This window comes from Neodiprion fabricii, chromosome 3 (assembly GCF_021155785.1).
Source record: "Neodiprion fabricii isolate iyNeoFabr1 chromosome 3, iyNeoFabr1.1, whole genome shotgun sequence".
NCBI lineage: Eukaryota > Metazoa > Arthropoda > Insecta > Hymenoptera > Diprionidae > Neodiprion > Neodiprion fabricii.
The window spans coordinates 6957200-7025139 of NC_060241.1; the positions used below are offsets into that span (position 1 = coordinate 6957200).

Consider the following 67940-nt stretch of genomic DNA (forward strand, 5'->3'; position numbering starts at 1 on the left):
TATGGTGGCATTGCTGTGGTTAAACTGAGACTGTGAAGGGAAGAATTTTACCTAGATACAAAGTTCACCGGAAGGTGAACGCTTGTTTCCAAGCTCCGACAATTCGTGCGTGCGTTGCATGCTCAATTGTTGCCCATGTCATGCTTCACTTTTGCAGGGTTCACGGTCGATGAATTTGCTACTTCAATTTTGTTTCAACAAGCACCGATTTACTCATTCTGACTCACTTGATTCATTGCCACGCTAGATTAGGCTGGATTGGGTTGTGTAACACTCATTTGTGCTGTTTGCAACGGTTACTCTCACCTCTCGAGACTTGTCAAATTTGGTTGTGAATCATGTGTATCACAGTGTTACATCCAGAATGTAATTTGTTGAGTGTCAAGAACAGATTTTAAACAAAAATTGGAGCAGTTCACGTGGCAATTGACTGGAAATATTGGATTCGAACTTTATTAAAGTCATCTCTTCGCAACGAAAAATTCAAACTATGATTATCTCTAATGAACTTTTTGGAAAATGCAGTCAGCATTTAAATCTGATATTCTTTGTTGGCCTACGCTTGTTGAAGAATAGTCGTTTTCAAAAATTTTATCAATTAATCGTCACAAAACCTGACCCACGTAAGTTATTTCCTACCGATCATTAAACAGACCTGACAGACATCGGAACATCGTAAGTCATCTCGTATTATTGCACGTTACAAAGTTTGTGAGATTACAATTTTTTGGGTGAAAAATGGTTCGGTGAATAAATGTCTGTTTAAAGTCAGCAGATATTCATCAGATTAAACTAAGAATAGGTTAGCGAGCGTAAGAAGGTTGGTGGCGTTACGATTAGTAATTGGAATTCACGCATCTCAGTGAAGAAGGTATAATATTCTGGTCATTGAATAATGAACTAACAAAATATTCGCTATTAAATTAGCTTGTAAAGGTTCATCAATGAAACTGATAATACAACGCGTACTGACTACAGTTAAAAAAAAAAAATAAATAATTGCAAATGTATATGACGATCAATTCGTTACAATTCATTGGATTTGAACTTTTGAAGCATGAAATATTTTGGCTGAATTCGAAACCCTCCAGTTTGGCAGTTGCTAGTCATTGGCCAGTGGTGACTTTGACCTGCAAATGAATCTTAGATTTAATAATTTTCTACTTATTCCGACAACCAATATTCATTTCCAGAAATTCTGATGAATGAAAAATCTCAATGTAAACCAAAACTTTGTGGAATGAGAATGTGTCCAAAAACTGCGAATCATGAAATTTATTGACATATAGGTTCCAATCAGCTAAAAAGCCAAACTCCTGGTTGTAGGCTTTAGTTTCTCTTATAACGTAAAATTAATAATCTTCTTACTAGTCGGTGGTAATTCACACTGTTGAGCTGTTTGAGGAGATGTTATCTCATGCAATGCTCGTTAGTGACCATTATTCTGAACCAAAGTTCGTAACGCATGGAAGAAAAAGTACGAACCAACGAATTATAACAAACCATTTTAGCATAAGCTCCAGGATACGTTCAGATGAAGGTTTTCAGATTGTTGTATGAACCCTTCATACCATTCGAGAGCGGGAATGTAACGACGTGCTCAGTGCAATTAAAATTTTTTCGACTACGATTTGGGCTGTTTCCGCGGTTTGATACGCCGATTCTTTCGTTTCATGAGTGTACGATCTTACTTCGAGGCATACCTTGAGGTGACTCCATCGATAAATGCTAGTTCGTAGCAGAAACAGACTTATGCCCGAATGATTAAATAAACATTGCGTATGGTTTCTTCTTTACCGATGACTGGTAACCTTGCGCTGAAGCGGATATCTTACCTATAGCTGACCAGATTATCGAAAAAGTACACCGTTTATAGCTACCGACACTTAATAACCAGCCGGTAAAGCCAACCGAGTCTTATTACCGACGGCGGAAAAAAAATTGACTGATATTGAAAGACGTGGCATACAATTCCGTATGTACCTGTTTATACTATAATACATTGCATTCATATCGGTTAGAAAATGCATTAGTAGATGCTCTTCGAAACTAAAAATGATATTTAATCGACATAACATTAGTAACCAGCCTTTGATAATGACTCATTTGATTTAAATGAAATGCTTTTTTCTCGGGATGATAGAAACCAATATAATTAATTCACTTGTAACTTAGACTATCAGTAATTACGTATAAATCAAAATTAGTAGGTATCAACACTGAAATTCACGCACAGTGACGTGAAAATTGTAAATCCAAATAAACCATGGATAAGTGTATTAGCAATGAATTATTTTAATTAATTATTTATTCTCAGATTGTCGATAGATACTTGGCAATGAGATTATATTCAAATGTCGATTATCAATCACCCATACTACTATTTCCTTGATTTGTTCAAGCTAAGAAATAGATTTTATTCGTAGAAATTATGTTTCCTCCATAAAAAAAATCTATTATACTGATTATTGGTACCGGAAATGACTATGTCTGAGCAGAACAGGAAATAGAAAAACAAAATTTACAATTTTTGAGCCCAAACTCTCAATAAATGATGAGTGCTGAGTACTTAACATTTCAGTATAATAATCAGGAATTTATCATCATTACGTGTTTGCAAATGAGTTTTGTGTCTCTTTATTTGACATTCTATTTTTCCGCAACCAATACGAAACTCGGTGCCTTTTCTCCATTTTAGTCACATAATAGTAGAGCTGATAAAAAGTTCACCTTTAACTCGCCAGAATTTAAGTTAACGATATCTTTGAATCAAACTAAAACTAGAACGTTAAATGTAAAAAGTTAGTATGTCACTTGGCCAAAGACTGCAGGTATTTGTCGTACTAATTCTGCCCTACATAATAACCGCGGCCGCTTTAAATGTCGCTTGATAAGACGTTACTTTTAAAAATAAGAGAAATTGTACTCTAATGACACTGTCCAGACTACCAGCAACTCGAGATTTGAATTCGTCTTCTAGAAGCGACGTCGTTTCATCAAATAAGTACCGCGTCGAGTTACTCCAATCAAATGCACTCAGTCACTTTCACTTTGTCACATGAACAAGACAGAATTCGATTGTTTAATCTCGGAATTGGGTAGCTACGTTCTCTTCCACATCGTCACTGGTCTCTTCGGGCGAAGAGGGAACCTCACAACCTCTGAATCTGACTGCAGCAGTTCCAGCTTCTCCTGGATTACTCTCGTGACAAATGACGTCGATTATGGCGTACGTGTCGTCGCCCCTGGGAGCAAGTTACGCAGCATGACTCCCGGAGTGGCACGGATACGCTGCACATGTGGCTGTACTTGTCGCATGTCGTTGAGTCCAGAGTGTCTCTACAACCTGGAAGAGATTTCACGTTTTTCTTCACGTACGAGACAACGGTAAATCACTGAATCTATTCCAGTAGTTGAGTTATACATTAGTATACATATTGACCACAGATTATCATCAAAAGCTGTGGATATGCGTTGAAACAAGTTGTTTCCACGAATCATTTCATGAGAGAATGATTTGAATCCAACACAGCAAACGTCACGACTCTTTCAAAAAAATAGAAGTCAATGTAGATTTCTGAGTGGCACAATAACGCTGGAACATTTAGAAATCTTTGATGGTAGTAATTGCTTGAAATAGGTATCGATGTATGATTTAAATAACTCAGATAATGGCTCAATATATCTAGACAACTCACTGTGAACTGGTGAGTCACACTGTCTCCTCATGTTACACCTTCGAATGCCCAGTGGACGTCGCGCCGGATTGCAATCCTTGGCCAACGAGTTCGTTATTCTGTCGCGACATTCAACGTTACGTCTTTTGACGCCGGTCTTGGAGGCGCAAGTAGCATTGCAGGATTTCCATTTTCCTGAAATGCAAATGTCTGGGATGAGTAATCGGAATTACGATCGGGTCACGTTACACCGCACTATCAACGCTTAAATTGAGTTCTGGCAAAAGGGTGAAGGCAGTTTAGACTGGAGCGGTACCACCCAATTTGGAGAACAGTTATCTTACCAGTGACCCATTTCCCGATCCGACAATCCTCCACTGAAACCGGCTTCGCTAAGGGGTCGCAACCTCCAGAAGCAGGACAGGACACTTCCCGTGTACGTTTTCCATACTGACAGAGGCTCCACTCCGAGACGGTCCACTTCGCCTTAGCGTCGTACATCGAGCTGTCCTTGTTTCCGTCCACGACGTTGTCGAACTCCAAGATCTCCGGTTTCTCAGTAGTTAGACTGCTGATCACAGTTATACCGTAGTTCTCGTTCGACGTTACGTTGTAGAAGGCGTTCTCTTTGCTGCCCGCGTAAACTATCAGCGGGATCTCCGAGGTCGCCTCACACGTCGGGAGCGCCGGACATGCATCGTGTTCCTCGGGACGGATCTCTCCGTTACAATCGCCATCGGGCAGCGCAAGATCTGAACTCTCTTCGCCCTCGCCAGATGACACACACATCACCGACCTTTTGCGTACTCCAATTCCGCATGTCACTGTGCACATCTGCCACGGCCCGACCCACCATCTACGAGAAAAGTGGCATATCTTTGTTCAAAAATCAATGGATCATGGGATATATAATTTACGATAGTCGAGAACGCGTGAATGTTGTTACCTGGCAGGGCATGGTTTTTGGTTGCATTCCTTTGTGACCGGATCAGGCTTGATTCTAACTTTGCAGAAGTGCTCCTCAACGACACCACTCTTGCTTTCGTGACAGAATGCTTTGGAAATTTGAAAACCGCCTCCACAAGTCACCGTACATAACGACCAGTCCGAAAATACCCAGGAATATTCTGGGGCACGGTCCGGCTCGGCTTTTGGAACCGTATATTCATAACGTAGGCCAAAGTTGCGGTAATGACCTCTGCAAATTAACTAAAATAATAGGACCACGTTATTGGAAAGGAGAAGTACAGAACAGGAGCTGGAAATGGAAACGGTGATGAAGATAGGTTCTGGAAAATACAAGGTATGAGCTGTTCAAGCAACAAGGAAAACCAATTCAAGCTACGCAAGACGTATTCAGACATTCAAGAAGGCCAGATATTGTGCATTTCGATCAATGAAAATTCGGCTTCGAAATATGCAAGTATATGATACAAGACATTGGGAATTAAATAGCGGGCCACAAGTTCATATTTTCCACCGATAGTTTAATTTAGATACCGTCTTGAGTATAAACCAGAAACCAGTGACATTTTCTTTTTATATTCAAACTTACGTAGACAACGATATCTTCTTTGATTGGTCCGGGAATCCGCACCTTCTCGCGCTCACGGTCCCGTTCGTAGAGAGCCGGAGTCCCCGCAACTTCGTATTCGCCAGCTAGGGTGATCTGCCTATGCAAAGGAACCTAAGCATCAGACTTTTAATCTTGAAACTCCAGGTTCGCGTCTTTTGCACAACAAATTACACACCGCTTCCCGTTGAGAAAGTATTTTTCCGACTTGGGTACACCAATGCCGATGTAGTTCCTGTTGTTTCCAATCTCCTCGAGATTTATGTTCCTTGATCCGGCCGGAATGACGACCACTTCGTTATATCCGGGACCTTCGTTCTTGTCGTACTGCCCTGTGGTTGTCTTACACTGCGTTCCGTCACCATGACACACCCCGCAGCGATCCTCCGTTGCATCTGATTCAACGACCCAATCACATCCAACCTTCTGAAAATTGTATCATTACTAAGACTCCACTTTTACCTCACCAGCATCAAATTATTTCCATCAATCGGTAGTCTAACTGTCATAATTCGACCAAACTTGTTCGTTCTTCGGCTTCTGACAATCGTTACCTTGCATATACCAGCAATGCACATATCTCTTGTTCCTACATTACATGGAGTTCCATCTAGCGCAGATTCACCCCAAGGCACGATGACGCTCTCATCGGTATCAGTACAGTACAGTTCACATGGTTCACCTGCAATTCGACGATACATGAGTATATTGTTGCGTGAAGAAAAATCTGCACGCATTTAATATTTCAGTACGAAATATACTTACTCTGATCAAAGTATGGCAGCCAAGTGTAATTTTTCCCTTTGTAAGGCTTGTCATTGTAAGCAGAACACTGGACACTTCTAAAGCTCGGTGCTCCTTCGAGACAAGGTTCTGTGTTGCAAATCTTGTATCGACGCCTCTCACCCACGCAAAATTTACCGCCGTGAGCTGGCTCCGGGTGATCGCACTTTCTTTCCATGATTGATACACCTGCTCCACATGTTCTGGAACATGGTTCCCACTTACCCCATTCTCCCCAGCCACCATCAATTGCACTGGGCATGTTCACGATCGGTACGCACTCCTGATTTTGACACCACTGAAAAATTGAACACAGACAGTGAGGTAGAATCTCTTTAGATGTGACGTCACGGCAAGAAATATTTAAATAATAAAATCCAAGCACGGGCAATATTAACCATGTGTCTTCCGCAGTTTGTCCCCGGTGCTGCGGGATGAAGCATTGATGTACAGATTCCGTCCACAACGCACCACAGCTTGGAGCAGATCTGAAATTGAAGAATCGGAATCGAAATACGCGCTCAGGTTGTACATTCACTATTCGAATTCGGGACAACGCACCTCTTGTAAAGGGGAACACACAGCTGCTTCGCGCACACCAAACTGGAGTCTGCATTGATGTTCTGCGTTATACATAGCACCTGGAGGGAGCTCAGGATATGAGTAGTCGTTATCAGCTGGCTCGTCTTCGAGACACTGTCCTTTTCCTTGACTGAGATGGTATTTGACGTTATGACTAAGAGCTCACTGAAGTAAGGATGGTTGATGTAGTATCAGAACTTACTCTAAGAAGTTGGTGATGTCTCTCCTGGAACACCTCGACCAAGCCACACCCACTGTGTCCACTTCAAATGATGGCGTCATCACGTGTAAGGTGTTCCCGTCCCTCCTGCTACAACCTATCTTCTCTGTGTCATGGTACATTCCGAAACTAAAGAGGAGAATGGGAATTCAGGGTAGAATAAATTCGTACATCATCAAGAAGAACAGAAAAATCAAACACAAAAAAGTTTTACTCACTTGTGCCCCAACTCGTGAGTGATCGTGTGTGCCAGGGTGATACCGTTATCTTCATTAACACTGCAGCTTCTGTCTGGCTGACACATACCGGCAACGTGAGCAACACCTAACGTACTGCAAGGAGTGCTAGCCCTCGAACAAATGTCTTCTCTGGTCACAAGGATGGCGACGTCATGGTGGTTAGGGTGCGAATCATCGCCGGGATTCAGCATCTGTTGCCACTTACAGAAGTTGTAGAGGGTCTTATCCGCGTTGACGGTGACGTTTAATCCTTGCTAAAGTTTTACATAAGAAAAGCAAATTAAATTGTGAGCCACTTTAAGGTAAGGTGTTGAAAAATAAGATGAAAACCCGAAAATCAGGCACTGGCCGATGTAATCTCATTTCACAGTTGGTAGGCAGAACAAGAAAAATGTTGGAAACTAAGAAGATACACGGCTTCTATTATCGATTGATTTGGAGAGGAGTGTATATCGAGTTTTTTTTTTCTCTCTTAGCCAAAAACTGATTTTGAAAGATTAATATTTTTTCTTATCTCTACAACTCCAATTCTTCTGCCAATTCCGCAAACGTCAAGAAAAATATTTGAAGTCCATCGAAAACTTTATCCAGAGGCAATCACGACAATCTTTGATTAAAAAATTGAAACAAAATACATCTGACTTCAAACGGGTCAATTAAAATTATTTCAACATCTTACGTTTATCAGCTTATCACTATTCCTTGAGATAAGGAAGACTTAGCAAAATAAAGAAGACACGATATAATACCTAAAATGGTACTATAATCACGGATATTATGAAAAGTAATCAATAACATGACGGAAAAGGTGGCTCAGTTGACAAAGGAGGCCTCATCAACGCGATTCCGTCGTTTTTCATTCGAAGGTTGAATAAATGTTTACCTCGCCATCATCCTCTTCCATCAGGATAATCCTAACGACCACGACGTTAATGAAATTCCCGATAGTCGGGTCGAGGTAAAGGGATGAAACCATGTTCATGATCGTCAGCAAATACGTCTCGACATCTCCGTCCTGATGAAAGGCCATCATCGAGGTATCCGCGACAACCAAAGCTTCGACGTGTCGCGCTCGGCTTACGGACCTCTTGAAACGATGCCACTTCTTTGAGGGGTGGTGCTTTCGCCGTCCTCGACCCTGAACTTGAACCAGGCCAGGCTGCGTTTGCCATTCCAATCGTGTTACCGTCAGTCGTCTTGGCTCTGCAAAGATCGAGGGTGAATATTTGAATTAATCAGAGGTTTGTCGGTCGATTCCTCTTAGAACAGTTTTTAACTTATGGGACGTAAGATCGAAGCTTCTTTGCTAAAACATGTTTATTACGGCCTGATGAGTGGAAATCGAGGTGATAGGAGAGCCAGGGATAATTGGTACACAGACCTTCATACTTTTTGACCACCTTGTGATTCTATAGTACGATGTATAAACAAATTTTACGTTCTTCAGATACTTAGATTTTCCAGAAAAGTAACAGTTTTTCATGTCTTCTTTTCACAACTGTTCCAATTGTTTGCAATTGGTAACTTACTGCAACAATGCGTCAAGTAGGCAAGTTTTCAGTGTTTAATGAAAACGTGCTATTGTAAAAGCTGGTACTAATCCTTTCAATCACAGATGAGGTCATTAAAGGCCTCAGAAAAATTTAGAGTCACAGCTACATGCATGATATTCAAATATCCGGTAATAAAAGTGAGGAAGAAACAGATTGTTAAAGAGTTTGCCAACTATAAGCTCCCGCAGCTCCAGCACTTTTTTTAATGGCTTCATCTGTAATCCACCAGCTTTTCTGGCAAGAAGATTCTTCTGGTGTGATTTATTTTCAATTGGATAAAAATAGACTTTGTATTTAGTTGCGATAGCACGTTAATGTCTGGCCACTTTCCAGACTATATAGTCGAACTCGTTACACGAACGTGTCTCGGACCTTTGTAATCGAGATATCACAGGCGCCAGGATAATTTTCGGTACGTCAACTTGGCAACAAGAGTATACAACCACTTCCACACTATGGCGGTCCGCTATTTACACAATGGATGGGGTAGTGATTGAGATTCATTTTCAATTTTTCGAACACTCGGCACGTTCAATAGCGCTGGTACATTCCGGTTAATAATAACAGAGCTCAGTCGCTGGAAGTGTTCGGTATTGGAAATCGGAATAAATTATAGCCGGCGCTTGAGAATCGGATATATAGACGAACAATTCATTACCTGGCCACTCTCTGTCTATTACAAAGTCTAGCTAGCTAACTTAAATGGAGTAGAGTTACGAGTTTCTCATTCCAGTCACTTTATTCTTATACATTTATTGTGACTGCGCAATAACAAAGAGATGCAATAGCGTAACGCAAGATGCCAGATAAGCTATGGTGCGAGAAACATTAGACTGTTATTGATGTTTAATTTGAACTTTGCCATTTATTTATTCATAAGTAACTCGCTTGTGATAATTATTGGTCTTTGTGATTGACGGTATAATTTATTGTTCTCATACATATATTGCTTCTACAGGAAAAACTTTTGTTGTTTACAGACTGACATTAAAACTCAATCGTTCAGTTTACATTTTTCTCCAGAATTTACTTTTATAAATAAAATTCAACTCCATCAATTTCGGTTCTCTTTTTACAAAATTAATTGTAATATTAATATGTTGCCGGAATTTTTTCAACAGACTGTACCAGCATTACAGCTGATTCAGCGTTAAGAAAAATGATGTTTGCGAGAGTAAAACAACCTGAAAGGTTACGGAAAGAAGAATCTCGTAGCCAGAATGGGTCCGATCTCTTTTATTTTTGATCTGGTACTAAATTTAATAGCCATTAGGTAAAGGGACATAATGAAGTGCACCGCTAAATTTAACCGACGAATGGCAAATTATAACGAGGTATTCAACATAGGATAGTATTAATCACGCCTCGAGCAACAACGAGGGTGAATATAGGGATTCTGTTGAAGTCAAGTTATATATTTTACGCGCCTTCCACCGACTATAAATCGTTGGCTAGAAATTGCGCTATTGGAGCCTCCTTCTGGCGTTGTCTGGTCCCCCAAATCTGCCTGCGTCTGATTTATGCAGATTGAGGGATGGCGCCGTTCACAATTAACATTTGATTTGTAGAAAGGCTCAATGTCGACCTTAAAATCATACCGACACTGGTCATTTCTGAATGAATCTTTTCCATAACAGAATCCAAGATCTAAAGTACAATCAATTATAGGTTCAATCAATCTCCTTAAAAATCTAAAAAAAAAAGTCAAACAATTCGACTTTGCGAAGAATTATAATCCAACAATCTGACAGTTTACAAATATTTTCAACTGTCTCAAAACTGTAATATCACAAACATCATGTACTGTCATAATAATCCACTCTACAAGCTGATAATTTGACGTGTAATTAGCCAAGTTGGCCGAACAAGAGAATAGACACAATTATATGTACTGCATTTATAAAGATTTGACTAAGCAGATATATAATTAGCATGGCTCTTAGTGCCAAGAAACAAAGTTGAACCTCATTTGGATGACCATTTTCATCTGGTACGTTTAAAAATTAGTGACGCAAAATTTGCGCGTAAAGCTAAACGAAGAATTAAGGATAAATAAAAAGCTCTCGAAAATTGAAATCATTCTGAATTTGAAAAACATCGTTAATTCAGCGATTCGTAATTCTGACCCATCGGAAATTCCACCGATAAAGAGTTTGCGTTCTCTGAACCGATAAGGTTCAACGTGCCAGTAAAAAGGAATTTCAATTACTCGAGACTTCGTCCGACGGCCTGAAATTGCCGAAGGAATTTAAACAAGCGGATCACATTGCCTGCATAATCTCGAGTTGTCTTCGGCCGAAGCAGGTTCGAGACTGTAAGATCAGCTCGTTGTTTTTTGCACAGTGTTCAACGAGATGTACGAAGAGTGTGACGGTTGTTAATCCGGCTCGGAGACGACGTCTTTGTACCATCTCGTCCGAAGAGAGCGGCCGGCTGATTGCTATTGACTAACAAGAAATCCCGGACTAGCCGATCGGAGAATGGTCGGGGAGAGAAAGAGTGAGAGAGAAAGATAGAAAGAAGAAGAGAAGGGAACCTGGGGAGCCGGTAGCGTCCAGGGGAAAGGAGGGAGCAATTACCGAGGCGTCTATTAGGTCTCACCGCGGGTGCCGCAGTTCTTTTCGTGTTTCTTCTTCCTTTTCTTCCTTCGCCTCTGACCGGCTTTGGCGCCGACCTCCGAGGAGGCGGGGGCGGGATTTGAGCGTCGAAAGACGAGGTGAGGGCGACCCGACGCCGCCGTCGACGTCGTCGCGTGGGCCGAAGCCTCCCAACCTCCGGAGCCAACGGCGACTGGTTCCATCCAGAACTCCCCGTGGTCCCCGCGGAGTACGCCGGTCTGAAACACAACACCAGGGTTAGTCTCTTGTTACGCTCGGTGTGTTGCAAACGCGTCGACCGATCGGACCCTGATCGACCTGCCAGCCAGGCACCGCTTCGCAACTCGTATAGATGGATAGAATTACCTCGGCAACTGAGAAACTTTTTTCTTCAAATTCAACGACGTTTAACTTCGGCTTATGACGAAGATTTTTGTAACTTGTACGCAACGTAACTCGTGCACTTGTCGTGCATGGTTTCGTAAGGCGCTTGCCAAATGTCAAGAATCGATTTTTGTATTTATTGTGACATTTCAGCTCAAGTATAGAAAAGGTAGCTTCAAAGATTAGGCCTTGAAGGAAGATAGGCATTTATTACACCGATAAATTAGTCTTTTGCGGTATTAGAAACATATCGAAACCAGGATATATCCTGCATATACCGATTTAATCATGATTTACAAGTTTTATACGAGTTTAGAGCTGTGTTGGGATTTCATTAGCAATGAATTTCCTCGTAATGTCTCATTGTCGGCTCAAGAATGTAATTGACAATATAAATTCAATTAGGGTTCGCTGCATCGTTAAGTCGTACTATGAATGAAAGGTAAACTGGTGCAACACAGCATCGTTGTTGAAAGATTTCATTTGCACGCTTCGTTCATCAAGAATTTCTTCTCGTTACGGCTTCACATATATTACACAAGCATTATCCTCCCACAGATATCCTCACTAATCGCTATTCCTTTCTCGTAAACGCAATTAGCCTCGCGTACTATTGTTATCAACTGGCGAAGATAACGATTATGTAGGCACATAAGGCAGGTATTTTCATGTGAGCAAGTAACATTTAAAGAGATGATGAATAATATGCATTTTAAATCTGACGTCTCCGTTTACAAAGAAGAATTGTAGGATCACCAGTAGAGTGCATGTGACAGTCTCACCTTTACTGACCTGTTTATTTGTTTAGAATTTAAGACTTTAGGCAATAGTTAAGAGATATTTTAAAATGCTACGTCGAGGTAACGAAAATTGAACGATATGTCGCAGCGTTATTGTCTTGCAATATTTTCACCAGGAATTTTGTGATGTAGATCTCTCAAATTCGAAACACTGAACGAACCAGCATTACACACATTCTAGAATTCATAAATTTCAGTCGACAAAATTTCAATCAATTTAATCACAATGTTTAAGTTTCGATGTTTTTCCGGAATACGAGGCCCGACGAAGTTGAACTAGGATTGTTGTAAACAACCCTAATAGGGCCTGTTTAGGGTTTCCGAAGCTTGCCTAACTTTCAGAGTGTGAGGGTCACTAATTGCAAAGCCCACCTACAAGGGCTGGATGAAAGATCTTCTGGGACACGCACCCTAACAAGGACCTGACATACGGAACGTCACGTGTCCGATCAGGCCCTTATTTATACGCATCACTCGGACCGTCAATTAGGGGACTTTTCTAGCCTTGTTAGAATTTCCGCATAGGTAAGTAGACCCGAATAGCTCCTGGCCACCTCCATGAAATTTGTTCTTAAGTAATCATACTCTAAATCCCTTCAACTGCCCATTATACGACTGAAACCCAACTCACAGCAAGTTTTGGATCAGTGGTTCTTACGGTACTTGGTATACTCGTACTTTATCGATAAAAAATTCAGTTTCACGTAGATGAAAGCCCTTCTGTACCACTTGTATCCATAACACCAGATCGCTAGTGGTACCAAAATCACCGAAACCGGTAAATCTATCGAAAGTTGATAATTTCGTTGCGAAATGGTGTTTTTTTTTTTTTTTTCTTTTCTTTTTTTATTCATATTCCGCCGGGTCGACGTAACGAACTTGAACTTCGAGTCAGCCGTCCACTTATTCGTGGCTTCAGGGTCTTGGAAGAAAAGCGAGAGCCGACCGATTCGGTCCGGTGATTTTGTTCGTCGGTCTGCGAGAGATGAGATTCAGCGTCGCGTATCCCCCGCATAGTTCCGGGAACAATGGGATAAAAATATATCTGAAAGGCAATGTTGCTCGCTATTTCGACCGAATGCCGTCTCGGCGACTAGCTGCGGTCACTTTAGCCGCCGCCTTGACCGTCTTAGCGTCAACCGTGAAAAGTCTCTCGGCGCCAGCGTTACAAAGCGTCGAGAAACGATTGCGGGTGGCGGACGGGACGAGAAAAGGAGAAAGAGGGCCCGCGGCCACGGATAAAAAGGGGCCTGACTCAGCACGGCTTGGGCCCCAAGTTCCGCTTCTTTCTTTTGGCTCACCGCAGACGTGACGCCCTTTGATCGCCTCTATAAGGAGAGATTTTCTTGCTGCGTAAGACGGTCCGATCGCTGCGGATCGATATTTTCGCCCGTGTCGATCACTCGACGTTGATCCAATCGTCTGGATCGATTTCACGATTTCCGCTCCGCCGATCGGATGAGATATATTTTCACGAGATTGATGGTCGACTTCGTTACTCGGGATTCCCGTTACACTAAAAAAATTTCATTCGTCATCGTAGTTGAAAAATCTGTTCTTTACATTTTTCAGTTCAATATGAACTCAACATCAGATTATCGCGGTAGTTGCAAAGAAACATGATAGCGGTGATCGTAATGGAGAAGAACAACAATGTACATAAGAGATTTTTTGATTATAACTGCAAAATTCATTTTCACCTTGGGCCAGGAATTACATATATTTATGTTATGGTGAAAAATGAGAATAATTAAAGACCGTACAGTAATGTCAACTAGAAATAGTAGCGATGCTCACCCTTTGAAAAAAAAAATAAAATAAAATTCAAAACCTAACGCAACGTTTGAAAAATTTACGTAAACCTTCCTATCAAATGTAATTGCTGAGATTTACATTTGGGAAGCAGAAAAACCATCACGGAGTACATCAAACTTTTTTTTATTTACAATTTGATAAATTGAAATGTCCAATCGTCTTTCCACGTGAATTATGAAGCGACCAACGGATCTTGGTATAACTGGATATTCACTGCTGGATACTTTGACAATTTCAATTCCAACGCCACCGCGGGTATTAATAATCAAGTGTTGCAGATCGAAATGAGAAAAGTTACAGAGTCTGCATCCTGCACGCGTGACGGTGTTTCATTTGTATATTTCATCGCGTATTTTTTCAACGTAGTCGTTTGATTTTTACCTTATTTATTTATTTATTTATTTATTTATTTATTTTTCTTACGCGTTCCACGCAAGAAGCATTACGCTCCATTACACCCAGTGTCCATGCATCATGTTGGCATATCCTTGGCGGACCGAGCGTATCGCGTCGATTGGCCACCTACATGACACAGGTAGGTACATACATATATTCATGCGTCGTGTATAACATATTCCGAATGAACAGATCGGAAACGTTGTAACTCCGCCATAAGAGATCCGAGGATCCAGAGAAGTCTGGTTTCGTCAGGCTTGCGGTAAGAACTCCATCATTCGTTCTTACCGATAAAGTTGAGTAATTATTCTTACTGGCATCCGCCGTATGAATTATTATAGCAAATCCTTGTTGCTCGGTTTATGAGGTGTGGGATGGGCGGTTTTAGCTGCACCAGGTTCACGCCCATGTTGGCATGTGGGTTAACGCCTAACGTGATTACGCTCACATTGCACCGCGCACATGTTCAAGTGCACTGCAGTGCGCCTCGAGCTGCAGAGGTGGGTGAATTATCACGCGAAAAAGGGCGAGCTTACACTCCGAAGGGGAGAAAATTACGCGGACTTTAAATATGGCGCATCGATTCCCCGTTAACCGTGGAGAAGATGTACATGGGGGTACATGGACAAGGTGGCGACAATTTTTCTCAAATAAAACTCCCTCACTTTTCCCCCTGAAAATAATTCAAAATTCTCTGATCTATTTCCACCAAAGGAATATTGACCTTTTGGAATCGCAAACCACTTTGGATAGCAGTCACTTTAAAATCGAATGAAATCAGTTGAAATCATTTCAGTCGCTTGTCACCCGGTTTGCGAGTAAATACCTCCTCCATTTCCACTAAATTTAGGTAATATTGGGTGACTTTTACGACCAAAAGCTCCAGAAATTGTGCAATTTTTACACACAAATTTGGATTCAAAGACACATAGCATTGCTTCGTTTCACAAGAATAATCAGAAATTCAACAATTTTATTTCCGAAGGTTAGCTTGGCTGAATTTACGATGCATAGTTGAAGATTGAAAACAACTTATAAAAAAAGTAAGTTTTTCGCGATGGTCCATCATAAACTCCATCCCTAACTTTTTCCTGATTTATTTCGATACGCAAAATTACCCGACTATTCCCGGTTTTTCCGGTCTGTCTCCACCCCGATATAGAGTCGCAGGGATGAAATATTGAGGGGATCCTGCGAATTTTTGAAGTTTTTTTTTTTATTTTTATTCCTGTTGCGATTAAAAGAAAGTAGAGAGATCCAGAGAAGAGAAAAAACTCATCGGGGAGCTGTACGGGGCCTTTGCACCTGGTAAAAGCCAATCAAGCCGTCACGGTAGGCCTGGCAGAGATTTAATTGAAAAGTTAATTGCGAACATGATCAATTTCGTTATTATACCGCGCGCGCTTATATCGGTTACGTAGAATATTCACTTTAATCACCGAGCATGCTAGGTAATTGGAATAATTGGCGGTAATGAATATCCCACGACAAGGGGCTTCCTTTCCAAATTTATTACGTATGCATTTTTTCGCAATTTTTTTTTTTTACTCCCAAATATGTTCGAACGTCAATTTTTGTTTTTCTAGATTCATGGCAGAAATTTTACATCAGTCTCTGTATTTCGGGAATAAAATTTAACTCAGTTTTAAGGTTTGCAAAGGCTTTCGAAGGATTTTATAACAAATTAGAGCGAAATCAACAAACTATAAAAATTATTCCGAATATCGTTTGTAGTTTGAATATTGGATTGTCTTCTTCCATTTTTTCGTGATTCGTTTTATATTTTTCGAACTCAATGAAACCTTTATCGTCTATTTCAGAGACGATTTTCTCAGTTTTTCTCATAACTTCGAGTAGCGAAAGAAATTTAATAATCGCATTACTTCGCTTGATTTTTAATTAGAATCAACGATTTTCGCATTGTATTTTTTAATTCTCTTTTGCTTCTCTTTCATCTCTTCAACGATACGATATTTCATCCCTCGCGTCACGTGGAAGCTACTGCTATTATTACATTCCGTTTGGTTGCAGAATTCATTCAAGAAAATTCTTTCAATTTATCTAACCAATTAATTAGTAAAAATTGTTAAATCGCAGCAATTTGTTCTTCAACGTTATAATAACCTGACATAATACATCCGTGCGTAATAAATATCCACTTTGCAACCGTGTGACAAAATCATTAATTGCAACTGAGTGCTCTTTTTCCATAAACTCATTCAAGGGTTAACAAGTGAACTCGTAAAACGCAAAAACGACTGATCTTAGAAGGTTGGGAATCACTTAGCAATGCTGCAAATACCTTGCTACGGGTTCGACGAACTGTTTCGAGGATAGAGCAGTATCGTATAAAGGCAACAACCATCGGGGATTATCATTCACGAAGGGAAGTTATCAAAGGCTGGAATCAGCGGGGGTTAATTGGTTGGGTTAATAGGGAAGGCCAAAAACTAGAGACCGAGACAGTGTATTAATAGCCTGACGGCCAGAGGGTAGATTCGTGGCAATTTTGGTCAGACGAACCCGGCCGGGATTTAGATTTCCAACGAGATATCAGCGAATCTACGCAGAGGAGATGGTAGATTTTTTTGTACGACTTGCTTCACCTGACGACGTAAAATCGAGCCTTATTAAAGGAAGAAGTAAACTCACCGCAAGTCAATAATTACCGACATCCTGTCCCGGAGTTGCAGAGGATCCGCACCGCAGTACGATTAACACGCGCATAATAAATTGTTTGTAACATCAATAATGCTAATGCGCGTTCCGCGTTACGTTTTAATGGCGTCGAGGGTTCCGGTATAAACTGCATGATCAAGGATAATGCGGCAGCTCTCCACGTACTGGACATATTAATTCGATTAAAATGTCGTTGAAGGATCTCTTGACGCACTCTCGAGTCGAGATGTAACTGATAGAACTCGATTCCCCTGGAATTGAGGACGCTATCAATTATATTGCTGTATCAATTTACATATCAATGTTCGATCCGCGCCTCATGCAACCAACAGCGGCCACTTGGCGAGCCACTATTTGCAGATAATGTCCGCACAACCGGAGACCGTTTCACTATTATAAACCTCTCTCGGCAGTTGACAGCCGTTTTGCTAAAATAGATACGATTATCGGAATATCGTTTAACACCGTTTGCTTTTGGACTATCGTAATTAGTTTTCTTTGGCAATTGTTCAGACTCGTTTCAAAGATGACTGGGCTGGCATTGGACCCATTTAGATTTTTCTACGTGATCAAAATCTCGTCTAGGCTTTGGAAAATCTAACATCATTCAAATCCACGGTCTCAAAAAGAGAAATAATTTTCACTCGCGAAATGTACAGATAATTAGCCAATTTGTAAATAGTTCAAAATATGCAAACATTGGAAGTGCTGCAGCAACAAGAGCTCAACAAATAATCGATGTTGCAGAAAGTGAAACCCTGCAGTCAAATAAAAATAGGGAATTTTAAGAATTTTGCAAAATTGGGTTTGTTTATTTTGAGTTTGACATATGGAATTATCGCATTTTTAATTTCTCGATTGAACATTCGAGCAAGTACAGTTCTCAATTTTTATTCATTTTCACTTGAATCAGTTGAAATTTTAGGTGACAAAAATAATATAGTTTCGATTTTCGCAATTCTGCGTATCAGTCTTGACATTTCTTAGCGAAGAAAATAAAATCTGAAATTTTGATCACCCGATTGTCAGAAATTTCATTTCACACGTCTTGTCATACTGATTTTACGATACTCGTTCGATTATTTTTGATACATTATTATTCGAATCATCATTCCCCGCGTTGCATGATCCTTTTTAATTCCACTCCCACCCTTCGTTCTAAACAATTCTGTATCGAATACTGATTAAAGAACGGTATAAATCGTGAGTGAAACGGTGCCTCATCGGGGTCCGATATGAGCTTGCTGCTCGCACAACGCAGCGGCGTTTAAAGGCGATAAATAAACCGGCGTCAAAAGTGCCGTTCAAGAAATAATTATCCATAAAATATATCATGACGCCCGCATCCGCGCCGGTATCCCATAAATCTTGAAATAACCGCACTGTATCCGGCGCGGGCGGGGGTATGCATGATGCGTCTAAGATATAAGTGCCGAACCTCCAGGCGTTGGGGTACGTTAGAATTTTCAGGTGGTTTTATAACGTACTAGACAAATAAGCTCCGCATCTTAAGAGGATGCGATAATCCGCCCTTACCGACCGAGTGAAACGTTACTCGTTCTGACTATTTCATCGTGTGAAAATGTTACAAATTACGCCATTCTACTTCACAATGATGAGCAAGAATATGAAAGAAGTCTTTTTTCGTGTGAGAATAACGCTAGACTTTTATTTCTACTATTAGTCGTAAGCCAATTACATGGTTGCATTCGATGGCTTTACTATTACGTGAAATAAATGTTTTTTTTTTCATATTTATGGTTGACATCGCATATAAATTGAACGAGGTTCGACTTTTTCCGTTCAACTATAAGACATTTTAAGAGGTTTCTACAGTCCTTCTTTACCCAGGGAGTAAAGCGGCCATCCTCTTGGGAGTATGCTTACATAGTCAGCTTTTACTTACTGAGCAAAATATCACTTATTGCGTACATTTATCAGAGCAAATCGACTATTGTAAAGCAATACAATAATGTTGAAAAACTTTTTGAAAATGTGTTCTCATATTTATTACTCGTATTAATTTTCTTAAGGGGTACATTATCTGATCTTACTTTTGCCTAAAATAGTCACGTGTTGATTGTATTTCTGTTGGACATAGCTTTAAGATTGTGCCGAATGCGACCATTTTGGTACAATCATGCATGGTCTATGAAAATAGCCCAAGTAAATGATATTTTACTCAGTCGATAAAGACCGACTACAACATGCAACGAACGCTCTGGACCCGTGAAATATTACCGGAGTAATGTATGAAATTTAGGTTTAAAATTTATACGTGAAGTGACGCATTACGGGAGGGGTTAGGAGGCGTTTATATCCATGGAAAAATAGGTCACGACTACCCCTCCAGGTTGATCGTAAATAAAATCTGCGTGCAGCAGATCATCTTCCCAAGAATTATCTCCTTTTGTTTTTCTTTTTATCCGTGATATACTATAACAATACATTTTCATGCGCCTGTGTATAAAAAAAATAATAATAACAATATCAACCCCCAATGCGGAGATTTTTTCTTCTCTTCTCATATTTTGTTGCTTCATTTTACTTTGTTTCGTTTCGGCTTATTAATTTCGACTCTGGGATATACACCGGATACAAACGTTTTACGACACAGTGTCCTCGCTGTCAAATGTTTTTCGTTTTCTTTTCCATTTTAACGTTTCGCAAAAAACCGATGGATTGTGATAAGTGCATATTATTTTATTCGAATTGTGTACAATGTGTTTCAGACGGAGGAAATTCTTTTTTAAACAAATTCGAAAACAAGCATGCCCGCGGGGTCTCAATTTTTACATTGGTTACTGTTGAGGCTATTTTGAACTTTCGCTCAACAATCGTTGCAGAATAATTACGGTATGTTGAGGTTTATAAATTGGAGACACTCATTTATGCATTGCACGAAAACTGCAGTCAGGAAGTTTTGTCGAGCGTCGTTACAAGTTTTAATTGGATATTTTATTTTATGGTCCATATTAATGTTCCTCATCATTTTCAGGTTTTCTATTCAAAACGTGAAGTGCGGAAGAAATATGGAAAAAATCTGCAAATCAAGACAAAATTTCTTCCCTGTATTATTAATGATTGTCATGCAGTGTATTCGGCTGAGTTCGCTTCACTTTCGTATCTCCGTAAAGCAGAATATTTTACGAGTAATCAAAAGTTCGGAATGGAACATCGTCGCAAGATTGTGAACATATTCCACAGTAGGCAGCCGGAGTTAATAACTGGATACCACTAAGTGACTGTAATGAAAAAAAATGATAACGAGTATGCACTCGATTTTCTGAGACTGCTGCTGAACCTTTTCAGAACTGTATTTTTCGGTTGCGGTAAAAATGAAAACCGGTAAAGACTGTACGGTGGCCACAACTGGGAATCCCCCTCGATGCTCGGTCGGTAAGTTTTGCAACTTTCCGAACCTGTCATACAACCTGTACTAGATTTTCTGGTACTGTTCCCGAACGAGTTCAGAACTGCATTTTTTGACTGTGGTAAGAAACTGGAAACCGGTAAATACTATACGGCGAGTCCAATTTGAAATTTCTTTCGATGCTCAGTCAGTAAGTTTTTTAACTTTGCAAATCTGTCATAGAATCTGTACGAGAGATTTACCGGAACTTTTCCAGAATTACGTTTTTCAGTTGTCGTGACAAACGTGAACCGGTTAAAACTGTACAGTGACCACGATTGGTAACACTTCTCGCGATGCTCAGTCGGTAAGTTTTGTAACTTCGCGAACATCTGTTATATTTGAGGAATGCGTTTCATTGAGCGAACAGGAGTCTGCACTCTGCCTAACGTCACTGTATTACGCTTGTGTCAGGGTGAACTAATAAGCTTTACTAGGCGATAACTCACCGAGGCGAGAGGTGGCGCACTATCTGGTGAACAGCTCGACTCTCTCCTGCAGTGTTGCGTATCTGTACGCGATACCCAGCCAGCTCCCGGGGGAACCCAAGATATCTATCGTAAACGCGGAAGAAGATTCCAGAAAGCGATTTACCTCCTCGTGTACCACGATTGTGTTTCGCACACTACCTCGTTCAATTAATTCAACCTGATTCAGGATAACGCTACGCTATTTACGCCGGGTTCTCATCCCCTTATTATTGTTGCTATTGCTATTATTATATCTCCGCACCGTTGTCTCACGTAAACTGTATTACGCCCAATCTACGTGACAAATTTTACCAACGCATTATGAAGACGTATTTTTCAAGGACACAGGAATTTTTATCGTTAAATTCCACCTGGAGTTCAATGAATTTCACCACCCTTGATCGTTTGGTTGCTGTCGGTTTTGTTTTTTTTGAGAAATGAAAGGTCGAAATGTGCCGCTGTCATTTTTCGATTCGAATAAAAAGTTATCATGTTTTCCAACAAAATAAAGTTTATTGTATGAAAAATGTACGTTCCAATCTATTCATAATTGGTCAGAACGTTTTCTTTTATTGTTTTTTTCAACTCACCTTTTCACCCTTCTCTTTATCGATATACTATATCTATTATCCCGCCTTTGCTGTTACAAAAATTTCGATTGGCAACGTAACAAAAAGAAATGTATTAACGAAAAATGAAACTGTAATATAATAGCTTGTTCATAATGACTTATCGATGTTTTTGCATCTTTTTTACCGTTATTTGTCAGTGCTTCTACTCCAAACCGGAGAATCAATGTACCGTTTAACCGTAAGAAGGTATTGAAACAAACGTAAACACCAAGAGGGAAAAAAGATATATTCGTCGACAACTTGAGGTTAAACGTGTTTAAACAGGAACTCGAAGTTACGAATAAAAGAACGACTAATTAACTAATACAAACAGTTTTTAGTCCGATTCGAATGACACTTCATAAACCAACGATGTTTTGTAAATTACATTTCTCCAAAGACTGATAAAGGGAATCTTGTACTCTTCTTTCATCTCAATCAAGGCATGATTTGATAAATACTTTTTTCGAAAGATTTTGGTGAATCGAAAACTTGAAGCTAAGGATCGTTTTTCTCGATGCATGAAAGTATGACTTACAATTAGATAAAGCTCCTTTCAGGCATACATTTCACAGAGGATCGATGAAAAGATTTTGGCCTCTGGACCGAAATACTTACAAGTCACGATACGGATGACGATAAGTGTTTCCTGCTGAGCAAGTGATTTATACGAGAATTAGAATTTTCGTCGCCGGTACTTCCCATGTGGGCGGTGCATTATTCCATGCTACCAACTCGCCACTCTCAAGCTACAGGACGGTGGATTTTAATCGCGACTCCCTCTTTTTGCGCTAAAATCCGGCGTTTGAATACCGCGCCGTTATCGACAGACTAGAATCGCTCGCTAATCACGTCACAATCGTTCGTGCATGTCCTGCCAGTCTATAAATTAATTTTATCGGTAACGATTAGACGGGAAACACGGACTGCGAGTGATATTTACGAGCGAATGGGTAACAATTAGACAATTTGCATTTCGGAAAATTATCACTTTGCAACAGTCGACCGATACAAATTATTTTTGTTTATTTTTTCCGTTTATCTTCCAACGATCGTTAACTTGAGAACGTGCAGCTTGGCAGCATGATCATTTTGTCTCATTTTTTCCTAACAAAAATTCCAAACTAATTTTTCATTCCAATTCACCTGCCGACACTATGATAGACATTTACGTAATTTTCTCAATTTTGTTCAAATTTGAAGAATTGTTTTATATCATGCATTTTTTCAATCACCTATACCTTTTTCAGACGGATGTAAAATATTCGGTCAACATTCACATCTTTTTATAATTTCCCAGAACACGATTGAGGTATGAATAATACTCTCAGTTCCACGTGTCAATTTCTTTTTTTTATTTATTTATTTTTTTTCAACTATATTATTACGACAGATCGAATGTGTAGTTAAAAACTTAACAGTACCTGCAATAAATTATAATTTGTGGGTTATCAAGAAAATAACAAAATATGTACACATTAAAATTATTTGTAGAAATTTTTTGACACGTTCTAAATAATCATATAATGCGTAACTGTAATATGAACTAAGGAGCCATTTCAACACAAGAATTATCTGACACGCGAAAGATTTTAAATTCATATAATGCCTCATTTCTAAGAGCGTAGGTGGCGAATTTAACTCTACGAAGAAAAAACGTTTCAACGTGACTCATATATGGCTAATTTCGTTGTTCCATTCTCTATCACCATCTCGTAAATTTATTCAAAAAAAAAAAAAAAGTCTGACACGATCACGAGTAAGCCATAACAGTTCGGTTCGTTTGAATCACATGACAAATTGACGAGACGCGGCTCATTTCGCCCTCTGAAACCCAAAATTTATAAACACGTTAACCTTCGCTATTTCGCGAGATGTATCATAATTATCCTCTTTCCGAATGTGCACTTCATGAAATCGTCATCGACGTCTCAATCCCACGAGGTGGAATTCGTGAAAAATGCAACGCAAATGTAACAAAATATGCGAATATAAAGCCCCTGATTCACGGAATCCTCGCGTGCCGATCCATTTTTCTTGTTAATACGCACGTTATTACAACTTTTCCACCATAACGCGTCTAATTGATTAACTCGCGCTGCATACGCGCCAGTATTCGCATATAATATACGCAACGCTTAAAGTTGCAGATCTTACGAGTGACGTTTCTGCCTACGTTAATTGGACCGGCGTGTGGCCTGTGCTGATTAATAATTATCCGTAATTATATGCTAACTGTATACTATATCTATTCACATATACGCGCACATATTCCTATCCGTCTCGACTCTCGACTTGCCGCGGTGAAAACCTGTTCCTCCACTTGCCATCGCAGGGACCTTAGAGCGATTTTCTCAAACCGACAGTGTATCATGGTTTCGAGATTGTGTGCGTCAAATATGCGAATTGACACGATAAATGTTCGCATGCGCGTCAAGGGAAAATTGCAGACTCTTTTTCACCACAAAGTTCAATTTTGATGCATCCGTATTAGTTTTTCGAAATTACAAAAAGTTAGAAAACTTCATGTTCGAACAGGTAATGCAGATTTTAATCAAGCATAGAAGTACGAGATTAAGAAATTCTGAACACTATGAGTGGTCGAGATTCGTTTGGACACCGTTTTTATGAAATATTCAGTAAAACAGGTATCGGTAAATAAAACTGTTTGAATATTGTTGGAATTACGAAAAACGAGGTACGCGTAACCATTTTGCGCTATTGTCGATCCTTTTTTTGGTAATTTCAACGCAAAAGCAGTCTGTTCGGTTTACTGTACTTTTTTAGTTGAATAAGGCTTTAACATCAATTTATTGCTGCACAAGCGTTAAATTTTCGCAACAGTTGCAAGAAAATCTAGTAACAACGATCGTAACGAGAAAGAATACTAACAGATACTAGACTTTCTGGTAACAGGTAGAAAACTAATTTTCATTTTGTACCGAGAACTATATTTTTCGATTGTGGTAAAAAATGAAAATATTTAAAGACTGAGCGGTAAGCGGAAGTAAAAATTTCTCTCGGTGCAAATTCGTTATAATATTTGACAACTATTCGCCAGTGTGGTCGAAAAGCTAGCATTTTTGAGCGTAGTTTGACTCTAGGATTCAATTCTCGGGAAGGAATTGACGTTGATGAGATGAAATATTGATGCAGTGAAACGGAAAATACTCCCCGCTAACCACGATCCGTAATAATGCCGGGAATTTGATACGCCGAGGATATTTTTCCGCTGATTTTTATCCCTTTTCGAATCGAGTACAGGAATAATTCCTGTTTCCAATACTCGACACCGTTTACAGGTAGCCATTTTTGCCCGTCACTTTGTCAGCCTTGACTCATTTAATTTATGTATCACCATCGAGCCCACTTGGAACGCAATAGTTGTATCTTCATTCGCCGTGCCTCGAGTGATACGCAATTTATTTCGTCTCTTTCGGTCAATCGATCTTTGATATTTTGCACTTTTGTATTTATAATTCAGCTCGCACAATATAATACTATAAAAGTGTTTTGGTTAATGACGCGTTGGTTCTCTCGGTGAGTGAATTTTCGATAAAGACACTTCGAGGTGCAAGATAATCGTAATTTAAAGACCCTAAAACCATCAACTACTTTGAATGAATTGAAATTTGTCGTGGAAGTTAAACTGAGTCAAATAAAAGAATCGAAATACTTGTTGAATTTCAACATTTGGAAGCTTCATAGCTTCGAGAAAATTCCAAAACATGTCGGATACTGTAGTGAAAATTTTTTAATTCATAGCGACAATTCATTCTATCATACGTCAAGATATGACATTTCACGTCACAAGTGATGAAAACGAATTTCTTCGAATCAAATCAAAAGGTTGTCCCATCGAATGAAAAATTAGAAGTCTACTTATAAATTGTCAAACCCATTTCTGGATACATCGAATCTTAACACGAATAGACAATAACTGTCAGGCTAAAAATAAGATCCATCAAGATTTCAAACGTAGAATCATACTCTTATAAACTGGAAAAGATAGAAGCGCGTCTCAATGGTTGTGCGTGAGTTATTCATCGCATATAACGTAATGCCTCGTTAACATTTCATTGCAAATCAGACTGGTAAATTTTCAAAGAGTGAGGTTTCTTTGTCGTAATAAATCTCACACCCGCAAGAATGGTTAATAAATATTATCGCCTCGACTGAAAGAATATCGTCTTCAATTTTCGTTCAATGTAAAGATAAGCCGTTAAAAATTTGATCGTGACCATAAAAATGATAAAAACTATCGCGTTTTAGGCAAGTCAACATTATTCATTCATTGCAGAATTACATTTCCTTACACATACTCTGAAAAACCCATAAATTTGAACCAACGTGTCGAATGTCGCAACAAAACAGCCGCATCAGCAATCTTCTAACACAAAAACGATCGCATGTGAGGAAAAAAATTTAATGACGAAGAGCTCGAGTTCTATACTTCCAAGAAAATGACAACGAGCCAGTCGGTTGGATTTTAATAGCCGGTATAAGAATTTACGTACCCAGATGCTTTTAGCCGAGGACGATATGATTTGTGAACTGGTTCGAGTTCTATGTAATTACGTTTATCAAATCGACGAATCAGAGATGCCTCGCGTTGAGTGAACGCGTATTCCGAGGAGCGATTTTATCCGGCGTTCATGCGACCGCTCGAAGAAGAAGCATCGGGCAGAAATCGCGTTCGCCGGGCAAAAGACGCATCATCTTGCTACTCGCCGCTTGGATTGCTGACCACCGACGTCGGTTATCGGCGTAGCAATCATTCTGAGAATTAATAGACTCGTTAAACAGACGCATCCTTGATCAAGGTACGATAAGACAAGGCGCCGCGTGAGGTCCTGACGTGATCGCACTGACCCAGTCCATGCAAAATGAATCCTCGTTCACCGCCCGAATCGCGAAATTAGGGTGATACAGTTTCTTTTTTGCTGGGACAAGGTCTGAACGTTAGTTTTTGCGGTTAAACAAAAAAATTGTTCTTAATCCTTTCGGTCACAGTGGGATGCCTAGCGTCCCACCTCAAAAATTACCCAACCTCATCACAGTTTATTTACAACTTCAAATGGTCTTCGCTACTTCGTATGATTATTAAAATATGGAGTAACAAGTTTTAGTCGGAACCATCGAATTTTGATAGTTTTTTTCGATTTTATATTCACCACATCGGATCGGCCATTTTGGATATGGAAATTATCGAATTCCGACATTTATAGATTTGTGATCAACGAAGCCAAAAACCCACGGGTAACAAAATTCGGGCTGGAATATTGAGTTGTAAAATGTAAAACTGAAAGGGTTAAGTGTATGATCACTTTTTGCTCAATTCTAAGAAGTGCCTCAGACATCTGACTTTCTCGTATTGAAATAACATATGTCGAAAAACATACTTTATTCTTTAGTTTCCTTGCGTAATTTTCCAAAATCATTTTCAGTAGAGTGTGACATTGATATAGTAAGTGTAGATTATTCAAGTATCTTCAAAAATGATGACAGTTTTTGTTAAGTCGGAGCAACCAAAAATCCAGTACTTGTAAAATTTGGGTTGTATGTGTATTTTCTATTCAAAGTGAAGCATCGAAGCCTAATATACCTTATAAAGTCCACAAAGACAAATACGTTAATACAACTGTTACTATGTTTTACTAATACTTGATGTTATTACGCATATTGAGATTAAGTCTGTCCAACTAATAAACCGTAATCACACAATTATTCCAGAAAACTGTACGAAGAAACGGAAATCAGTATATTTTTTGCACGTTACTCTTCAAAGGGAAAGATGCGCTTCGAATGAGGTACCTATTAGACTTGATCCAAAAATCCAATACCTTGGCAGGAATTTCACTTTGGCAAAAACAATCTCTCAGACCATTTTGAAGCAGAAACTAAATACTTTTCTAATCTGAAATGGTCTATTGCACAATTATGCGCCCAGCTAACTACATGCCAAGGAAAAAAATCCAACCGTGAGATCAACGAACCCAATTTATATCATACACTGTAATTAGCGGGTAGGGCGATTCGCTTCAAGGACAAAGTCGTAGTGCCAGCCTTGGAAGCTAAGCAGTCCGATTGTTCACCGAGCCAATTAATCTAGGTGATGTGCCGTTCTTGGTTGGGTTGCGATGATTCGATGCCGAAAGCCACGCCATCACAATGAGTGGCTGTTACTTTATTCCTGGCACATTCTGCATGTATAGTGGAAAGACAGATCGACAACGCGTCAGCGAAGTGATTTTAAGGACTTTGACTTACTGGATCCAACTATTCTACATAGGGGTGAAGATCTTTGCAAATAGGAACCAAATTCACGGAGTCATCTTATAGTGTCGGGTCCAGGAAATCTGCTCATCGCAGAGCGCAATTTATCGTGAGCTCATACCTTGAGGCATTGCTTCACGTTATTGTAAAAGGGGTCTCTGATCGTCGAAATTTCGATCAACAATGCAATCGTCCTCGAAAGTTATTTCATCCTACTTTTCTATGTACTTTAGTTTAGTACTCTACTCGGTATAGACATAGTGAAACCAAATGCACATACCGATATGATGATTCCAGTTCAGTCCATTTCATTCAATTTTAATTCAAATTTTCGGACACTAGACATGTCATTATATTTCTTTCTACAAACGCGACGCATTGCACAATGTGAACAGTATTTAACATTCAATTATCAACGCGTTGACGCAACGAGTTTAACGTGCATTGTACTTGTATAATTGCGTAACAGACCTGATTCACAGCTTCCAATAAGACGGTAGGTTTTCATGTATGAATACAGATTTTTATATTCGAAGAATCTCTAACCGCAAATCTCGTTCTCGAAACTAAGTATAAAAAAGTACGACGACTCGGGGATCTCCGGAAATTTGCAGCCCATTCCTTACGATATTTTTGTGGTTCACCACAGACTCATCCTACATGACCTTCGGTGAGTAGATTTACGTCACGTGTTACAACGCTTCGTCCAGTTTTTTGGGGAGAAGACACGAATTTCAGGAATGAGAAACCGCAAGAGGAGTGCAGCTGTGTACCGGAGTTAATATTCCGGCAAAAAGACCATGAAAAACAATAAAGAGAACAACGCCTCGCGGCGCGGAAAGTAAAAGGCCAGACTTACCAGTCCGTCGCAGGCGGAAATTGCTACGTGAGAATTCTCGTGTCCTCGAATGACGCCACGATAGTGACACTTGCTTCCATGATTTCTCGGGGGCCGTCTAACGTGGACGTCCCTCTTCCGGCGCTCGACAGTCAGCCCAGGGGAGATGAATCCGCGGGAAGGTTTCAGGTCGAGGTGATACTCCGACCCGGCAACCATCATCCGGTAGTGAACTTTAGCTCCATCCTCGTCGTGATGGTGCGTCACGTTGTGAGACAGGAGTTCACCACTTGGGGTCACTTTGTACGGCGTCGCGACGTCGAAGTCGTCAATGGCTTCGCCATGGGTATAAATGCCTGGAATTAAAACGCCCACCTTTCATACCGCATCAATTTACCACTTGATTTTCAAACCGATTCGATCACTAAGGGATGGATCGACGGCTCGACTTCGATCGCACTTTAAAGCTGACTTTGAGTCTCGTTCAGGTTCAACGGTTTTGACTTTGGATGATCTCGAAGAAATTATGCCTTGGTAGTAGAATGATTGTCTCGTTTTTTGCCCAATTTGGTACCGCAAATTTAATGGCTTCTAGGAAAACGACGAGTGACTAGGCTTTTTAGATGTAACATACATGTAACGAAAAATACAACGAATTGACTTTTTACGTTAAAATCATAAACTTTGTTGTAAGATTGTGTTGAGTTCTGACGGACATTTCGTTCTTGAGGTATGGATATAGTGAAAATTATCGGCTCTTGTACTTTTTCAAGTCGAATATCTAAGAATCATGACGTGATGTACCATTTTATGTGCAACAGGCATTTTAATCCCGTGAAAACCTATTCAAAAAAATTTGTGACTTACAAAAGTAAGATAAAGGTGATTTTTACTGTGCATTGTAGTGGGATACTAAAAATGTTGCTCGGAATAACTCAAACGCCAAATAAAATATATTCCTTCGGCATGTTCCACTGTTTACTTGGAATGTGAAAACGTATGTTTAGTAAACTTACGATGCATAGCAATTATGTCCATGTGTCTACAAACCGAAAAATACAAATTCTTCGAAAAACTCCTTACGAACCATAATTTCTGAATTTTAATTCCTTAGTTCCGGAGGATATGGTTAATGTTATTTCTTTGGATTTCAAATAACTGCTCAGATTTTTAAATTTCTTTTAACGATTCATACTGCAGATTATCAATTTATTAGTTCGTTACAGTACGTTGATTATTTATACTTCTTCAATGAAGATTGAAGCCTGGAAAACTTCGTTTTTTCGAAACATAGTGGTTCAGAAACTCGAGTCTTAACATATTACAAAATTTTGGATCACAGACTGCGGAGGAATTTTCCGGTACCGTTGATTTCACCATCAAAATGGCACCAGAAGAATGTTTCCGGTGTTTAGTTTGTTTTTTGGAAAAAACCCGGGATCGATCGTCACTCTAATAACGATGTTCAAGCCTTGGCAGTATAATCTCGGGTGCGAAAGTATTGCAATCGCTCTTACTGAGCGTCAGTTGAGGCTGTTTTATCAATCGACCGCTTTATTAGGCCTATCACGTTGACTGTGATGAATTAGGTAAGCGGACACTTTCAGGTGATTTGTCAACATTGCTCTGTACGGTTGACTCGTTCGGTGATGAATTATTCGCGATAACCAGCCGGGCAGGCAGAGGCACGAGAGACGCCCGTGTCGTATTAAAAGGCAACACGTCGTTGCTCATTGTCTGACGTCGAATTGATACCGTCGTGCCAAATTGACACCGATTCCAAAATTGACTCAATTTTTCCTCGATCTTCCCAATTGATGAACCGTCACCCGAACATCAATTTTCTACCATCTTCAACTTTCGGAAAGTCAAAACTTTGCGGGGAACCTTGCCTAAAACTGTCCTGCTCCACTTAGTGATTTATTCGCACTTCATTTGTGATTGATGGATTTTGAAATGCGTTATACGTGAAATATAACCTTACCACCGTAATTTGATACATCAAAACAACTGGAATAACTTATTATTAAAAGTTCTCTGAAAATTCAGAGAATATCGTTTAAATGGATCAAGTTTTGTTCCAACATAGTTTCACATTTGTCCTTTATTTCTGGTTCGGAAATCAAAAAAAGAAATCGGAAGGTTATTTGATCTAAAAATGTCTTAATGACCGAAGTTTATCCGTTTGAACACGATGTTTTTGATTTTTCTTTGTTTTGAGAAGAGATACTTTTGATAAAATCCGACTAAATGAATTCCCACATACCACTTTTGGAAGCTTGATTTAATCGTTCTTTGTTGTAAATCGTGCTGCAGAAGAATTTGATCAATTCATTCATACAATTGTGAAATTTACCGTTTTTGAAATGAACGAAACTTCAGCAACGAGTGTGAATCAGAATAATCCGAAACTCCCTAAGTCGTTCGCATCTTTTGAAAAGCATATGTGTAACCTGTTGACATCTTTGTCACGAATAGCGAAAAGCACACAGTTATTCACTCGTCTCATACGTGACTTGGATTTGCCATAGCTTTAGAAACGTTGACATTCTCGCGGAGATCGTGAGGAATTCTCGTTCAAGAATCACTTTCGTGACGTTCACGAGATGTCGGCCGGTATAAGCGAGGAGACCTCGGAAACCGGGTTATACTTATCCTTGCCAATCGTTTTCATCGCAATCATAAATACCGGATTATAGGATCATTTCTATTGTTCGGTCCGTAGACTCGAGCGGCTTTAACGGCACGCCGCTTTTTATACCCACCGAGCGTATATCACTACTTATTTATTACCGCATTTACACACAATCCGCGCGAAAATGAAAGGTCCATACTCTATAGGTTCCAAGGGGATATATTGCATGCGGTTGCGATAGAAGAATGGGAAGTAAAAAATCCCTCAGCAGACATCTATAAGTAAGTCAAACTGCTTCGGAAAATATATCGCCACTCGAAAACGGTTTTAATTTTTTCACTTTTTTGGTACGAAAAGTCTTTCCAGAACACATTCCGATAGAAAATAATGAAACTTGACTTACCGCGCATGCGCGAACCTTCTCGAATTTCTTTTTGCACGTTAGCCACCTCAAGTTTCATTTGTCAATCGCAGCATACGGAGGTTATGTAGGTGATGTAAACTTTTTTCGGTCAAGCAGATCTCAAATAGTTAATGTAGCGATTTGGGAAAGCTTGGTGAGATTTTCTGGCGGACTGATCGATGACTGATGACCGTTTCGAGTCGTCGTAACAATTATGCCCGGTTCCGAGTGAGTTGGCTGCCCTGCCTAGCGGCCCAACAGATTTCGTTTATTTTGCGCACGCGCAGTCGGTCACTCAGCGTGCAAAGTTACCGCGTTTTCTCTCGCAAGTATATATATATATATATATATATATATATATATATATATATATATATGTATATGTTTGGAAATGGTTGCATCGCGGTGTGAGAAATGATCTCATGTTTCCCTCCTATCGCTCGTATAGTTTATGACGAAAACACTTCACCTCGACGGAAGTACAGATTGAGGTGATTATCGTCGCATCGCTTATGGCGGCTGGTCTGTAGGTACCCACTTGACGGAGTGGCTGAATGCTCATTTTGACGGCGTGGACTTCTGATTCCCACAGTTGGGTATCGTTCAAGACTAACGTTTCTATCAGTGGACCGTTGTGCACAAATATATATATAGCATATACATGGGTATATAGGTATACGGTGTACAGACGAGCATTAACAACCGACAGCAAGCGGGCAACAATCGATCGTATCTCCTTCTCCTGTCGTGTGGATCGACGTTCGACCATCAATTTGATACCGGCCTGGACTCTAAGAGCTCTTTGAAGATCCGATCGGCTCTCGTGTTGTCGAAATTCGGTCAGGAAAAAATTGCCATCGGCTGATCGCTCCTGGTCTGGACAGACTGTTTATTCAGGCGCACAGATTCGTTACAGAAGACTTAAAAAAAAAAAGAAAGAAATAGACGCTAATAAGAAAGACCCAATTAAATAACAAACACCTCAACATGCTCAGTCATTCTGGTGTGGAAATCATCAATTACCAAGAATTAAACCATGAGATACATGGTCGGACGATAAGTTTCGAAAAGTGATTTTTGTTGGATCGGAAAAAGTTACCATGGAGAATATCACGCGACATTAACGTTGAGGTCATTAGTGTTCGTACAATAAGCTTGAAGGCAAATTCTTCTCAATGATTCAGGAAACGTGATCAGGATTTTTACATACAATAAAGAATATCAAGTCTGTGTCATTGAGTTGGAATAATTATTTCGGTTCTAGTGTTCACCGAAAGATTGTTCTCTGCTAGGCGTAATTATCTGTGAAAAGATATCCTTTCATTATAATAGGTATAACGGAGAGAAGTTGCGAAATCTTCTCACTCGAATACCCCGAAATGAATTCAGACGTGTGATATGTCCACAGAGCGCGAGGGAGCTTTGGGAATTGGAATATTAACGCTGTTCGTCGTATGATTTGCACTGTCAATCCTGTTCAAACATTGACGAAGACGAGAGTTAAAGAGTAGGTAGGTACATCAAGAAGGCGCGGATTCAGCTGTTGAAGAAAAAGAAATAATAAGGTGAAAAGGTGAAAAAGGAAGGTGAAGACGACTGGCTGATTAAAAATCTTCAAATGGTGACCGAACCGTTATCGACGAGACCAGAAGTTACCACAGAAACCAGTTTCACTCAGTGAGTCATTGATGGTCTGACTCTAGCCGCTTGCCTCACGAAAAATGAAACCGAATTAACATATAAAGTTATTGAATTAAATCGTTAAGACTAAAAGTACCACGGCCTGATGTCATTAAAAATTATACGAATCATGAACGTGATGAACAAAAAACTTCACGAGCACGATTTCGCCATACGCGTCACTTTTGACTGTATAGAATAAAACGATTTCCAACTTTTTACTTACAATTAGTTACGACTGGTGCAGCCTTTATATTTCTCAAACTTTCATACCGATCAGACGTTAAAATTTTGCCAAAAGCGTGAAATAGAAATTTTCACTGCGAATCGATTTGATTGTTTTTGAAGATGCAACTCGATTTCTCAAGCATCGGTTTTCAGCTTGTGTAAAAGTTATCGCACAAGCGAAAATTTCGTTACTCTGGACAACTCGCGTCTGTTTTGACGCCGCTCGATTTTCCTGGGCAACTTTTCAAGTCGCACAAAGAGACTGACAATGAGCTTACCTGGAAAAAGTCAAAGTTAAAGGTGACCACGTACAGCTGGAAAGGGACAAGAAGGAAAAGAATAACTTCGATTGAATGGACATCAATCCGCTCATTGTCTCGTCAAAGCGGCCGAACGTTGCCCAAGAAAATATTGGCAGGCTTGTAAAAGCAGAATCGTCATTCTTTCAGAGTATTTCGTAAAAATTGTAGCACGATTGGATAAGCCGGTTCGAAACGGTGCTTTTTGCGACCCAGCTTCTGACCCTTGCAAATGCGGAATCCCTTAGTGGAAACATTGAGTTGAAAAATATATGAGAAAGTAGCTTTCAGTCCCGCTTTTAGTTCCCTATATGTAAAAAAATTTTAGCGGTTTAGAATATTCTGTGACAATTATCGAATGAATTTTAGAACGCCGGTTAAAAAGCGTAAGAAAATAAGTAATTCTGTGACTGAGGGAAGTAAATCTGTGTTAAACGTTTCCAGAAGATTGATTAAAATCTCTGAGAGCTTTTCAATTCCAATTGCGGTAACTCGGTAGAATTTTTTTGTTGAAAAACTTGGGGCATAAATTTAAAATTGTTTGAAAAGTAACGACTCTGGAATCTTGGTAATATCTTTACAGGAAAAACAAAAGGCTTATACCTTGTCAAATGCATTTCTCAGATGAATTTACTAATAATCGCACACTGGATATCAATAAATTTCATCTTCCTTTCAATCTGCCTGAAAAAATCTTAATATTATTATCAATAGCTTACATATGGATTTTTCATTTCATATTGTTTTAAAATTAGGAAAAATCCATCAGATTCGAGCGATTCCACTCTACCTTGGCTTATTTCGTTTAGCCAATTATTTTCTACAATTTTGCCGTAACGATTAATTTTTTTCGAATGCTTAGACGAATACTGTTATTTGTTGATCCAAATCGATGTCCATTTAATCCTGTAAAATTGAATATTGGACAACAAAACATTATAAAAAAATCGTTTTCGAGTGAAGTTGTTGAAAATAGTCGACCGAACAAAGTAAGCCAAGGTAAAATGAAATCCATCAAATCTGATGGATTGTTCTCAATTTTAAAACACTTTGAAATTAAAATTCATATCCAAGCTGTTGCATATAATTGTAAGATTTCTTTCCGGGATATTTAACGGAAATTCTCTCAGCTCACGAGTAGATAAATGCCATTAATATCCAATACGTGATTCCTGAGTATGAAATTAATTCGAAAAGTACCGAATCGAGTGTATAAAACACCTTGACCAAAGAATTGCAGCACATGTCGCTCGTTATTTTCAATCAATTAGACAAAACGCGTCGTTACACCATAATGGCTAAATTACAGGGTGAAACAAATGAAGACATCAGACACGAGGGTTATGAGATTGTTTCCGCGAAGTTGCGTGCGACACGCCTTATTTGCCGCACTTTCAAATGCCTTGCCGGTTGAGTAATTAGCAGCCTGATATATGTATAATTCCACACGTGTAGTACGTACGTATCTCGTATCTAATTCCTCTACCGGTAAACTGAGACTCAAGTAGTTCAGACAGGCAACTGGCTTCGTCACCTTTCGAATTGAACTTTGATTCGCAACGCAACAAAGATATTGCGGAACAAAGTTTCATTGCGCGTGCCAATAAAGTTACAATATTTCAAATACCATCTTATTTTCCTCGTCTTTCCATCCAAGCTTCTTTCGAACGTCCGAATTGGCTAAATTTTATTTAAAATCCACAAGCTGGAACGCTCTCGTAAACCAGGATGAATTAATTAGTCTCGTGACGTTAACTGCCGGTGCGTATCTGAAGCCAATCTGTATTTCTTGGAAAAGACAACCAATTAGTCGATTAAACTATACTGCTAAATAATTATCGCCATTTTATTTTTTTTTCACCTTTTTTTTTTTTTCTCGCACAGGCACGAGAGGCGCGGGAAAATTACGGCGTAGTATCATTCCTCTAATTTCTGCAATCCATGAAGCATAAATCTGAATAATTGCAAATCAGTGCAATCTAGTGTTCGAAGATGAACTTCGTTCGATCCTCAAAAGTTCCTTCGAACTTTATACGTTACATGTGAAGTATTTTGGCTCGATGCGATGCAAATCGAGGATCGGCTGAATCATCGGTAAGATTCGAATCCTCGGCAGTGAGTTGTAGCGCAAAAAGTGAAAACCGACGATACAAATCGTGTTCGAGATCCTGCGGCGACTAACCGCGATCGTGAGCATGTGTGAAAATATAAATCTCAACGTGAGCCGAGAGAGGGCAACTTGAGAATTGTCAATTGAAGTATAGATATAATGATTTACGCGGTCTTAGGCAGGCATTTATCATTGATTGGTTTGATTGCGAGGCAAATGCCCGTTAAGCGTACCCTGAGCAACTCACCACGCAGGTAGGTAGGTATAAAGTTGGTCAGCCTGTTCGTTGGTTGGTAGGCTTGAGTGTCCGCAGCATGCGGTTACGGTCACGCTTCATCTGTTCAAGAAACGTCGCCATGATCGGAGACGAGAAAAGGACAAGGGAAGGAGAATCCACGTTACAATTAGGAAACGCTCCAACAGTCGTTTCAATTCGTCTTCGGACTGACTGTCAGCGATAAATTTCATCAACTTTTAGTCGGAAGACGAATTTTCCATCTGTCTGCTTCTAGAAGGTTATGAGGCTGAAGTTAGTAACGTAAACGTAACGATACGTCAGTTGGCAATTTGAGAATCATTTTTAAGAAGTTGGATTTTTAGAATCATACCGTATTTTGTTTACAACGATTTACTAAATTGCGGAAAGTCAGAAACGTGCGAATTACAGGTTTTTCCTAAACATGCATCGTTACGGTAACGCTACTAATTCCATCTTTCAGGTTGGTCAAAAGTCGCGATTGTTTATTAATTTTGTTGTTGAGATAATCACACATTCGGTATTCATCGAATTGTAATATTCGTCAGCTGTGGAGGTCGCTTGAAACAAGTAATACTGGATTCATAAACAAAAGCTCTGATATGGATACTCTTCTAATGAAATCTTTTAAGATCCAGTAAGTTCGTTCCATTTCACTTAACAATGGCTTATTTTATACAAAAGACTATTTTTCACGTTCACCGTAACCGGTTTTCAGTAGTGGAATCGACGTCACAATTTTTTGATCAGAATCAATTTCGGTGAGATTTTGTAAAATAGAATATTTAACGTCTCGAGCATGACAATAAAAAGAGTTTCGGTAAATTTGTAGAAAACAGTCTTCTGAATAAAATTAGCCATTGTATCCGTCGAATCCAATGAATTATCAACTATATTTTTACAAATTATGAAACAATTTGAATCGAATCATCGATATCTAAACTTTATTATCAATAACTCCAATATCTTCATAGCTTACGAATCCAATACTGTAATCAATACTCGATGTGCGACGATCAGAAATCGAATAAAAAGCATCAATTTTTTGCAAACCAAACATCTCACTTATTCCCCAATCAACAGACTCCCGGAGAAGCTCCGTGAGGATAATTAGGATTAAATTGCGATTCGCGGGTAGAAGAAAAGATGCAGCCTCAACTCCAGATGGTTAGTCCTTCAAATTCGTCCTCGAGACTATCTTCTATTATTTCTCGCTCAGCCGGCTTTCTGGCTTTCTTTTTTCGCGCCTCCTCCTCTCCTCTCCGACTCCAACTTCGTCTCTTTTATCATTGTCTCTTTTTTCGCCTCTCTCTTTCTCCCTCTCTCCTCGTTCACCGATATTATGTGTGCGGGCGGACGAGCCGAAGACACCGGTCTTGTGTGAGGACTTGTGGCCAGCCACGTGGGACGCGAGGGTCGATAGGTAATGAGTGGTCAAACCCACGCGCGAAAATTTCTTTTTCAAGAGATCCACCCATTCATGCTCTGCCTCGGCCGCCCTGACATCAACATTATCGTCAACGTCAACGCAGCCCTCGGTCCGCGATTCCACAACCTGCAGTCCTCTTTCATTCCTTCGTCCTCTTTCTTCCCGCGTCCCACGATTTTTCACCAACGTGAAAACACCGCGATAATCGTCGAGGTCAAGGGTCACGTCTCTCGGATTTCGACTGACCGCTTATACGCCGAATCTCGTCAGTGGTCGTTGACATGTTTCGCTGTTGAGGTCAAAGTTTTCACGAATAATCACCGATCGACAGTGTGAAGACTGTGAAACAAGCTTTCGAAAGCACAAAGATAGAAACGGGTCGGGTGAAACTTTTTTTATTTCAGTACGATTGATTCTGACGTTTTAGAAAAATTCACGCTTTATGTTCAAAGAGTAAATATCAATTTTGGAACTTCAAGATCTCCGGAATTTATAACGATCGACGGACGACTGATCCCCTTCGAAAATATTCTAGAGTGGATGTTTGGAGCTTACGAGCTTACACACGTCGGATTAAAAACTTTGATCCTTTTTCGGAAATTGGACCGAGTTAAACGGCAATTTGAAAATATGTAGATAAAAAGTTCGTAAAGTCCCATAAAATTTGAGATGAACTTTGACGACGACGGTTTTCCCTCACGGAAAAAAAACCCCACTCGGGTGTAAATTCGTACCCCCGACTCATAGATAATGCTAATTTCCCATAAGAAAAAAGTCAGGGGTACGAATTTACACCAAATTTGGGTTTTTTTCCCGCGAGGTTTCATCCGTCACAAAAGCCGAGCTGGGTGTTTAAATAATTAGCGCAGAACCAATTTTCAAGCTGGATATAATCAAGGTTTCGAGAGGTTCGATCAGAAGCACCGACAGGATGGAAACATGGTTGTAAATAAATACCCGCAGGCATTATTTACACATACATACATCCCCGTTAGAAATAAAATAAGAGAGAAAAGTTAGCGCGGTGACAACTAGCTCACCTTGACAGTTGGATCCACGTCGATCGGCGTGACTTGAGCCGAAATTTAACCGAGAGTTCAGACCGCGAGTATCGTAATGTTTTTTCAAGGTACAGCTCAGACACAGCGATCGAAAGCTGACAGCCGATACCGACTTGTGAATCGATTCTATCGATCAATATACACCGTGAGGTCATCAATTCCTGCATCATTTGTGCCTGAGTTACGCGGATATATTATATTTCCCGACAATTATCGGCAGTCGTTTCGAATTACTCATAGAATAATTGGGTCTGCATTGAAACGACGATTGGTCTTAATCGCTTCTGGCAGCTCAGCTCTTATATTTCTTGGCTTCTGGCTATGAAGCTGCGCGGTTTCTTGCTGCTTCTCGATTATATAAAAGCGATGCTCTTTTCCATCTTTCACTGTATTACGTTAGTGTGTTCCGAACCGTGATTAATTTGATTTTTGGAATTTTCAATGTCATCTATTTTGCACGTATTAGCAAATCTATTTTTTTTTTTTTAAGTCAATCGAGCTTGGCGGAAATTCACATCCACAGCTGTTTTACATGGAAAACATTAAGATTTCAAGAAAGTTTAGACGATCTCGAATTATTGCATAATCGAACTTTTTTTTCAATTAGGTCCTGCTGAACCTTTGCGTTAGATGGATTCAATGACGATGAGAAGAAATAGAATCGGTGATTATGACAGCAGATGTAACTTAAATTTCATCAATTATACGTCAATCGTTATCATAGATGTTTCGTTTTACACCTGAAGTTTCTTTTGGCCTTTAGATTTTTCAAATTCCTCGAATATTGCTAGGAAAAAGCTCAGCGCTCTGAATTAGTTGAGATGAACTTTTGTCCCGCCCATAATTCAAGATCGTTGAAATATCTTCAAAGATCGATATCAATTACAGAGCAGAATTACACTTCCTTTATACTCTGGAGCTGGTGCTAATTGATAATCGGTGATAGACAATCGATAAAGCTAAGAATTTTTTGAATGAGAATGGTTTCTTTTCTACATTTTAACACTCGGCTCTGCTCTGGAAGAGAATCATTTTTGAAATAGTTGAAAAAAAAAAATGTTAAATTCATAATAGTGTTTGTAGTCAATCGGCTGGGCTGGAGAAATCGAAAGACCAACAGAGGAAATATTTTGATGGATATCAGCTTGTTCTGCAAAGATTAGAAAGAAATCGAAGGATGACCCGAGGCCAAAAGTTGTGTCGCGTTTGAGAGAAGCCAGGCATCGCGACGCATAGACAGGCGTGTGATTCAGCGATAGGAACGAAGCGATTACGCGTCGTGTGACCGATGTAGTTTCAACTATAATGATCCTCCTCCTCCTCTTCCTCTTCCTCTTCCTTCTTTCTTTTTTCTTCTATGTAGACACACGTTTTTTCCTCCTCCTCCTGCCTCTAAATTAATGTCGAGAGCGCGACGAGCAACACACGAGTTGATAGTTCCTGGAAATTCTATCGAATCCAGAAGCCTCCACCAAATAATTCTCCGTCCTCTCTTTCTCTCTTTCTCTCCTTCTCTCCTTCTGTCCTTCTCTCCTCGTTCACGAGTGCCGTGGAACGCAGTTGACGAAAGATCGTGTCTCTGATCAAAGCTTCCGATATTCAAAGGAAACGGCTGTTAAACCAGGCGGTGATTTTTACTCGTTAACTCGTTTATTTATTTTGTTTTACGTCCGTTTCTTTTATTTATTCATTTCTTTTTTCTCCAATTTCTTTTTTTTTTTTTTTGTTTTGTTTTGTTTTTTATTGTTATTATCTTCTTCCCAAGGCGAATTATACGAGGCGTCGCCTTTATCGCTAATGTATTCAGCCGCGTTATTCGGACCCCGCGAGTGGGCCCCGGGGCCCCCCGAAGAAGATGCGACGGGTCCATTGACAGGGGCCCACGCACTCCGAGGAGTATGCATTATTTATTACATGGCACCTACGCGCCTCGCGCAGCCATTCACAACTGGGACCGATGCTCGTCAAACGGCCGGCATGAATGGGCCCGTCGTTTCCTCCGCTGGGCCCGCGGGCCCTGGGCCAGCGTGTAAGTCCCGAACCCTGAACCCTGCCCCGGAATTTCTTACTTCACGAGGCCTGGCGCCAAGTAATGAACCGCGTCGCGTGGGCTGATGGGTAATTATGGAAACGGCACTCGAATGCAACCGCGGCGGTACAAACAAGGACATTTTTTTTTACACCGGAAACGAGGTACCACTTGGAGGCTGTTAGGCAAAACACCGAATGTACGAACACTGCTCGATGTGTGACTCAAGTAAATAGAAGGTCTCGCTTGTGGGTTTTTATCGGCGGAGATCAAAAAGTCTAATGCCACGGCCCATGAATCGAATTTCCGAAAAACTAGGAAATCAGTCTAACAGAAATTCGAAATTTTAGCAAATAATTGGACAGGGTTTGGAAAAGGTAAGACATGAAATCTTCATAATATGCATCAGTGAAAAGTTAACCAAATTCTGAAATTTCGAGTTTTTGGCTTTATGTTACATTTTGCCTTACTGAATTTTTTACTATTCTATTATATGTGGACTTTATACACTTCGAAGTTCGATGAAATCGATTTTCGTGTCTTTGAAAATTCGATATTGTGACTATTCTGTTTTGCAGCCATTCCACCTTTTAATCCCTGACAAATCGAAGTTAGGTATTCGTTTTACTGTAAACCAAAGAATGACGTTGAGGAATCGAAATTAGTCCGACATTTTGCGTAACTCAAGTTATGCCATTAAATATTGCACAAAAACGCAAAGTTTTCAAAGTAATATGTAGTAGTACGTATCTTTGTATTTCTGATTCCATTTTAAACGCAATAACGTTCATCTTATTCGATTTCCAAAACGATTGAGAGATTGAAGTTAGCAGCATGAAAGTAACGGAACATCAAAATTGAGAACCGCTATCTTCCAACTTCGGAAGTACTTTAAAAGAATCGAGTTTGGAATATATGAGCATGTACAGCGTATATTTTTTGCTTTGTTGAAGCTAAGTGAATTTTTCACACAATCCTTACCCCATAGAATTTCAAAATTAGTCGAATCACTAAAACTGCGACGTGGAATCCCGTAAATGTTTTCGGATTACGTTCGTTGGCTCCGCAGCCACGGAAATATTGAACAATTTTTTAATGGAACCATGCAACAGTGTTTCAACCGGATGCATACGAGAAAAAGATTATTGGATAAAATCACATCAACTTTATTAAGTAGTCAGTTAATGAAAGTAAACTGCGATAAATCGCCGTTTCACTTCGTTCGTTACCCGAACACTTTTGATCATTTACTTCTATTTTCCGTCTGCCTTTATCGATTATCCACCGATGCTTTTACCGCGTGTCAATGTAAACTTCGGTTGAAATTGAATCAGAAAACTGACTCCAATATAAACAAGCTTGGTTAAGCGATTACTCATAGTTTATATGATAGATTTGAAGTATGGTTTCGACGAGTTTTTTAGTAGTTTTTGAACTTCGAATCGTTGTTAATTTGCTCTGATTTCATTTTTCATGACTAGTTTAGCGGAGAACGTGTAATTATAAAAGAATTACGACTCGTTTCCGGTGGTAATCTTTGCGTTCTTCTCTGTTGAACAAAGAGTACTATTAACAGTTTATTTCATTGTCTCACGAAACCGAGGTGATAGAACAAAGTGTGGCTACTTTTCTTCATTTTTTTTTCAACATACAAGCTAGTTGTAGGTTTTTCTGTAACAATTATTACTCCAGTGTCTCTGTAAGTATAATGAAGTCAACCTCGAAATACAAAAAATCAAGCCAACGAGACTCGAGATATGAAAACGGGTAAATTTTTTTTACGCCGCAAGCCCCGCACAAAGTAACGTGGATATTCAGAGTAAATTGCTAACGACTAAAAGGTTTCATGCGCATGCGCTAAAATTCGAGATCACGAGCAGTTGTTTTGTCAGGGCGACCAGCATTCATGGATTCAGATGACAGGTCACCGCGATCTGTGTAACCTCAAGAACGTTGGTCACCCTGACAAAACAACTGCTCGTGATCTCGAATTTTAACGCATGCGCATGAAATAATTTACTCGTTAGCAATTCACTCTGTACATGAAAACGTGAATTCCTAACGACTACACTTTTGTGATTTACTGCGCATGCGCTACAACCGAGAGCAGTTATTTGCCAGGGTGTCCAACCCTCATAAATTCAGACGACATCCACGTAAAAACACGCGTGCAAATTTTGCAACAAAAAGACAGCAATGGTTGCAAAGCATTGTTGGAAATATTGAAACAAGATGTTTCCTCAATTGCTATCAAACTCAAGCAAATCATTCTAAACAAGCTTTATCGGCAAAATATCTGCTATATGCAGGCAACTCTTGCCGTATGTGAAAATAACAAACAATCATTGCTTCAAATTTTTGGTAAGAATGCGACAGCAATCACGGCAAGCGAAAAAAACGATTCACACGCAATGTATATAACTTCAAAATTCTTGACAGTTGTCGCTGGCAGTTTCGCTCAACATCGACAAATGTCAAAATTTTTTAGGTTAATGACAATTGGTCGCCCTGGCAATCAGATGCTCTCGGACTTTGGCGCGTGCGCATTAAATTCTAGCAAAGGCCGGACCATGCAGTCGTTAGGAATTCACTCTGTAGGTATACATGTATACGTGTGTAATATCTTTATGTAGGCACGAGGATGGTGGTTACCCGTAGCCGGTGGACAAATTATCCATACCTGCACTTACCGGGGCGAGTAGTTAAGGCAATATAATGTGATGTTGGGTAAACTGCCTCGACGGAGCAATTTTCTCTGATTACGATAATTGGCTCCAACTAGACGCTAATTTCGTAACATCTGGCGTCTCCGTGCGGACGGACACAAACAGAATTCGCACATCCACAGCGCGGGGAAAAGGCTCACATCTTCACGGTTCGACAATAGAACGTTCCTTCCTGATGTTTGAGGGTTTGCTGAACAACCAAGAGCCGTTTTCTGTTCAATTCGAGAACAGCTGTACCGTGTATACGATCACCGGTACAAGTATGAATAACGAATGCAGTGATTACACAAATCTACACAAAAAATTTTCCTCCGTTTTCTCAAAATTTATTTTATGATTTTTCTTTTCATTATGCTCCAAAATACAGGAAAAGTACCCATATTCCATATAAAGTTTGCTTTTGGAGTAGTTTCGGCAATGATACATTTTTTTCAGTTATCGTAGAAATATTAAATAGTTCTGGTACATTTAAAAATACCGCAAAAAAAAAAAGGTTGGAATAGTTTGAAAGCAGTAGTCGCTGGATTTTTAGGGAATAACAAAGATGAAAATTACCAAGATCTAGTTGAAAATATGTCAAAAAACTTTATAACCATGGGTTGCAGAATGTCTCTAAAAGTACATATGCTGCATGCTCGTTTAGATAAATTCGAAAACAACATGGAGGCGTGCTCAGAAGAACAAGGAGAGCGTTTTCATCAAGATATTATGAACTTCGAACAACGTTATCAGGGCCAATGCAACGAAAATATGATGGGTTTTTTAAACAATTGGGGTTTAGTGAAAAAAAGTACTTATGAACATGAAAGAAAAAGTAATAGGGTTCACTTTCAAACTTTTTCCCACTATTCTGTAATTTGATATGATAGTAAAAGTTGATAAAAATTACATATAAATATATTCGTTTCGAGTTATGAATAAATAAAAATTTTAACTATGGATTTTCTAAAATATCCTTCAACCGTTCTCCTGGATAGAAAAGCAAACTTTTTCAGGGCACATATATTTTTTCTCATCCAACTATCGATAAATCTATCGAAATTTCATACCCTCTCATCAATGTCAAAATTCGTGTTGACCTGTGTTATACGAACAGCGAAAACAAGTCTTGTTCGACATTTGAATGAATCTTAAAATGCGATTGAAATGCGTATCGTCAGACGTCAGATACAAACTTTCATTAGTCGTGATATATGCAGATTTCAACCAAGTGTTGTATAAGATGACGAATATCATTATCTGGTTAAAGATTTGATTTTTCGTGCAAAAAATCATCTGAATACCCAAAACGATAACGATAAGAACACGAAATTAGTCAATATACATTTACAAGAAAAAATTTTTGACGTGGAAAAAAATATCTCCCGCACATAGTAAATAAAACGTATGCTTTTGTTGTGAATAATTTTTTACTCAAACTGCAGAGAATTTGGTGAGATTGAATGAAATTCGTTGGATGTGAGAAAATCTTTGTTTTTAGTGACGTCGGTATAAATTCCGAAGAATTTCATTGATAATGACATTTTTGATGACAAATTATGATCGGTAAATTAATTATGTTCGAAAAATCATGTTAGCTGAGTCTTGATTGTAGATTCATCTTGAAATACGTCAAAGATGAATTCATCTGAGACGATTGTCTGAGATAAAAATTATCCAGACAGCGTGTAACATTTACAATAATTTTTTCCCCGCCGAGAGTATCAGCTGCTTGCGCACTTCTTTAAACACCGATTATCCGATGATCGCGGGGACGTTTTATGAATAATTCATCAATTCGATGACGATGTTTTTCGCGATGATAATTACCCGATACATTGCACAAAATCGAACCGCGCATTTGTATTCAGACGAACAACTTGCCCGTCTCTTTCTATTTACCGCTATCGGAAATGAATCGATGACCAATCGCTAATTTATAATATTTTTGCGACGCGGACGAACCGTGCTTCAGGTTCTCAAATATCACATGCACGTCATCATTGACTGGTTCACGTGATTGGAAGTCGAATCGCACGTGAATAATACGCAAAAATTTATTGTGAAAAAAAAGAAAGAAAAAAAAAAGAAAAAAACAATTAACCGGCTTGCTTATTATTGTTTACAAACACTGTCGCAAATTCGAAGGTGAGATTGTGAGTTCGTCTTATACTCACGTTTCGTTTTTTTTTTTCAAATGAAGAAACCTTTCAGCTCGACTGTTTTTCGCGGTGTATATATATATATATATATGTAATAATTGCTCCGTAACTGGGTGCGATTAGTTTGATTAATTGGCTCAATTTCATTGTAATTAATCGCGATCGGCGATTAAAGTGGATCTCGCAAACTCGGCCAAATCTCATAATGAAGGATAATCCTTTGTGAAATTCTGTCAAATGATTATGGCCCGGTATAATTGCCGGTTTCTTATCACCACTGGGACGTTGCAACAAGGCATATGCATTTAACATACCGAGTTGGATTCGTGTCGCAGGTATTTTCACACTTCGAAATTTTCGACACGATGAAAATGTGCGAGAGAAAAAATAATTCACTCACCTCTTACAGCTGGTTCGTTGATGCGAACTGCAGCTTGCGCGAGAACAGCTTGCAGGATGAGTAGAATCCACATTTTTATGAGACTGATTTTCGCTTCGGTTTGTATTACCCGGTTTTCTCAATCCCAAATATAACGGACGCGTTGTTTCACTGGTTCCGAGGATGGTTTATTTCGCTCACGATCATTACAACCGTTTGGTTTCTCCTGAAAGAAAATTGAAAATGTTAATTTCTCAGCTAACCTCATCGCAATTAACGCATTTTGAAATAACGTGATGGCGATCAATCAACGCGATGCGTTCAAAGAAAAATATACGCAATTGATTCTTTGAAAATAGCAACAAAGAACGTTGTTCAAAATTTTCAAAAACCAGTCGATCGTCGTTACTGAATTTTTTTCGGACCTTTTGCAAACAATCGTTACAACAATTTATTATGCGAAATGCAATTTTAATACGGACTCCCCGTACAAAGACGGTTGAAACAAATTTCTTTGATTGAATTACTTCAATTTGAATGAATTAGTTTTTGAAAGATGCATTTCGCGTCAATCGAATTTCCTCCGTTTTCTACAGGCGAATTTCATTATTACGAACAGAACAAAGTGACGAAAGTTTTGTAATTGTCACTGCGCAAGTCTTCCTTTAGAAGTTTGCCTCTTTGAGTGATTGTTATTTCACAGAGATGGTTTATCAATTTATCATATTTAAAAATCTTTTGATACACTTTTTTGATGATGAATTCCAATTTAAAAATCACACTTTGTGAGCTCTAGAAATTTGTCAACCCTTTTCAATAATAAGCCATATTTCCAGTATTTTTAGCTTTCTCCCAAAGCAGCTTTGAAAGTACAAGTTTCTTTCAGTCGTTTCAAATACTACGTTTGCTGAAACTAGACGTTTCATACGAAACGTAAGTCCAGACATTTGTTTGAAATTGTTAGTGCATTCCCCCCATTTTAATCAACATTGAAAATGAAAACGAGCTTTTTAATTTCCACATTTCATAGTTAGTTTTACGATCATAAAGATATGCCCAATTCTTTTCAACGATGTTCAATAATCCGATACAACAAATGATCCCGTGAAATACGTCAAAAATTGACAAGAACTGGCAGTTTTCGAAACGCCATCATCAATTTTGTGCACATTTAGGTTTCGGTGCCGAAGTTTCTTTAGCGTTTATTAAAACTTGTCTTCATCTTCGTTCACTAAAAAAACCTGAATACGCGAATATAGTTAGCTCTATTTTTCATCGGATTAGTTATCAGTCGCTTCTCCGTCAGCCGCAACATTGACTGCAGCCTCTCGCTTCCCGCATCGGCCAATCAACGCGCGAATAAACGTGTATAAAAATCGAATCGTGGAATCGGTAGATTTTTTTCAGATTCGATTGGTCATCAACTTTTCAGTATATACCGTATGCCGACTGCGAGAGGCAATTGATTTGCATAAATGGCGGTAAACACTGCGTTCTAATTCGCTTCGTTAGGCACAGGTGATCTCAATCTCGTAGAGGGGAGGAGAAATCAGCACGCAGATGAACTCCCGTCCAATCAGATCTCCGAGCTGTTAGAGGGGACGAATACTTGAATTGATCGCTTATACTCGCGTAGCGGCGATACATGGGCACGAATGTAACATCTTCTCAGAAATCTGAATGGAGCACATCGACACCGATATTATTTTTTGCAAATTCCTATAGATAGACCAAAGTATTCGCCTACCCGTCGCAATACGCTAAGTACATTTTCGCTTAATTAGGGTTATGTAGTATTCCTACCCTTACCGACCGAGCAAACTCGACTTTTTTCCTATAGTCAATAAGCAAACGAACAGAAACGGCTCAAGTGTGTGGCTTTTTGACAATTCTCGGGATATTAGTGACTTTTCTAAATTTCGCAACTGGAACATGAATATAACATGTTTTCAAAAATCTGAATGAAGTACATCGACACCGATATTATTTTTTGCAAATTCGTATAGATAGACAGAAGTATTCGCCTACCCGTCAAAATCCGCCAATTACATTTTTGCTTAATTAAGGTTATGTGGTATTCCGACTCTTACCGACCGAGCAAATTCAACTTTTTTTCCCTATAATCACTAAACAAACGAACGGAAACGGCCCAAATGTTTGGTTTTTTGACGATTACTGGGATATGAGTAACTTTTCTGAATTTTGTTACAAAGAAGCGATGCACCGTCGAAATTCAAACCCTTTGCGTTCGTTTGTTCATTTAATATGAGAAGAAAAAGCGTGAGTTTGCTCGGTCGGTAAAGGTAGGAGTAATACATAACCTTAAATCTGCCTCTAGTTACACCTGTTTTGAGTGTTCATGAAGAAGTAAAACTGCTACTTTAATTTCCGTTAATAACGTGATCACTCATGGAGATTAGTTGTCCAAAGTTCAGTACTTTTCAATAATTTTGGTATGAGATAGTCGCACATCGAAAATACAAAAACAGGAAATACTGGAATTGTAAACATAGCTCAGATATACGTTCTTTATTCAAAATCTTTCAAAATTTAGCAGATTCGTGCAATTTCACTCCATGATGGCTGATTTTATTCGGAAGACTATACACTAGAAGTTAGTGAAACAAATTTGCCTTTCTTCTCAATAGTCCGTTGAATTATAACGTTTATTGATCATGATCGATATCAATGTAATATTGTGCAAATCAACATTTAAATCTACCAACACGATGAAAAAAGTGTTTCAGTGAACTAGTAAAAAATAGTCTTTTGAATAAAATTAGCCACTGTGGATTGATATCGAACGGATCGGAAAGATATTTCATAATTTTTGTGCGATTTGAAGTAAAGTTTGGATATTTAAGCCTTTATTCGTAAATTTCGTATCTTATATTTTCAAATTATTAAAGAGATCTTCGTTGCCCGTAAATATGATGATTTGATAAATACTGAATGTAACAACCAGTAACAAATAAATAAAAAATGTCGAATCTTATCGATCGAATCAAAAATATTCACAATTGCTTCTGACCTTGTTTCACTCAAACTTATCGTTCACACGAAAACCGTTTATATTTATACTTGAAATAAATAATAACATCAATCGAGTTTGAATTTATTGCAAACACATGCGAATATTTTTCGAGCAAGAACAGACGTTAGCGCAGCGATTAGATTAGTGGAAATATATCGCAGTTTCATATTGAGCAATGGCGTCAGCGAATGACGAATGACGATGATCGACAAATGATATGGAAATAATTGTTCAACTTATTGCATTCGGTAGGAAAACTTCACAAGCTGCCTAATTGTTAGGCATCATGTTAACACTTGCCGAAGCTCTTAACGTACAAAAACTTTTGCTCCTTTATCTTTGATAACTTGTGAATGTGAGACGAATCGTTTTCCCTCAATGAAGCCTAAAATTTCCTAGCCCTTGAATTTTTCACGTTTTCAAGTGAAAAAAAAAAAAAAAAACTGTACATTTGCGTTGCTGTGTTCAAACAAAAACTGAATAATTATTAATTGCGAGATATGCAATAGATTCGGTTTTTTTAAATTTCTACAAACTTTGATATGCCCAACTATTTACTATTTATCGCTTGTCACTTTATTCGCAAATTTTCAAGAAATGAAAACATTGAACTTGGCCAAAAGATCAGGCTTTACAAATGGTTCAGATATTGACATTGTTTATTGCCCCTTTGGAAAAATACTTGAAATGAATTTTCTGCACGTAGCAGGAAACAAAAAATTTCAACTTTTACGATCAACCAACCAAATCGTGCACTAAAACGATATTCGATTACGCGACGCTGAACACGTGGGTCTATCATTCACGTAGATCCTTCGACCGCAAGATCCAGATAATCGAAGGCGTGCACAACGAGTGGGCGGCGAAATGCTGCTACCTGTTGTTCACCTTCCGATCTACCAACCTGAATATTCTTTCTCATAATAATAATTGCCAAAGGTGATAAATACGCGTACAATTTTCGTATTCGTTTGGAAATTGATCGGACGATTTCCATTCATCAACGTTGTTTCAGAGTAATTACTATTGAGTTCTTTACTTTACCATGTGATTTTCGCTGATTTTTTATGATTTGCCAGCGTTCAAAGGGATTTTAGGTGATTCCGGTTTGGACAGAGCGGCACGGAATGATCACAGCAAACGAACCAATGAAAATAAGCTACAAAGCTGCAGGGAAATAAGTGGAAATGAACGAATATCAATCGAATGTTCACGGATCGAAATCGGTTTTGCGTTCACTGCAAGAATTACGATTTTCAAGTGATTTCAATTATCGCAATTCATTTCCTGTTATTTCCAAGAACTTAAGTCCAGTCATCCAAGCAGCCCTCGTTCAGAATTGAATCGATTTTTACTTCAACGAGTGAATTAGCTCCCAGTTTTTCTGCGTTGTTTCCTAAACTTCGGTACGAAAATTGCGCACTGAGGAATTCAAATCTGCAGAGAAATAGTCCAGTCAAAATAGGTCTTAATTAAAAATATTCGGGATGTGGCTGTATTTTTGTGTGTAGAGGTTTTCAACCTTCAGGAACTCAAATCTAAACTCATTTTTGACAACTGTAAAGCTTAACGTTTTTTACGTTTTCCTCAAAAACCGCTATCGATAGATGAAAAATGATTTGACCACCGTGTAGAGCGGAAAATTCTACATCGAATAATGTCTTCGCGCGTCGGAAACAGAGTCGGATTAACGAATTGCCAAAAATTAAACGATTTCACCAAAATTCCCCAAAAACCGTCGATAAGTAAAATTCCTTTTTTGTCAATTTGTTAATTCGACTTCATTCCCGACATATAAGGACATAATTCGATGTAGAATTTTCCGCTCTACACGATAGTCAAGTCATTTTTCATCCATCGATAGCAGTTTTTGAGGAAACCGCAAAAAATGTCAAATTTTACTGTTTTCTGAAAACGCTGGCTGTGCGGCTAAAAATTGGCTGCAGATTTGAGTTCCTGGGCGTTAAAAAACGGTTGTGCACAAAAATGCAGTCGTGTCCCGAATGTATTCAATTCAGTTCTATTTCGACCGGACTAGAGAGCAGAAGAGACGCGCGGATAGCAAAACCCGGGAATCAATCATCTGTGTACATTTGAAACGTACATCCGGTACGCACCGTAAACATTGTTAAAAGCAATAAAAGAGAGAAAAGCTAAAACAAAAAAAAAAAAAAAAAGGAAGAAGAGAACGCAGCCCGAGGGGCCGGGATTGCGGCTGTTGGCAAACGATAATTAGTCGATGAACGAGAAGCCCGTACAGTGAAGGTATTACTACCGAACTAACCTGCGACAACATTCGGTTAATTGACACTTCGCCCGCAGCACTTTGCGGGCACTTCCGTTCAATGTTTGTGACACGCTCCCTGCTTCGCGGCGAGTGATTTATTCGCTAGGAACCGAGAGGACATCGCCGATTTCTGATCGGGATAGCCAATTTCCGGTGAACTGATAGAAGCGAATTGATTCGTTCGAAATTCGAAAGATTTTAAACGCCGCGGTGAGTGACCAATCCGCTTTGCGACTTTTACGATTTGTCGGTGGAATTGAGTGACCGGTAAATTCGAGTGAACTGATAACGATTCTGAACATAATCGGAAGATTCGATTTTTTTAGAATAATTAATATAACGACTGTTTAATTCCTACGGATTTCTAAGTTGATATTTTTTTGAAATTCAAATCCGCATTTTGACTTGTCTCAAATTTGTAAAATATCGTTGGAGATGAATCTGTCAGCGATTTCTGAAAACACGGTCAAACTGTCGACCAGTTTACGAAAAGCATCAGGTTTCTGTGATTTTGACAAAACCATGTGAAATATGAAGAATTATTTTATCGCTTAGCGTTGAAAAGAAAAAAAAAAAAAAAACAGGATGTACAGTTATTGGAAAAACTACTCTTATAACAGCAAAAAAAGTCACAAATGCAAAATAACTATAAACTATTGAGTGTGAAGTGACTTTTGTGTTCTTGCGTCACGTGACAAGGAAATCAGCGAATGATTCTCAACTGAAAGTCAGAGTAGCTGAATTCAAAGACGATTCATTGAGAAACTTGACGTGGATATCTATTTTGCTGAATATTGAAAACATTGCAGAGGAAAAAAAAAAAAAAAAATAAAAAGTGGTACAAAAACGAATTCACACAGCCGATAACTGCAGTCGGTGAGAAAAATAGTTGCGAGAGTTTAATTAAAGCGTGAACACAAAATTTTTAGCGTCAAAATGTCAGTCAGATATAGCGATCAAAACGAGCTGACATTCTTGCGTAACGTTCCTTCGTAATCTTGTATAAAATGATTGAAACTGAAAACAGGTAAAGCATTCTGATTGCACTCGAGACTCGGTCCGTTCGTGATATTAATTAGAGTTTCAATCACGGTGAAGCCTGTCTGCAATAATGACAGTATATTATCAGGTATAACTTTCTATGCAGGCTCCATATTTGTATCCGCGTTTTAACCTATTGAGAAAAGTAGCGTTCAACCGTCTGGAATAAAAAAAATGGCAAGTGCAGAACAAGAAAATGAAACTGATCAAAGCAAGAGGCAGAAATTTACCATCTCGGTTGTTGTGGAAAACTGAGGCTTCGAGAAGGAGAAATTTCTAGTTGTCGTTTTTTTCACCTTTTCAATTTCATTTTTCACTATTACCGAAAAATATAGTTCTTGATACAAAACAAAAATTTCTATTCAGTTCTTTTTTATAATTATTATTGCAATGATGTGCCGTTGTTGTAACAATAAATCGTTATCTTGTTCAATTGTAAAAATGTAATAAATTGATTTAATATTGTAATAAAAATAACAAATGTAGTGTGGACAGTTACAGTGACACTGAACGGTTGTTTGTGCCACATTTTCTTGCGATTTCAACAATATTTTAACCATTATCATAGCAGAACATATTTTACTATGATTCTTTATTTATTTATATCCTCCGAAAATCGGGTGAAATTTTTTTATCGAGTACGAAAAAACAAATCTTCAGTTAGAATAAATAATCTCTGAGAATACTCGAATCGATTAATCCTTGCATTAAGTTTCAGTCCGTCATAATAAGTTTGTTGGCACAATATTTCAGCATTTTACAATCAGGGATAATGCGCGAGAAAAGTTTCGACAAAATATTGGTAAAATATTTGCAATTAGCTTCAAATCGCTCAACTTATAAATCTCAAAGGATCAAATTCTGACATGAAGATTCTCAACAGATAGTCAAGATTCCATAAATATTCATCATTCAAAGATACGAAACATTTGAATTTCCCTCAACTACCGACGACAACATACCTAATGAAATTTATTTCTCAAAAAATAAGTGCTAGTTGGGAAATGGCGAACCATTTCTCCACTAGTGGGTAAACAGCTATTTTTTTTACCGAGGGTGTAAAGTATCACGCTCGTGGTGCGACTAATATTTTTCGTCTTGCACAGGCATAAAAGGGGTTTAAAGATTCGATTCGCGGGCGGAAAATTCGGTTTCCGGCTTAACATGACGAAAATAGTTTTTTGCCCACTAGTGTAAAAATATTTCGCCATTTCCCAACTAGTACTCATGCATTGAGAAATAGCGTTTTTTTTTTGTTCATTTTCAGCATTCGGACAAAAACAAATTTTACAGAAGTATTTCGATTGTCCGAATCATGACTAGATTTATCCGAACTCTAAACTGTCCGAGCTTTGGCTCAAAAAATACATTCTTCTGCGCGACATGTACACACAAGCGCGATTCTCGTCTTCGAATTTTAGTCCATTTAACAGAAGTTTCACATGTATTTCGATGTTTAATACAGACTGCTTGTGGATGCAAATTTGTGTTTAATACGTTATCATCACCTACGACAAATAATCGAGGTTTGACTCTAATATTGTGAAAAATATGGTCTGCAACAAGTGGTGAAAGGTGACGATTCTGATTCGTACGATAACCTAACTTCGCATTCGCTCGGAATCGTTACTTTTCCCACTAGTTGCACAATGGATTATTTTCCCCCAGTGCAGGTACGAGGTTTATTACAAGGATCGGACACTCGGACATGTTTCTTCTTCACGTCGCGTCGGGTTTTCAACCGTAATTGCATAAAGCATACCTGCGTTGTATAACGAAGAGAGAGGGAAGGCGACACAACAGCTTTGAGTTTGGCATGCGAGGGAGGCGCGAGACTGGCTCTTCCCGCATTGTTTGCCTGCACGCCGTGTGATTGATCGATTTCTTGTGCATATTTATGTGGGCATTTCGAAATTAATCACTTCTGGCCTGGCCGGCAGGCCGACGCTTGCGTTGACGCAAGTCCGACTCGGGGCGCCGCTTACGACGCTGGAATGCGCTTGAGTATCTACGGTTCGTTTTTCCTTCGCCCTCTTCTCGCCAAAGTGACGTGAACAGGGCGCCACCGTGGAAACATATTTCACACCGTCACCCTTGCGCGCCAACCGTGCCTTCTCGAATGAAAAACTTCAACTTGAATCCATTTTTTACATTTTATTCGTATCGCAGTTTTCCTTGCTTTGTACCTGCGTCAGTTATCGAAAAATTCTTCTCAGAACTCGCATTTCCATGCCATCGAAAAATGATGATGGTTTTTCTTCAAGATTTGTAAATTATTTTTCTCGCCTATGTAATCGATTTTACCTTGTTCAAGATTTTAGTTGTAATTATTTTACCGATCCTCGTGTTTTTTTTTTTTTTTTTTGGTTCACGTTAAACTGTGGAAAATGAGTTTGCCTGTGTGAGTTTTAATGAGGATATGTCTTGATTGAAAGAGTGAAGATTTGTTAATCAATAAAATCCACTCCACTGATTGATGGATGATAAACATTCGTTTATTATGCGAAGAAAGGGCAATAAAATTGATGAAAAAAAAGGAAATAAAAAAATGACGTCAAACGCGATCAGTGTCAGTAGGTCACTGTTGAAATTTTAATAAATTTCGGAAACTTGTTCTAAATTTGTGCAACTTAAAATACCACTGTATTGACTCTGAGTAAAGAAGAACCGCCTACATCGTAAGAAGGCGTTCATTTAATTTGAAGTTTCAGTTGTAAGTTTAATTAATAAAAGTAAACGGAGTAAAAGTTGCTGACAATCTGTTCAGATGTTGGAATCATTCAATTGAACTTGGAACGAATCTTTTTCGGATTCTCGATCAGTCCTCAAAAAGATGTTGAGTTTGAAAACAGTTCTAAATTCGCAACAACATACAATTGTGCTTCGCAACGCAATTTCGGTGATAATCTTAAACACGAAAATGGCAAAAATGGGTCAATTGAAAAACTAGCAGAAAATAACGAATCGAAGCATGTCATTCGAATTTAAACATCGAAACACGTTAAGTTGTGATTCCGGGGATCTTTCAATCCAATATTCTTCGTCCTAAGCAACATCAAGTTAGAATTGGTACCGTCTTGACAAAACTTTGACAAGCTCACTGTAGAATAATTATAATTGTAAAAAACTAGTCCAACGATGCACATTTCGAACGATTGATAAGAAAGTCAGTGGTAAAATCACTCCATTAAAAGAGGAACACATCAGGTTTTTTGGTGAGAAAAGACCATATCAACTATATTTTTTAATACAAATGTAACTGATTTTGCTCTGCAAAAAATGATTTTCACTGTTTCGACGGTGAATTCTGCATTTTACGAAGTATGCTTTACGAAAAAACCTGCCGTGTCCCTTTTGTTCAGCAGTTTTGAGTGAAATCTGCTGTTTTATTCCCTCCGTGTAGGAAAATGCGAGTGGAATGTACAGGGCCAACAACAGGTCCGACTTGTTAAATATCATTTCTCGCGCATCACTTATCATCTGTATCTGAATCGCTGCGGTGTGAATGTGTGAAATATGAATCAACACCCGCGCTGCAAACTCGTTATCACGCTCGCGCGATCAAAAGTCTTGGAAAGAGGTGCACAGGTTGCATTATATATACCGTGGATGTAGCATAAATTATATCCACCCGTATCAGCCAGCAAAACTCCCGGCGAGACTCTTTAATCCGCGGCGCCAGTTCACAGCGATTATTGTATCAAATAAGTCAAGATCTAGAATCACCGAGCCGGAGATAAATCGGTTTTCCAACGAGGTAAACGGTTAAACACATAGCGATAGATGAAAATAGAGAGAAAGAAAGAAGAATTCAAACGTACCCCAGACTCGTGTCAAAGTCGAGCCGATCGCCTGGCGAATCCATCGACGGACCAATCATCTCGATATCACCACACACCGTATATTTTTCGATCACTGATTCGATCGGTAGGTGAAAAATCGGCAAATCGTTTGCCGATCGCCGATCGATCCAGCCCTTAGATCGAATCGTCAGTCAGCCTCGAACACAGGGGGGGTTGATCGGTGGTTGCCGATTTTTTTCACCCCGGAAAAATCGCCGATTTTTTCGCCGCACCGGAAGCGAATTGCGGCGCGTGGCCGTCCGATCGCTGAGGCCGCGGGCCGTTTGGTTTGGTTTAGTTTGGTTGCAGGCGGGCGAAGTCGCGGTCGTGATCGCCGCCACAACACTAGTAGAAGAACCTCTCGCCGCGGTTCGACTCGCTCGCTCGCTCGCTCGCTTGTCGACTCGCTCGCCCGACGCAAAGCGACGCAAAACCGACGCGTCGCGACGCGCCGCGATTCCTCTCCACGCCCCGAGCCTGCCGTCCTTCTCCGTCACCCGTGATCCCGACTCGTCGCGTCCTCCGTCCATTCTGATCATCGCCGCGCAGGATACGAAACGCTGCAGGACTCGCGGAAACGCGATTCCGAAATCGGTACGCGACCGGCCACGTGCTGGGAAAACAGCAGGTGGTTTTTAACATGGGGGCTTCTATAAACTATGCAACTCGCTTAACGGGGAAGGAGGTCAAGGAATTCGTTACGCTTTGTTACACGGAAGGGATGTTTGATACTCTCGCTACGTAACGATATATTTTTTTCAAAACCTCCCTTTTAACTCACTCACTGTCTTGATAAAGAGTTCAAAAAGAATATAAAAAGAACACCCTTGTCAATAGGTGGCTTTAAATTTCTTCGAAAGAAAAGGGTCGTTAATGGTAAGTGTTATGTTATGGGGGGGAGGGGGGGGGCAAAAATCCAAATTTTCGCGTCACGTAATTTATGGAAGAGCTCCGATCGAATCCTTATCCGACCTGCGATCGAAATATAAAATCGGTAAATTTTTCCAGCTGATTTTGGAGATCGACGACGATCGCTTGACGATCTCACATTTCTTTGCGATTCGAAATTTGCACGTTTGACTTTGCAGGATTTGGTCCTGTGACGAAGAAAACGGATTTCTGATCCGCGCGAATATCGTCTTGTTCAACTGTAAAGTGGCCGAAACGATCTTGACCATTGTAATAAGTTATTTTATAGTAGAACTGCGGATTTGCATAAATTAACGGAACGTTTTTTTTTCGCCATATTCGACAAGGTCAACCGTTTTTTTTTTTTTTGCTTCCGTTCACTCGCGAATTGTTGTTGAGAATCGTTGTACAGAGTATTAGAATTATCAGTTGATTCGTCGATACTGAATCGGCGATTGGACCGGGCGGCTGAATTTCAAAATTTATTCAAGTTTCTTGGTTCAATAGATTTTTCATACCTTTGTGACTATGGTGTAAGAATCTATAATGTTACGTCACAAAAATTCAGCAACAATTATACAAAACGAAAGAAAGTGGTCATCTATGCATAATCTAGTTATTAAGCGCAATGAACAATGAAAATTTAAACGTACGTACGTTGCACTTGAAAAAAAAAAAAAAAAAAGTAATACGTGATAAAAGGTTCGGAACAAAAAATTTTTACTCGTCGGTCGAAAAATAATTTTACCTCAAAGAAATATTGTATTTCCTACTGCAAGTAAAAACATCTGTCGAAAATTACATATAATTGGCATAATTTTATTGGTGATTAATTTTTTTGTCCAGGTCTTAAAAATTTTGCCTCGTATGTTTATTTTACATTTCATTTAATTTATTTTCACACGTTATTTATCAAAGTTCAGAATTAATACCGGGTAACGTGATAATTTCGTCGGAAGTCGAATTTGGCGCAGCAGGTACTATAGTTACGTTCACGCGAAGGGAATAGAACTTACGATTAGAAATGTTGCAGCCGGATGTGATCTGATGAAATCTACGCTAATAATCTCAAGTCATTCAAGGTTATTTTATAACGCCATTCACAAATGTAGGCTTAGCGGACTTCCGATGAGGAATAAAGTGTAATTGATGCTATCCATTCTCTTACTCATCACAATTATTATTCGTTAATTTTTTTCGGCATTAAAATTAAATTTTAAAATTACACACGTTTAGCCAATGATTGAATCAATTCGTTCAATCGATTCGTGTTCTCTTTTATAATAATTTTTTTTTTTTTAAATATATTTTCTTAATCGTAATATCCTGTTGTTGTTTTTTTTTCACACCGATTCAACCCTGAAGAATGATAAATTGTCGACAAATCCTTACGTCTTCATACATTTTCGGCGAGACTAACGATATCTTGAAATTCAATGTTTTCAAGGTTTCGTGCAAATTTCCGGGAATCATTCAAAGTGCTTTTGAAAATAAAAATGTAAATAATATAGTTATTTAGTGCCATCAGATGTTCTAAATTCAAATTGCGCAGCCAAACAATAAAACAAACAAACATAAATCGTTCCGGGAGAGAAAGCGTTATTGCTACTCGAATAAAATGATTGAAATTAAAAGGAAGTATTCAAAGCACTAGTTTGTTGGTTTTTATTGAAATTATAGATGTTTTTCTTTGTTTTTCGAACACAAAATCATAAACCGCGCAATGCCCTAATTCTTGTTATTCAAATTTATCTTGCGCTATTTTCAACTGTCGAAATTTATCACGCACGCAGCGCGAGAGGCGGCGTAGATATCGGTTCGCGAAACGTATATAAATAATGCGAAATTAACAGTTCAGTGAGGTTGCGAATGCTTGATCAGTGATCACGAGCAAACACACAAGCGGCCACTCCGCAATTATACGAACTCACCAATGTCAATTACAGTCTTCGACAAGCCAGCAAACAAGGATCTATAATTTATAATACGGATCTCGTCATGCGATAACCGAAGATACATTCGACTTTTATATTTATCGTAACAACACGTGTCGGGCGGTCACTTTAATTCAACTACGATTTAACGTTCAGTTTTTTTTTAAATCAATATTCATTGTCCAAATTTTGAAAATTTTCTTCGGATTTTTGCTACAAAATCTAGAGCAGAGCTTCAAGGTTCCGCAGCTGCGTGATTTTTTGAAACGCATGTTAGTGTTAGGATTTCATTTTCATTTGGATTAATATTGCATATTGTTCGCAATAACGATAAGTAGGGAAAAGTCAAATGCTCAGATTCTTTTCCCTGCCACTGCAACAACAATAGCTGTCACCGAGTCGTATTGTCAGTTTCTATTTTTGTCACATCGTCTTTAAATGATTGTCTGGGCTTGTGAAATAGACCGGAAAAGTGGCATCGCGGTCCAATTAAGAAATACACAAAGGAAAAATCGCTGCATCGAAATGCTAAAAATACTTGTCCGTTATATAGGTGGTGGACTACAAACTGAAGTCTATGATAAATGAATATTCGTTTCTTGAACAAGAATTCTTATTAGAAATTAGAGAGAAAAACAACAGGAAATTAGGAATTCCGAAGTAAGTGTAAAAATTGTGAATGAAAATGGCAAAAAACTTTTGCAAATCTTCATTTTCTTCTCCACATCTTTGTTTTTAGTATATATGCAGATATTCGGACATTTGTAAACAAAAATTTGTCAGAATTTTGCAAGGAGGTCGAAAAATTGAATAATTGTACATGTTTTGAATTTAGCAAAATGTCTGTCTCATGTAAAACTAGTTATAACTCATGTAATTGTGATGCTTCTTTAAATAAATGTGTTCAGAAGGTTAGTCGGCCTAGAATGTATACTTTTTCGATTGATTCAACGATGAGGCAATTACCGAATTATTATATTCGTACGGTACAAGAGTCTCCTTAAAAGTAAGAAAAAAAAACAAAAATTGCTGAAATTATAAACAAAAGCTTAGATATCGATGCTCGATTTCGAATAGCTTTAAAATTGTTGACAATCTAGTAGATTACTAGGATTCTACTCCATAATGTCTCATTTTATTCAGAAAACAATTTTCTACAGAATGACCGAAATAGGTTGCCTTATTTAAATTCCTGATTTAAAACTGCCATCAATTATTGATCGTAATCAAATATTTGGAAGTACCAGCAAAAAAAAAAAAAACAGGAAGTGAATGTAATCTTCTTTGTATTTTCTTTCTTAATTAACTGCATTTTCAACACTTGTGAAACAAATCCAAACACATCATCAGCACCTAAGCCTTCGTTTGAAATTCCTGTATTTTCGCATACATCATCTCCGTATCTTACAACCCCAATAACTTACGAAATGGATAAGAAGTATAAATTCACAAATAGCCAACTTTTTCAAGGTTAAAAAAAAAAAAATTCGTCAACTTTGCGTAAGTTCGCAAACAAGGCTTGAAAAATTCTCCCCTCGTCACAAACCGGACTAGAAAACTTATCCCAACGTAAAGCGTGACGTGTTAAGGCTGAAAATAGATGTCCTCGACTACGAGGATGGTTGTACGGTGGGTGCAGGACAAAGCCTCAAGAAGGGCAGGGACGGGACGGCGAAGGGCGGGAGGGTGGAGGCGAGGAAGAGAGGAAGAGAGGAGGAGGAGGGGGGGAGGGGGGATGGTGGTGGTCAAGGGTTAGAACAGGTATTTATGATGGAAGGACGGGGCCCGACGCGACGCAGCGGTCCCTCGGGCCCAAGATCTGGATTCTCGAACGGCGCAGGAAGATCTATAGATCCGATCGGCGGGAGTGGGCGCCTGGCGTCTCGACGCCCGTCTCGCCGGCCGGCCGGCGCGGATAAGATGATCTCGTCACCTCGTGGCGTCTGTCTACACCGGCGTTTGTCCGCCCGAAGAGCAGAAGAACAAACGAGGCGACTCCGCTCCGAGAGGAACGGCTTAAAAAAATAACCGCACCCATAGCGGTCCAGCTATAAATAGCCCGGGTAGATCTCAGGATATCAAATCAACGAATCTGTGCTCGTTCCCAGCCCCGCATGCGGACGGGACTCGGGATTCAGTAGGTTGGTTCTTCTTTTTTTCATTCCACGTCTATTCATTCGCCCACTTAGGTGGCGCTTGTCAGGACGCGGGATTCCCGCAGCGTTTATCTCGCTTTTCATAGATGTCACGCCGTCGTAGCGGCTGGACTTTGGCCAGAACCTAATACTTACTCGAGTTGAAATCAACTCGATTCAAGCTTTTGCGTCGAGGCGGTTATTTCCGGAACACATTGAGAGAAATTTTTAGTTCCGGTTACCGCTCGGTTCTTGCCTATTTTCATTTTTTACTACAATCGAAAAATATTGTTCTAGGTACAAAATGAAAATTAGTTTTCTAGCTGTTACCGGAAAGTCTAGTATCCGTTACTATTCTTTCTCATTACGATCACTCTCACTTTATTTTCTGGTAACTGTTGCGAAAATTCAAGGCTTGTGCAATGATAAATTGATGTTAAAGCCTTGTTTAAGTAAAAAAGTAGAGTAAACCGAAAAAATTGATTTTGCGTCGCAATTACCAAAAAAGGATCGACAATAGCGCAAAATGGTTACGCGTACCTCGTTTTTCGTAATCTCAACAACATTTAAACAGTTTTTTTTAACGACACCTGTTTTACTGAATTTTTCCAGTTGCTGTAACAAATCAAATTTTTTCTCAGTGCAAGGTGGCCGCAGAAATCGGATGGGTGGGGTCCAAGTTCTGAATGTGAAAAGTTCCGAAAGTCCCTTATTCCGAATTGTTTGGTAAAGATACTTGAAGTACAGAAATCAAATTCTTACGAAACAACAAAGTTACGAATGGTCCGAAAATGCAAGTGAGGATAGAGCAAAATTCCGAAAAAGAAAGTTTCGATAGAGCGTAATTTCGAAAAATGAGGTTTAATGGAGTGAAATATTGAAAGTTAAAATTCTCACATAGCGTAGTTTACTCAACGAGTTGGTGAACAAAATCAGGAGAACCGAAAATCAGAATGACCAGGATTCCAAGCGTAAAAATATCGAAAATTCAGAACGAAGAAAGATAAAAGTGGTGGAATTTCACCAAGCCAGAAATTCACGGAACTAAAAATTATGGATCTTTCGAAACTTCGACGTTTCATAAAAGAAAGGTTTCTTTACTTCAAGTTACGCTACCAAAAACTGCAAAACTCGGCGCTTTCGGGACTCTTCAAATTCGGAATTTCAACCCCGCCCCAAATCGAAGTACGTAATTGATCTTTGGGACCCATTTTCCGAAATTTGCTGCCATTTTATCACCGTTAACACCAAATTACTATTTTGTTTCAGAAATGATCGTGTAAATGCTGTTTGATTAATGAAAATGAAAATATGGTGTGACAAAATTAGGTAGAAGTTACATCAAAGTCAAAATAAAAACATTCTTCATTTCATCTATAATGAATTTATATTTGATTAATTAATTCGTCGTTAATTATTATTGATAAAACCGAAATAATTTTGACCAAAAGAACAGAATTATCTTTTCAATATTTTTCCGAGTTTGTGAGGATTTGACGAATTTTCCAAAGAATTCCTCGATTTCTCGGTTCTGCAAGTCGCTATCCTGCCGAGTCAAGTTTCAATGAAAGAAAACACCATTTTGCAACAATCTCATTAATGTTAAAATTTAAGATCGATCTTGCAATTATATTTTTTCCTGTCTATCGTCACACATTTATCAGTTAAAGATCTATTCAAGTATCGTCAAGTGCAAATAGTATAATTTCAATTAGTGATTGAAAGATTTTCTCGCAGTCAAATTACTTGGGTTTGTTCAAAATCACCGAATTATCAATTACAATTTCTGCTTCGAACCCTCATCCGATATTTGACGAAACTTTCTTAATTTCCAAATCACTAACACACGTCTTCATAACATGGACTAACAATAAGATCTTCAGTTCAGCATTTTTTACTGATCTACAACGAGGACTGTAAACGATGTTCGTTTCTTGCCTGTTGTCTGTATTGTCTTTTCTATTCGCCATGCCAGTAGACATCGTTCAGCTCGTAGAAGACACAACGTCAGGAAGTTAACCCCCATTTTTAGTCACAGACGAATTGATTGGTCAATAGACGTCTGGTATCGTTCAAGGTTCGCCAATCCCGCTTCGAAATTTTCCACAACGATCAAGAACCGCCAGCTTTAGCCAGCCACCTTCTCACAAACTTCTCTTACAATTAGCCACGGAATATTTTGTTCCCTCACCTAGAACGATAAGTCAATAGATCCGGAATATTTGACTCCAGATAAAACCCGCAATTACAAAACTGAGTTTGATAAACAAGTCCCGATGTACCGCGGGGTGATTTAAGGCCACTGCCTCTGCGTTCGAACTGTATACTTAAGTAAAAATTGAATAATGGGCCAAGACGCAACAGGCGGCGTCGATTTCGATGCCTGGAGCCGGTGCTCTGGCGTCGGTTTCGTCACTGGTGCAACCACAGCTCAATAATTCATAATGTTGACCATTCCTTGTGGGTTGTCGGCGCCAGCTCTCGTCCGATCGGCCACCACTACCTTCGACCATGTCCAACTTATCTCGTCGAAAGGATAAGGCTATACTATATATATATACATTTATATATATACTATATGTATGAGAGCTACATATTACAATATTACACATTGCTGAACACACGTGGAATTCCTGCACGCAATGTGATAAGTGACTCTGATCAACGAAAGAAATTTCCGGTTACTGGTTACTGTGAATTCGTCAATTGTCTGAATTTTTTCACCGCAAGCAAAAAGGGCAGGGAAAGCAGATAATTTTCCACTTACTATGTCAAATATTATTTTTCTCGGTGCCAAATGGAATAATCACTATTCAGTTCTACGATTTAATTAAATGGCAATTGATTCGCACTAGTGGACATTTTTAGTCCATAATAATGAATAGTCGTTTTTTATACATTGGATTTTTTGGATTTCTAGGCTGAGTTGTGGATGATTGTTATTGTAACATGGTATAGATTATCTCAAAATATGCATTTTACCGTACATGTAATTTCATTTCATTCGCGATTAGCTATATTCAAAAAACAAGTCGAGAAAACACGAGATTGTTGTTAAAGAAGGTTTTATAGATTCAGACTTGCGTCTCTTGCGAAATAACAAGTATCACAACAAATTGATCAGGAATGAGTTCGTTGATTGAATTTGTTCTAACTTATGGCTTTGAGCAATTATTGTATTGTGAGTAACGATTCTGAAATGAACTTGATTCTGTTTGGTCAAAAATTAAAAATCACTTGTTCGTCTTTTTACGTATTTGCTGATTTGTTTCGTATTTTGAACGGGTTTTTGAATAAATATTCATAATCGTATTGCTAAACCGCGATAGATCAATTCTTATGTAGATCATTCATAATTCCACCGTTCAAGCAATTCCGAGGTTTTTTCTTTTTTTGACACGGATATAACGAATACGTGAACACGGATACTTGTTTAATTTCGATTTAAATTCGTTTTGACAAAACTTCAGTTCGTGAATCAATGTTCGACCATTCTGTCATAATTTTCAAAAGCTGGGATTGAAAATCATAGATTGATCAGAACAATAATCTCGACCAATTCACATTAAAATTCAATAATTCAAAAATAAACATCAATCATGAACAAATTTTTGTATTTGAATATAATCACTGTATGATTGGAAACTTTCAAATCTTCACTCATGGTTGGCAGTTTTTTTTGATATCTTGATAATTGTTTGATCCACGTAAGATGTTCAATATAATTAAGCCAATTAAAAAAAAAAAAAAAAGAAAAACGCAGTAATATATGATACGCGTCGATAAGAGTGACGATGAAAGGAACGCTGATCGTGATGCGCGGCCCTTTTATTTTCCTTGCCGAGTGAAACAGCGTCGACCCGCCAACGCAAATTCGCCCACAAATCATTCGAGAATGTGATGAACCGTGATAAAATTACGAGTCAAATAAACCCGACTGCTTACGATTTGCTTCATTGGCGGAAAACAGCACGTCGTTCCAACGCGGCGCCGGACGCACGCTGCGATGCAAGGAAAAGGGTATGATTTACATCTGTGTATAATCTTTCCCCAACACTCACGATCGGAGGCGTTTTTACGATCTTCGTGTAACTCTCCAGAAACAGACGTATCCTAATAGCTCGCACGTCACGGAGTGAAATCGAGTCGATGATGGGCCGAGTTGTAATTAATCGATCATAAATTAATCGAAATAAATTACAAATAGAATTTGTAAATCAGATGGCAGTAGGCATAAGTTGCAATTGTAATTTTCCTAATTCAAGGTACATAAAGTACGAATTACATCATATTTTATAATTAAAACAAAACAAAATACAAATTATATTCGCATTTCATGATTATAACTGAATAAATTCAAATTGCATCACAAACATCTAATAATAATGTCTTCGCACGTAATGTATTTCATTTTCCTCTAATTACAAAACGCAAGTGCGTTTATATTTCATTTCGTTCTCGTTACGTATTTGTGTTTTATTTTATCTCACTTACAAAACACAAATGTAATTCATTTTATAAATAACATTTATAAATAGTAATGCAACTTGAGTTTTCCTGCACCCTGTTTATAAAATAAAAATGTAATTTGTAATGTATTTCATTCCAATTACAAATATAATTTATTTTATACCGTTTATAAATAGTAATGCAATTTGAATTTTCGTGCACCCCAATTATATAACAAAAAGGTAATTTGTAATATATCTTATCCAAATTACAAGATACAATTACAATTTGGATTTTCTTTCACCCCAATCACAAAATAAAAATGTAATTTGTAATATGTTTCACCCTAACTACAAAATACAATTTGAATTTTATCTCGCCCTGATTACAAAATGTAATTTGTAATATATGTTATCCCAATTGCGAAATATAAGTACAATTTGGATTTTCTTTCGCCGTAATTACAAAATAAAAATGGAATTTGCAATATATTTCACCCCCATTACAAAACACAAATACAATCAGAATTTGTTTTCATCCCAATTACAAAATACAAATGTAATTTTTCATGCATCGAATCACAAATTGTAGTTAGGCAGCATGCCCAATGCTGTATCGAATATTGGGTGAGCCGTGAAGTGGGGTTTTCGGGTGACTGTAAGGTGAGTGGTGTAGGAGATCGGCTGATACCTCGTGTAATCCGCCAGATTAGGAGGAGATAAGAGAAACCTTAATCTGACGATTAGCAATTTTCCCACTCGACAAATTTATTCTGCAGGCCTCGCAAGACTCTTCTCTTAGTTACATATACATATATACCGACTTGATATTACACCGAACCTCACTCGTGGGCGTAAATCCTAATCTGACGTGACGCGAGGATCTATAGGGAATTTTACCTCCTTCGTGCGTTCTTTTTTTCGTCTCTGGTTTTTTTCTACGTCTGGAAAACTTTTTGGTACTTACCAAAATATCGTACGTGTATATTAAACTTTAACGATACGTTTCTTAAAGATTGATGTCATAGCGAAAACTCTTCTGATCTATGTAGTCTTACAGTTTTGTCAATGAAGAAACTCCATTGGGTTCACAAATTATGACATTGAATCCAAGACATAAGTTTGACTGAGGAACTTATATTTTTTCTCCAGGATATTCTTCTTTCCGAATTGGAATAGTTCTCACTTACGATTTAGCTATTTTATTGAATTTGAAGATTTTTCTTGGTCGCAGACCTTGGATTCTCACTTGTTGAGCATGCAATGCATAATGCATTCCTATGCGAAATTCGATCAACGAAATTAAATCGAAACAAAGCGTTGTATACACGAATACGTCCTATCTGTGTATCGGTTAGTAGAGCTGCTGAGTTCAGTAACGAAAACTTGTAAAAGTTCCTAACGAAACACAGCTGGAATATTGAACTGTTGTCGAATAATGGTCTTTCCATGACTCTTCACCATGCTGGTTTTTGACCGACTTACCATCACGGATTATGCTACCCACGAACAAGACACGTGCATGCATCAAAAAGTGGCATCCATCATTGATTCTAGGCTTACGGTTAAAATCTTGTCATCACATCATCTTTCGTTCGACGACCACTACTATACACGACGTAAGTATAATTGTCAGAACACGTCACGCGGACTGAAAGAGTCAAGACTTTCAATTAAATATTCGATCGTTGTACAAATTAACACGAATAATAACTGTGGTTAGTCCGAGGACGGTTGGCGGGTACCTGCCGACTGATTATTTATCTGCCCTATACGGAAGGAGCGGAGTCGGCGCCACAAAGTAATTCCTGATCCTTTTTGGGGAGCCTTGAATGTCGAGCCGCCCGTCGTTGTTGCTGGCCCGCGTGTCACGAAGCGTTGCGACGTTGTATCTCCACGTCGTGATTCGTCGCTTGGACGTGGGTACATTATACCTATGTAGGTAACAAACTGAACAGTATGTATATTGTATGTATATATACATGCATGTATATACCTATATGTCTTCTGTACCTACGTCTGTATTCGA

The 67940-nt window shown here is 38.9% G+C and overlaps 1 protein-coding gene across 1 annotated transcript; it reads right to left on the minus strand.

Moving 5' to 3' along the window:
- Positions 1–707: 707 nt before the first annotated feature.
- Positions 708–56875, minus strand: LOC124177752 (A disintegrin and metalloproteinase with thrombospondin motifs 7). The gene is made up of 17 exons (XM_046560521.1): positions 56465–56875; positions 46303–46507; positions 28927–29261; positions 11229–11463; positions 7958–8277; positions 7054–7328; positions 6818–6964; positions 6595–6745; positions 6432–6521; positions 6016–6331; positions 5805–5932; positions 5429–5676; positions 5233–5350; positions 4624–4886; positions 4022–4533; positions 3699–3872; positions 708–3346 (listed from the first exon to the last, which is right to left on the minus strand). The coding sequence occupies exons 2-17, from the start codon at positions 46373–46375 to the stop codon at positions 3198–3200; spliced, it is 3534 nt and encodes a 1177-aa protein (XP_046416477.1). The 5' UTR covers positions 46376–46507; positions 56465–56875; the 3' UTR covers positions 708–3197.
- Positions 56876–67940: the final 11065 nt, after the last annotated feature.

Excerpts from the sequence above, each read along its gene's own strand:
- LOC124177752 (XM_046560521.1), bottom strand. The coding sequence starts at position 46,375 with ATGTGGATTCTACTCATCCTGCAAGCTGTTCTCGCGCAAGCTGCAGTT. Across the intron at positions 29,262-46,302 it reads CAACGAACCAGCTGTAAGAG|GCATTTATACCCATGGCGAA; the intron begins GTGAGTGAATTA and ends TTTTAATTCCAG. Across the intron at positions 4,534-4,623 it reads CAAAAACCATGCCCTGCCAG|ATGGTGGGTCGGGCCGTGGC; the intron begins GTAACAACATTC and ends CTTTTCTCGTAG.